The sequence below is a fragment of the Macaca nemestrina genome, chromosome 1 (assembly GCF_043159975.1).
Source record: "Macaca nemestrina isolate mMacNem1 chromosome 1, mMacNem.hap1, whole genome shotgun sequence".
NCBI lineage: Eukaryota > Metazoa > Chordata > Mammalia > Primates > Cercopithecidae > Macaca > Macaca nemestrina.
In genome coordinates, this window is record NC_092125.1 from 136,676,205 (window position 1) to 136,740,831 (window position 64,627).

Here is a 64,627-nt window from a genome sequence, read left to right on the forward strand (position 1 = left end):
AACATGGTGAAACCCTGTCTCTACTAAAAATACAAAAATTAGATGGATGTGGTGGCGCTTGCCTGTAGTCCCAGCTACTCAGGAAGCTGAGGTAGGAGAATCACTTGAACCGGGGAGGCGGAGGTTGCAGTGAGCCGAGATCACAGCACTACACTCCAGCTTGGGCAACAGAGCAAGACTCTGTCTCAAACAATGCAACAACAACAGAGCAACACTCTGTCTCAAACAACACAACAACAAAAACAAACCACATGACCAAAAGAAGGGAAATACAAAGACAATTACCTTCTTAAGAGGTTTGCCTCAGAGTCACTTTATTTATTTTTCTTTCTAATTGGGCAATAGCAGGATTTTAGCTAGGCTTTGGGATTCTGATTTCTTTTCTTTCTTTTTTTGTTATCAAGAGTATTGCTAGTGGTTGCTCAAAAAGTTTAGCGTAGAATTTCCAAAAGATGCAACCAATTCACTCCTAGGTATATATCCGAAATAATGGAAAGGAGTTACTTAAATCCGTGTATAGGCATGTTCATTGCAGCCCTATTCACAACAACCAAAAGGAAGAAACAGCTCAAATATCTATCAGTGAAGGATTGGATGAACAAATTGCAGTGTGTGTGTGTGTATATATATATGTACATATATAGTATGTATATATATATGAATATTATTCAGCCATAGAAAGGGATAAAGGATTGATACATGAAAACATGCTAAGCATGAGAAGCCAGACAGATAAGACTACATATTGAATGTTTCCATTCATGCACTATCTAGAATAGGTAAAATCCATAGAGATAGAAAACAGATTGGATGTTGCCAGGGATTAGGAGCAAGAAAGAATGAGGAGTAACTCCTTGATGGGTATGGATTGTCCTTTTGGAGTAACAAAAATATTTTGGAACTTCATAGAGATGATGGTTCTATAACATTTTGAATATGCTAAATGCCATTGAATTGTATACTTTAAAGTGGTAAATTTTATGTTAGATGAATTTAGTCTCAATAATAAAAAAAGAATATTGCAACATGTTTACTCCAGGAGAAGGTAAGCACGATGATATGGAACGCTGTATTATACCCTTGTTAATTTATTCATTCATTTTTCCCCCATATTCATTGTGTACCATTTGCCAGACATTTGTACTATGTGTCACCAAGAAAGACTTAGTTAGTTGGTGTCTTTGTAGACGCTGTCTAGCATGGGATCCAGACAAATGTAAGCATTTTCTATGGACCATAGAAGCTTTCCTTTTTCCATTGTCTATCTCACGCTTTTACAGGTTAACAATATATTTTGTAATTAAAAAGAACATGTTTTTTACTTTAGTGCAGATATGCAAGAGGTGTTTCCTCAAATAGCAATACTGAAAGTAGGATGTCTCAATCACTTCTTTAAATTCAGCACTGAATCCTCAATGTTATTAAACACAATGGATATTCGGGTCACTAAAGGTTTGTCTATACAGCACAAGTATTTGCAGACATACAGCTACGACCCCTATTTTATCAAAATCGACAGCGCTCAGTTTTTTACCCAAATGCTTTCTACAGAGAATTTGTTCAGCAAGTTCTACAGTCAAAACAGGGAAATGCTGCATGTAATATTCTAATATTCTTATATTATAAAGCTCTAGCATATAGCAGCATTCTATACCCTCTGAAGAACTGTGCAGAAATACATTTATTTTACTCTAAGATTTCATAAGGGTATTTGACCATAGGATTTTTCTTTTTCCATAAAACACTTGTTATTACCTGACAGAATTAATATTATACAGGACACATAGTGTGAAATGCAGTTTTAGATCTCTGAAACTCTTCAATGTGTTAGCCTTGCCTTTATAGCCAAATAATTCATGGAGTAGTGATCACAAAATAGAGTATTGCTCCTGTACACTTAGTTGGCTTCATTTTTCTACACTTATGACTTCTGAGATTTTTTTTTTTTAATTTTAGAGACATGGTCTCACTCTGTCACCCAGGTTGGAGTGCAGTGGTGTGAACTTGGTTCACTGCAACCTCTGCCTCTTGGGCTCAAGTCATCCTCCCTCCTCAGCCTCCAAAGTAGCTGGGACTACGGGCATACACCACCACGTCTGGCTAATTTTTGTATTTTTTTGTAGAGACAGGGTTTTGCCATGTTGCCCAGGCTGGTCTTAAACTCCTGGGCTCAAGCAATCCACCCACCTCAGCCTCCCAAAGTGCTGGGATTACAGGCATGAGCCCCCGTGCCCGATGCTGAGATTATATTATTAATTATTTTGTGTACTCCCTGTCTCTTTCTCTAGAGCATAAGCACTATAAATGTAGGGATGTCTCATGTTTTATTCACTGATGTATCTCCAGTGTCTAGAACAATGCCTGGTATGTAATAGGTCTACATATGTTTCTGTTGAATGAATGAGTGAAGTGGGTGCAAAAAAATATCTATTGAGTTTTTGGCTGATTTTTTAATACATTAATCTTATGTTCTTGTTCTGCTAAAGGGAGAATGGAGCAGATATGTACTGTAATCAGAAGGGTTTAACAAGATTCTGAAAAAAGAGCAATTTCACTCACCATTTGGAATAGACCATTTTTTGTTGATACTATAACAGATAATAATATTAATATTAATAAAAATACCAAGAGAATATAAACTGCCAAGAACATCTTGGACAGTAAATGAGACAGGATTGGATTTATTGTCTGTCCAATAAGTCTATTTTAATTTATGAGTAAAGCATTGGAGAGGGCCTGGGTAACCTGATATTTTCACCAACAAAGCATGGTAAAAGCAACCACAATCATTGACTACATGAGCCAAATCCAGGTCCAACTCTGCTGTTAAGAAGCTGGGTAAATCACTGTGTAACTCACTTTTCTAGGCCTCTGTTTTGTTATCTGTGAAATAAGCAGACTGGACTAACATATTTTGAAGGTACCTTCTGTATTTAACTTTCCATGATTCCCACAGTTCTGGATCCATTATTTTCCTCCTTTATAAATCAGTCTCTCCAACTGCTTACTTTTCATCACAACTGTTTTGAATTCTTTCTCTGTGGCTACATTTTGAGTCTCTTAGGAACTGACTTCAATAGGCTATTATTTGGATTCACTGAGTCCTTGTTGTTATTCTGAGGTCAGCTTCTGCCCACTCATTTGCCATCCATCACCAGTCTCCAGACCTTCCAAACAAAACCTATTGAACACATCATCACTTTCTAGGGTCAGGATGAGGGTCAAACATCCCTAAAAGCACATTTCCCACCAATTGGCACTTGGGGTGCAGACTCTCATCACTCAAAGTCCCAAATCAAGTAAGTCCTGAGGGATCTGCTGGGGAAATCAGTCAGATTGTCAGTTTTCTCATTGCATTCCTGGCCATTCAGTTTATGGAGAGGGTCTGAGTGATGCGTGTAGATTAAACCAGGCCTCCTTCTTTTACAATTCTTTAGAGTCTGGGTCAATCTTGTCTCCCCAAGGGAGCCTCAGTTCTGCTTCCTCTTGGTTAAGATCCTTGGGCTCTCTAACCCAGGGGTCCTAAGCCTCTGTTATCTTTTTATGTTTCTTTCTTCCAGGAATCTTCTAGGACTGGGTTTACTAAGAGTCATCCACAACCTCAGGCTTGAGCTTTTCTTGTAGCACCGTCCAAGTGGGAGGGGAGGAAGACAGCATGGAGCTGGAGAAGCTGCATGAATGTCTATTTTGTAGCTACATTCTCTTCTCTGTTGTCTCCCAGTGAAAAAGGTCTTTGAGACAAAATTACTTCTTTTCAGTGAGTTACATGGAGGAAGTTTCATGGATTCAGTTGTTGGTGTGAATGTTAAATTAAATGTTAATGTTAAATCAGTATGTTAAAATGAGAACTCTTCTAAATATATGTGGGGAGAAAAACCTGATGCAGTAAAAACTCCTTTAGAATAGTGTGTTTCTTGTTAAATACCAAAAATTAGCACCATTTTGCTGATCCTAAAACATGAAGTTTAAGGCCAAAACATTTTTAGATTCCCACAATGGATTTTTCAGAGTTCTTACAAACATTATCATACACTCTCATATAGTCTAAAATAATTAAACGGAAGTTCTTGGAGCTATCTTGCCAAGGTCATTTGGAGATTATTTCTTGAGCTGCTTTGAAATAATGAAAAAAATTGTAATGTGAATTGTAATTACTTAGAACACTGTAGAATAAAGCTACAGTAAATTCCTTCACAGTTGAACTAAACTGTTTAACACATGGAATGTCTAATTGACAATTCTGTACCAAAGTGTAAATTTGTCAAGGAAGGATACACAACAAGTTTTTTTTAACATCTCAGTGAGTGCTGTTGTGATTTGGATCTATTACTTCTGAATATTGCATGAAGCTGACAAGCACTTGTCATTTAAAGACCACATGGAGGCATTTAGTTTTCCATTTAGACATAATAACACATTATGCAAATAAGCTTGCAAAGGAAAGCTGGAGGCTGACATGAAATAAACTGTCAAACACAAGTTGCTAATAAGTGAACATTTCTTTATAGATTGTCTTAATTTGGGGAGTTGAAAAATACATTTGGCTGTGGTGGATCAGGAACCTTACTATCGTGGTACATAGTGGAGGTTTCAGTTGTTGGCTTTGCAACAACATTCCTTCCCGGCAATTATGGCAAGAGGTTTTAGTTTAAGAAAAACTCTCAAAACTTACATTTTATAAAAGAGGTTTATAAGTAAATTGTATTCCCACATTTTCATGGTTTAGAGATACCCTAGTTGGATTTATTCTCATGTGATTTTTCACTCCTCAATTTTGGGCTGTCCTGTAATAGGTCTAATACTTTCAATTTGATCTAGATAACAGATTATTGGAATTCAAAGGAGTTTTTGACATTTGTAATTTTAACTAGGCAGGATTTCTCAGAGAACACATCCAAATCTCCTGGAAGCCTTCTTAAAAATGCATATTCCTGGAAGCCTTATTACAAATGCATATTCCAGAGTACCAACCAAGACTGACCTAATCAGAATTTCTGGGAGTAGGACTTATTAATTTGCATTTTTGAAAAGTAGCCCAGTAATTCTTGTGCTCAATAGAGTTTGAGTAACTCTGGACTAGATAGTCCTTGAAGGCCCATCACAAGTACAATTTTAAGACCCCTAAAGCTGGAATTAGTGTTTCAAATCAGGTGTAGGATGAAGTTGGGGACTGATTTATTTCTGGTGAGTCTGGCTCAAGATGCAGCGTTTGCCACTCAGTGAGCTGCCCTCTACATCTGTCCTCAATGTAACAGTAACTCCAATGATGTAATATAAGAAACACAACCAGAGCTATTTCTCTGTGACAGCGGCCCCTAGGGGCAGACCTGGAGGTGGGACGGATATCAGAAGTAGGGGAATGTGGCTGGAAAAGGGGGAAGGTCTAAGTGCAGAGACAGAGCAGGGGCTGCTTAGCCTCCTGCCTTCATCTAATCTCTGCCCAGAAGTAATCTGGAGGGCTTTTGGTCTTTGTTTTTTTTTTTTTTTTTTTTTTTGAGACGGAGTCTCGCTCTGTCGCCCAGGCTGGAGTGCAGTGGCCGGATCTCAGCTCACTGCAAGCTCCGCCTCCCGGGTTCACGCCATTCTTCTGCCTCAGCCTCCCGAGTAGCTGGGACTACAGGCGCCCGCCACCTCGCCCTGCTAGTTTTTTGCATTTTTTAGTAGAGACGGGGTTTCACCGTATTAGCCAGGATGGTCTTGATCTTCTGACCTCATGATCCGCCCGTCTCGGCCTCCCAAAGTGCTGGGATTACAGGCTTGAGCCACCGCGCCCGGCCAGCCTTTTTTTTTTCAAAGAACATAGAAAAGATAGCAAAAGTTTACTTCTGGCCTGGTGTGGCGGTTTATGCCTGTAACCCTGGCACTTTGGGAGGCTAAGGCAGGAGGATTGCTCGAACCTAGGAATTTTTTCTTTCTTTCTTTCTTTCTTTTTTTTTCTTTTCTTTTCTTTTTTGAGACAGAGTCTTGCTCTGTCGCCAGGCTGGAGTGCAGTGGCGTGATTTCCGCTCATTGCAACCTCCGCCTCCCGGGTGCAAGTGATTCTCCTGCCTCAGCCTCCCAAGTAGCTGGGACTACAGGCATGCATCAGCAAGCCCAACTAATTTTTTTGTATTTTTAGTAGAGATGAGGTTTCACCGTGTTGTCCAGGATGGTCTCAATCTCTTGACCTCGTGATCCACCAGCCTCAGCCTCCCAAAGTGCTGGGATTACAGGCCTGAGCCACTGTGCCCAGCCACGCCTAGGATTTTGAGGACCAGCCTGGGCAACATAGTGAGATCCCATCTCTAAAAAATAAAAATAAAAATTAGCTGGTGTGGTGACATGCACCTGTGTCCCAGCTACTCAGAGGCTGAAGTGGGAGGATTGCTTGAGCCCAGAGGGTCAAGGCTGCAGTGAGCCATGATTTTACCACTGAACTCCAGCCTGAGCCATGATTGATTGTACCACTGAACCCCAGCCTGGACAACAGAGTGAGATCCTGTCTCAAAAAATAAAAAATAAAAATGTTTCCATCATTGCCTTAAATTAATTAGGAGAGTATTAGATTGAAGCAGCTCCAGGGCTCTGAGTTTCTACCTAAGCAAACTGAAACCCAACTCAGTATAACTATTCTAGAAAAGCAAAACTTAAGCTTAACTAATCAGAAACCACTAAACTCTAGCTAGTGACTTCCTAGTGGAATGATGGAAATAAGGTCGCTGTTGCACTTTAAACAATCAAATAATTTATTGGTCTTGCTTCTGATCATAAAAGCCTTCCTCTTGTGCCCTTGGGCTGAGCCTCTGAAACATTTCTGGTTTGGAGCCACCTGATTCCTAAATCATTGTCTACTCAAGTAAACTCTTTAAAATGTTAGTGTGCATAAATTTATCTTTCAACACCCCTCAGACTTCCTTTTGAACCCATTAACTATCAAAACAGGAACACTTTTCTATTCCCTGACACTGCTGAGCTGTTGCTTAGTTAGCTGTGAGTTCAGACTTTAATGGATTCAGTTCTGCATCCAGTTTAGACTTTTGAATTAGCTCAAATTTTTGTCCACTGTTCAGGTGCTTGAAAAAACGTTTGCTTTATCTGCCACCTCTCATATGGAGGCATCCTGTTGTGTTTCTAATGCTGAAGTGTAGTTGTCGTTTCTTTTAATTCCAATCTCCTGTCTGCCTTGGCGCCCCAATCTACATATTGACAAAGACTCCCTGACTAAACTTTAGTCATGTTCCTCTGAGCCCTCTTCTCTACTGGACCTTGACTTTGGTCCCTGTCTTTGCTGGGTTTGCATAGCCCACTTGTAGCAAGAATCCTCCTGAATCAATTTAGGGAGAAAGACTCACCCTCAATATTTGATCAAATTTTTCATACCCCAACCTTGATATCTTATCACACTGGCTTGCCTTCAGCAATAATTTTGTTAAATTGGTTTAGAAAGAATCTTTCCACCCTTGATGACTTCTTATAGTATTTTTCATTCACTGACCTCCTCATTCTGCTTGTTGGCTATGAATCTCCATTTGTCTTTGCTGTATTCAATTCTATCCTATAGTCTCTTTTCCCCTATTGCAATATTTTATTAATAAAATCTGTTTTAACATCTCTAATTACTGTCTGGCTGAGATTTCCTTTAACAGCTACAATGCTCAAACTTGGATGGAATCAGATTGCTGATTGAAACCCCAGGTCTCTCACTCAAGACCCACACCTTTAATGTCTTTCAGGAGGCCTTAGTGAGTCCTGCTCTGGAGCCAGTGCTCCAGACCACTGTCCACTGAAGCACAGAAAGGACAGGTTTTGATTCTTAAGACTCTGAGTATGCTATCTTTGTCTGAAAGGTTATCTCCTAGGCTGGAAGTTCTTCCTGGCTTCTTGTTTCAAGTGGAGATTCACTCCTTGACTCCTCGGCTAGAAAATTATTTTTTTTCTGACTCTTTTTGTGGCTTCTCTGTTCTATTTCATCCTGTTTCTCCCATAGGAAACATTGTGTCTACTAAAACTCAACCACCTCCTCAAACCCTCCTTAATGCTCCTTTCTTGTTGGCATAATTTTGTTAAGAATAATTTGGAACTTCATTCACTTATTACCTACTCACATTTAAGCTCATTTAAGGCCTCTTCTCTTTTCCGCTTTCTCTCCTTTACTACCTTCGATCTTCCCATCAGCTTTCTTGAATACTGTGATATGTCCCTCTTGAAAGACCCTACATCCTCTATTTCTCTGTGTGCTCCTGCCAGACTTTTCCCTCTCCAGTCCAGCTGCTCAACTCTCCACAGTCACTTGAACTTTAGGTACCTTGTCCCCATAGAGGACTCTCAAGGGATTTAGGAGCCCCCAACACAACCACCTGAAGCTTAAAAGAGAGAGAGAGAAAAAAGGCTTATTTAAAACAGGCTCAATATTTCCCCCCCTCAGATGGACTTTGGAAACAACCAATCACTTAGTATTTCCAAAAGATCCAATACCCAAAATTTAGTCTACAGCCTCCATAAGATTACATATCAAAGCAAATGAAAATCTTAAGAGTTTCCTCTATAAATAGTGGTAAAAAGAATTCGTTGTCATATTAAGCAGGTCATCTTAATTTGTTTTATCTGCCAAAAACACAATTCAGAGAAAGATGAGAGCCAACTATCATACATAAACCAGTGAGTTTTGTATTATTGCGTTTACCTACATCATGGCTAAAATTTTAGAATGAAATGTCTGAGGTCTCCATTTGTGTCTGCCTGTATGTTTATATGTGCATGTATGTAGGTTATGTCTATGTGATATTTTTCTCCCTCCCGATGGTAGTAACAAGTTTATTTATAAAATTGCTTTAAAAAAACTGTTCAAATTGGCTGAAGGCTAAGTAATTATGTATTAGAAATGAAGTACTCTTACAACTCAAGTAATATAGAAAGTAACCCAAATCATTTTCAAATTTAAGTGATTTGAGTAGGACTACTGATATAGTTTGGATATTTGTCCCCTTCAAAATCTTATGTTGAAATGTGGTCCCCAGTGTGGGAGCTGGGGTTTGGTGGGAAGTGTTTGATCATGTGAACAGATCTCTCATGAATAGCTTGGTACCCTTACCACAATAATGAATTCACCCAAGATCTGATTGTTAAAGAGACTGGGACCTCTCCTCTCTCTTGATCCCTCTCTCATCATTTGACATGCTGGCTCCCCTTCCCTTTCACCTTGAGTGGAAGCTTCCTGAGGCCTCACCAGAAGCAGATACCAGCACTATGTTTCTTGTGCAGTCTGCAGGACTGTGAGCCAAAATAAACCTCTTTTCTTTATAAATTACCTAGCCTCAGGTATTCCTTTATAGCAATGTAAGATGGACTAATACAACTAGTTTGGTTTTGTAAGTTTAATAAAAATAGGCATGCCTTTTGAGTTATCAGAATAAAGTGTAATATGAGCACATATTTTTATCCTACTTGGGTTTACTAGTCAAATAAGGTGATATTATAGCTACCAGATATTTAAGATGATAAAAACTATAAATTCAACCTAAGAACAAGTGGACAAGTAAAGATGGAGCAAAAGTGAATATAAATGGCTCAATATATATATATCAAAGCACAGTAGGAAATAAAACATAGGCACATGTATTTAATTTTTAAGATTGTTTTCTATTGTGATTATTTTGATGCTTTCCTAACATGCATGTATTATAAAAATAGTTACCAGGGAAATGACTCAAAATGATGACTAGCTTTGTTTAATGTTTCATAAAATTTTCATGAACAATCTAAGCATAATTTTTTAGGAACATGTATTAAGTTGACACAAGTGGAATAAAAGTTTTATGAGGAGACTTTTCTATAATAATTATGTTTTATAGTATCTATAAACTAAAAATAGTTTCAAAATCATTTTAGTAATGTGCAATCTTTGACCTATGCTAAAGTAAATTATGTAATAAATATTTATTATTAATTTATAAGATAAATTACTAAAACACTGACTGATAAGAATAAGTTTAAATTTATTATTAAGTTGTAGAAGGTTTACAGAAAAGGAAGTCGGGGAAAAGTGATCTCATATGGTCAAACTAAAATTTGATGGACTTATTTATAAGGTTTTTTTGGATTAAGTGTTTTTAGAATATTGGTCTGCTCTTAATATTATATTATAAAAGGTTTTTCTCTACCTTTTGAGAAAAATCTACCTAGGAAACAAACATTTTGTGCCTTATCAGAATAATTTCTTGTATTTTTTGTTAACTTTTGTCATGCTCTTGACTATTTAAGAGAACCAAATTTCTCACCTTTTTTTTTTTTTTTTGAGGGAGAGTTTCACTCTGTCACCCACGCTGGAGTGCATTGGCACAATCTTGGTTCACTACAACTTCCACCTCCTGGATTCAAGCAATTCTCCTTCCTCAGCCTCCTGAGTAGCTGAGACTATAGGCATGCACCACCACACCTAGCTAATTTTGTATTGTTAGTAGAGACGGGGGTTTCACCATGTTGGTTAGGCTGGTCTCGAACTCCTGACCTCAGGTGATCCTCCCACCTCTGCCTCCCAAAGTGTGGGATTACAGGCATGATCCACTGCACCCGGCCAAGTTTCTCACTTTTAAAAGAGCTAAGATTGGCCTGGCACACTGGCTCACATCTGTAATCCCAGCACTTTGGGAGGCTGAGGTAGGCGGATCACTTGTGGTCAGGAGTTCGAGACCTGCCTGGCAAACATGGTGAAATCCCATCTGTACTAAAAGTACAAAATTAGCCAGGCATGGTGGTAGGTGCCTGCAATCCCAGTTACTTGAGAGGCTGAGGCAGGAGAATTGCTTGAACCCGGGAGGTGGAGGTTGCAGTGAGCCAAGATCACACCACTGCACTCTAGCCTGGTGACAGAGTGAGACCTTGTCTCAATAAATAAATAAATAAAAATAAAATAAAATAAAATAAAAGAACTAAGATTTTTTTACAATTGTGTTACCTCCTATAGTTACTTTTGAAATCTTGTATTGTCACTTTGGTTAAATAGGTATTTAAGTACTGTTTCACAGTGACTTAGGATCTTATTTAGTTAAGTGTTCAAGACTTTTGACACTTTTGATATATTTCTTTCCTCAAATAAAATCCTAATAATGTTGAGTTTTTACATAGGGTGCCTGGAAAGTCTCAAAGGATTTATTCTTTCACCTTCTAAAAGGAGAAATATTTAAAAAAAAAATGTTTATTGCATATGTTAAATTGCATGAGAAACATTGTCAAATAAGAAGAGATTCTTATTCTTCCCTAGGTTAACCATTCATATTTGTGTGAATAAATGATATTCACACAAATATGTTAGAAATTGTACAGTTCTTAGAAAGTTGTCAATAACCTAGCTGTCTATGATATGTACAGTCAGTATAATTTTATTAGTCACAATGCCAGTTATTATTTTGAAATGTTGTATGCTATAGAAATAACCAAATTTCCTTGTCAAATGAACTCTCATAAACTCTTTAACTATGGCCACTGCGAGTCTTATCTAAGTCATCATATATAGTTATTATTTTACTCTGATGCTTTACTGAAAGTGCTTGCAATCAGCTACAGGTCAGAATGCTTTGTTTTCAATAAAAAGGAACGGTTTCATAGATGCATGGAAAAGTCTATGACAGAATGCAAACCTGACTGCTCAGATCCTTATTGGGACTATCCAAAAAGCCTGGTGAGCTGAAGTTAGACTCTCCCACGCTCTGCTTGGGATATAACCATGGCTATGACACTGATGTCTATGATATCACCAAAGATGTTCAAACTTCAAACCAGGAAATCTGCTGGATTTTCATTTCTGTCCTCACTTTACCATCTAAAGCCCAACATCTAGAAATATTCTTGACTGGTTGCACTATGGACTTAGAAACTGGGCTTGTAGACTGCTTCAATGACTAATCCTGTTTTTTCTTTTTCTTTTCATAGAACTTCTCCTCATTAAATGTCTGATGGTTTGTGCTATCCAGCAAATATTCTTTACTACCAAGTCCCAACAGATGGTTCAGCTGGTGCTTAATGAACAAAAGAAGTATAAATAAATTTATATTGTTCAGAGGAAAGAAAAATGTCTCTTCTTTATTTCCCAGGCTAAAATCTGATCAAATTCTTAATATCTGATCACCCTGACCTGGCTTCAGCAAAAATCCTGTTAGGTTGGTGTAGCAAAAATCCCCCCTACCCTTGATATCTCCTCTTAGTAATTTTTCATTCATTGACCTCCTTATTTTGATTGATAGCTATAAATTTCCATTTATTTTTGCTATACAATCAGTGAGTTGAGTCTGATCTCTCACTTCTGCTGTAATAGTCTTGATACCTATTGCTATAGCCTTGAATTATGTCTTAACAAGTGTCAGAATAATTTTTTCTTTATCTATCTATATATTTGCTTTATATAATATGCATATATGATATATACCATATATATAAACCAAACTCCTATGAGCAAACAAGATTAGCAAATATTAAACCTAACTCTTTTGTTTTGCAAACAATAAAAATGAGACAAAGCTAAGTGAGTTATTTAAAATTAAAAATATTTTCCTCTGGTTGCAATGTAAGCCAGTTCCTCTTTGTGCTATAGTGAATCAAATCAGAAAAGCTGCTAACTTTCACAGATTCACGTGCCAGACTTTAAAACCGTGAATGTTCAGGTCATCCTGTTCTCTCTGTTTAATAGGTTGGAGAAAAAACAGCCATTTATCAAAGGTATGAAGCTCAAACTATATTGTTAGGGAGAATTTCCAAAGAAGGTTTATATATCTTCAATACATAAAATAGTGTCCTGAAGCCAGAATTCTTCCATTAAAAAAATTCTCTCTGCTCCTTCCCCTTTGATTGTATTGTTCTTTAGTGGAACTTGCCCAAAAAAAGGCCTGAAGAGTAAACACATGGCAAGCAATTGTGATCACTCTTCCCTTGCCCTGGCCAAAAGCTTATTAGATTATATTGATTTACCAGCTCTTTCCTTGCAGAAATAGCCTAATTAAATGCTTAATACTGCCTCTGAAGATGAGTTCAGCTCAATAGTTATTTTGGGTTCTAATTTTAGAAGCTGTCCCTCCTATGATTATAATTTTGGTAATGAGAATTAAATGTTGATGTCTCAAATTGGCATTCTCTCCATTCTTTAACGTATTATTTCCTGGAGCCAAAATGTTGTTGGAAGTCCAAGTTTAAATTGGACCCAATCACAGAGTATTTTTACCTTCAGCAGAAAGATTATTCTCTTGTTTACTGGGGAGTATATATGTAATTCTAGCTTTTCTTCTTTCTTTGAAAAGTTATTTGGGGAAAATTTCAAAGTTATTCTGGTTTAAGCTTCAGAGTGGATATATTCTGCATTCAGGATACTATCTCCTTTTTTATGGGAATGGAGCCATAGGATTCTTTTTTCAATGGGCATTTTGCCTTTATAAGAGAAAGATAATTTTAAAGACTTTTTAAAAATTATTTTTTGTAAAGCCACATGATCTAACTTTTGCGACTAACTTCAGCAGTTTAAAAGGCAGGCCCTTATAAGGGCTATAGGAAGATATGGATTTGGAGTAGCTGTGACTTTTTCTCTTCTTTTCCTTCCTTTTCAAGAATAACTAGACTTATTCTTATGGTAGTAAAGGGTTGGCAAATCTAAATGACACAATCCACCTTTAATCTAAGATAGTCTAAACCTTCATTTTCCAGCAATAGGTGACCCCAGAGTGACTATGTGAAAATTATTTTAAAAGTAGACCACACATCTCAAATACTACCTTCTCTGGCTAAAAAAATGTATTTATGAGCCTTTTGTGTTTATGAGTCTTTGTGATTGCTCTTTGCTTTAAATTGTCCACCTAAGAGGTCTTTGATGGTAATATTCGTTAAATACCTGCTTCCTTTCCCAAAGACAAGTTGATTATTATTATTTGCAATCTACTAGGAAATAATTTTGAGCAATGTAACTGGACTTGTCCAACTGACAACCAACAAAAAAGTTTTGTTTCATCGCTTTTTTTTGTTTGTTTGTTTCTGTGAAATTAAGGGCATCACTGACACCCTGGAGCATCTGAAAACAAATTTCCTTTTTTGAGGCTTTGGTGGTTATCAAATAGGGTGTGAATTTACCATGCTCCATTGCGCTGAAGGAGACCCGTGTTTGATGGTCTTGCCAGGCATTTACACATTGTATAATGCTGCCTCCACTTTCAGTTCAAAGCAAGCATTGTCTCCTGGGTTTTCACTTAGCTTATATTGCTGCTTCTCATTTATTTTGACATAACAGTTCACTTCAAACTAGATAATCTTCTGATCAGGAAAAAGAGAAGCTAGCTCCTTTCCTTCATAAAACAACCTTTTCTTTGAAGACACAGTTCAGTAAATCCAATAAATTTTGAGACAGCATTACTTTTCATTGGTTGGGTACTATGATAAAAAATGAAAACAAGTCCTTTAAAGATGCTTTTGATACAAGACTTCTTTTTTTTTGCTAAGTTTAGAAAAGGCATTCTATATGTATAATAATTTGATAATATTAGCCCACATAAATTTTAGTTGTATTGGTGGAATTTTGGCTTTTGAACTGTGTATGTGAAACAGAAGAAGAGAAAGCAAAACAAACAACCAACTAATGTAGTTGGTTTTTTGTTGAAATTCTAAAGGGAATTTGAACATGAATTCAAAATGCTGTTTATTAAACAGCAAACACAGATAAATTCATTGTAGAAGTTTAAAACATAGCAAGATTGATTTTAAAAGTGCAACTCAAAGCCATGTTTTAGAAAACGTTTCAGCTAATGGTGGCTAGCAAAAGATCTCTGCTGGCAGTGGTTTTGGAATCTCAGAGGGTTACTTTCTGTGAAACAATGATTTCTTTTTTCTAAGGTTAGTAAGTAAAGTCAATTAAAAGCAATTTCAGGTATGATTGGGAAAACAGAAACAAAACCAGAAACAGTTGTTTGCTTTCAGTGTTGAAGCCCTGAAAGGGAGGTCATTACAAAAATTGTTTTGAAATTTACAACTTTTGGATTGTTCCTGAAGTTTCCTGAAAATATAAATGTCACCTAGTAAGTATTTACAATACACATGTAAAATTTTTATCAAATCACTTTGGAATCCATTGCAAGTGCCCAAACATGCCTGGTAAATGAGCTAACTACACAAACTAGAAATAATAATTTCTAAGTGTAAGTTTATACAAAAGCTTCGTGCATTTTTGCCTGATACAAATACTAGCTAATATTCAGTTGGAGTTTCAGTTTGGAAAGTAATTCTTCATTCACCACATGATGTGATTCTTCTAAGAGTCCTGTAAAATAGATAGGGCAGGTTATATAGTCTCCATTGTGAAGAGACAGTAAATAATAGCTATGATTTATTGAAGGTTAACTGTAAGCCATACATCGTTTAAATATTTTGCATATATTAGCTCATTTATTCCTCTCAACAGCCTTATGAAGTAGATACTATTGTTGTGCTATTTTGGAGACGAAGAAATTACGACACAGAGAGGTTAAGCATCTACCTAAGGCTGTACAGCTAGAAGTGATGAAGGTGAGATTCAAGTTGAGAAATGATTACTGTCCCATTTTGCAGATGAGAAACCTGAGGTTTAGAGAAGCTGAGGTCACTGAGCTCACTAAGCTTACCAAGGTCAAAATCCTTGAAAGGGGCTGGGTGCAGTGGCTCATACTTGTAATTCTAGTGTGCAGATCACTTGAGCCCAGGAGTTTGAGATTAACCTGGTCTCAGGATGGCAAAACCTCGTCTCTGCTAAAAATACAAAAATTAGTTGGGCATGGTGATGTGCATCTGAAGTCCCAGCTACTTGGGAGGCTGAGGTAGGAGGACTGCTTAAGCCCAGGAGGTTGAGGCTGCAATAAGCCATGATTGTGCCACTGCACTCCAGCCTGGGCCACAGAGCGAGCCCTTGTCTCAAACAAACAAACAAAAACAAAAACAAAAAAACAAAACAAAAAACTGACAAAGAACAATACCGAAATTTAGAGAAAAAAAAATCTCTCAATCTGTCTGGCCGTAAAAATCTTAGCTTTTAAGCTTTTAAACATTTTATTACAATGTTTAAACCCTGGTTTCTCCATTATTGATTTTATGCCAAGATATTTAAGCTAATATGTTGCTCAATTGTGGTCACTGTATACAAAAGCTAAATTGGCATTTTTCTCCCACTGTGTAATTTTTAATATCTGTTTCTGCTTTGTAGCTTTGGTAGATAAATGGCTTTTACTTGGGATACTGGGAAACTTTTGGGGGAGTATAAGATGCAAAGTATACAGTAATGTGCTAGAATCACTGGGGACGCATTTTAAAAATACATCAGCTGATGCCTCTGAACAGATCTCTCATATCAGATAGGTATGGCACTACCCAGGGTGGGCGGGGGCTATCAGAAGGAGGCTGCCCTAGCCTGGGTACTTTCAGAAAAGTTCTCCAGCGAAACCTGCTATGTTCTAACCCAGATGAAAACTGCAAGAGGCCCCTCTCCACACCCTCACAAGCTGTCTCACGCTCTGGAGACTTTTCAAGTTGTAGATATTCCCTGACAGTTACAATGAGAGAACTGTTTTCCTCCATCTGGGTAATAAGGCCTCTGATCATTAATTTGGGGGCAGAATTATTGTGCGGTCTGTGGTCAACTAAAATCTATGAATTTTTTTTTCTTACTGAAACCAAGATTAAAATAAGTCATCCCCTTTATGCTGTCTATATTAAATGTACCTAATTTGGGTTCATTATTCTTGTGTGTTGAGCTCTTTGTCAAAATGGATTTGATAATCTAATATATTAGTGAACTATTTTCAGGTTTGTGTCATATAAAAATTTGAAAAGTAGAATCATCCTGAAGCAGCGGCCAGAGAAGAGACAAGGGCACGAGCATCAGAATGCCATGCCTTTCCTGGACGTGCAGAAACGGTTTCGCGTTAACACAGATCGATGGTTGACAATCCAAAGTGCTGAACAGTCCTACAAGATTCCTGCTCGATGTCATCCTTTTGAAAAAGAATGGATAGAATGTGCACATGGAATTGGTGGTATCTGGGCAGAGAAAGAGTACAAAATAGAAAATGATTATTTCATAGAGTATACTTTGGCAGAAAACGATGAGACGTTTGAGTACCATCAGGAAGCAGTGGGACAAGCTGGTAAAGGAAGGGAAGTACACCCGTCCACCTCACCATGTGGGCAAGGGGGAGCCTCGGACCCTAAGCAGACTCCCAAAGTGCTGGGACTACAGGTGTGAGCCACTGCACCCAGCTGTTATAAAGTAGTTTTCAGCTTTATTTCCTTCACTAAAAAATTGGGAGAGTAATACCAATCTCAAAGGAGTGTTGAACATACTGAGATTTTATATGCATATAAGCACAAACACGTACATATATAACATATATATAATTTCCTCTAGAATAGTACCTGACATGGTAAATATTCAATGAATAGTGTCTATTATTAATAACTAATAATTATTAAATAATTATTAATGGCTAATAATTATTTAATACATTATTATCTTTGAGGATATTGTGAGAGAATTTGATCAATATATGTCTTTCTATGCCAGAATATTATCTCATAAAAAAAGAGGTGTATTAGTCTTAGCTTACCTCGTAGACCATTTATGATGGATCACTATTAGTCTCTTGTTCTGTTTTCTTTTTTTCTTTTTTTTTTTTTTGAGATGGAGTCTCACTCTGTCATCCAGGCTGGAGTACAGTGGCGTGATCTGGGCTCACTGCAACCTCCGCCTCCAGGGTTCAAGCGATTCTCCTACCTCAGCCTCCTGAGTAGCTGGGATTACAGGCGTGCATCACCACACCTGGCTAATTTTTGTATTTTTAGTAGAGACGGGGTTTCACCATGTTGGTCAGGCTGGTCTCGAACTCCTGACCTCATGATCTGCCTGCCTTGGCCTCCCAAAGTACTGGGATTACAGGCATGAGCCACCACACCTGGTTAGTCTCTTATTCTTGAGTTAATATAATATAGTGTTAATCTATTCATATTTCTCAGTTTGTAAAATCTTTGGCTGAGTTTTTTATATTTCTTTCTTTCTTTTTGGAGACAGAGTCTCACTATGTTGCCCAGGCTGGAGCCCAGTGGCTGTTCACAGGCCTGATCCCATTACTAATGAGCATGGGAGTTTTGACCTGCTTAGTTTCTGACTTAGGCCTGTTCACCTCTCCTTAGGCAAACTGTGGTCCCCTGCTCCTAGGAAGTCACCGTATTGATGCTGAACTTAGTGTGAACACCCAATCGGCTTAGTGCACTAGAGTCCGGGTGCACTAGAGTCTTAGTGTGCTAAACTCCTGGACTCAAGCAATCCTTCTGGTTCAGCCTCTTCAGTAGCTGGAATTACAGGCTCACACCACTGCACTCTACAGTTTTTTGTTTCTATGCATGATGAAATAGAATAAAGCCTTGCTTTTCTTAAACCTAGTATTAGCTATATCCCAAGTATCATCTGCCATTGCTGAGAACCCAGAACTAAATAAACAGTTGAGGAGATGAGCTTTCATTTATAGCTTTACTTGTGAAAGGTTGATCTGGCTTTAGTTTTCTTTGGCCATCAGTTTCTAAAAGTTCTTAAAAGTTTGTTTCCCAATCGAGTTAAATGAAATTAGCTAGACAGTTTTGACTATTGCTAAAAAGTCAAAAAGAAAAAACTGTAAGAGATTTTGTTGAGGGCAAGAAAGCAAATTATAAGAATATGATTGGTGTTTTTAATTCTATAACTAATTTTGCACAATGCTATGTTTTGTTGTGGATGAGAGGTGAAAGTGACATTAGAGATTTATCTCAAGTTAAATAAGATTTCATTGCTTTTGGGAAGTGAGCAGACATACAGAAGGATGTTCATTTAATCTCCAGAGAAAGTTTAAATGGGTTTCTGAGTGTGCCAAGAGATAACTGTTCAGGTTTAGTTTATAAGCAGGATTCCTTAGCCAACATTTTTATTTCCCTTTTTATAGTTTCTAAAATAACATTAGCTCTAACATGCCTAACAATCTCAAGAAAATATATCCTAGTTTGTGATATGCACTCTCTGTAATGGTTTACCATCACTTTAGACTTCAGGAATAAGGTTCAGTAATTTTAAAACTCAATGCCGTGACATAGAAAACTACTGGCATTATTAACTTTCAAATCAATGAGGAGAGTAGAAGAATGTTTTAACAAAAGAGCTAATGGCTGTTTTCTTTAACCTATGGTTGGAATAATTAAATAGCATGGCCTTTTCATCCAACGCTAAAAGTAAAATGGAGAGTCTGATGTTTAATATCTGAATCCTGTAGAGGATATCGCTGGCACATGTGTAATAGGTTTCAATTTTCTTCTTCTTTTCTTAAACAGATATTCTTCCTAGCAGCACCACATGATTCTTATTATTTAACATTTATTTAGTAGTGGCAATAGATTTGGCTCTGCATTGAATGTCAGAGAGTAGGGATAATTCCTTCCTGGTGGGCATAGTATAAAAATCAGGCAAACCAAACTTCCATATTCAGAGATAATTATCCATGACATGAGGCAGAGGCAGAGCACGACACAGGTGCTCTGCTCTTTCAGGAGGCATCTTAAACAAAAATGGAGGTGAGAGTGCCCACAACTAGTGCTGTCATCTGGAATGCTGGTGAAACAAGCCCCTAAAGCTGACTTAAAAGGCACAGCTGAATTGAGCACAAAGAGAAACCAACGGGCTTGTGGATGTTACTGTGCCTTCAATGAAGCTTTAACTCAATAATATGATGATTTAAAAGCAGATGTGGTTTTCCTAACATTGTTACAGTTTCAACCACCCAGCTATTTTGCTCCTTTGTGATTTTGAATGAATTATTGATAAGGAATACTTCAAAGGTGTGCAAAAAATTCTTTTGCGTTTAGCGTTTATAAAACAATGATGTTGATGGAGGGAAAAAGAAAACCACTGTCAATATTTCTCTGAGACTAAACAATAACAAAGTGCCTTCAGGATTCATTTTAATGAGAAATACTAGTGTGGCTCTGTGGAAATCTCGGGACAAGCAGTGCACACTAGCAAATTAATTATAGGTTGGCAGCCAGGCAAATGTAGGAGGCTTATGGTGGCACTGTAGAAAATAAATATTATTTTAGTCAGCAATACTGGCTTATTTCCTCAAAGGTAACATCAACCTTTAAATGTACAAGTCACATATATGTAGAAAACGATTTCAAAACAAGGGGTGCGTGGCTTTTCTGACTGCTATTTTCAAGTTAGTACTTGCACAAGGTTTCCTCAAAATAAGGCACAACTGATCCCTTAGTCTTGTCCGTGGTCAGAGAACAGGGTTATCATTACCGACAGCATTTTATCTAAGCCTGACTCTGATCTGTGCTGGAGGAGACATTGACTTTCATGATGGTTTTATGGATTGATGATTCAGGTGGTTCTCCAGATAGCTCTGCTGGATTCCTGGGCCCTGTTTGCAAGTCAAAGCTGCGTCTCCTCCCCTAGGTGGAATTTCTCAGTTCAAGGATTCACTTCTTAGCTGCCTCCAGCTCCTGCAGTTGGCAGCTGACGGGGCAGCGCTGTTAATGCAACCAGAGTGTTTAAAGCGGCAGGTGATAAGAGACGCTGGGATTTTAACAGCATAATGAATTAATTCGCAAACTCACTGAGCACAAATGATAACTTTGGTACAATTTCTAGTTGCAATTAGGAGGGGACTGCATTGTTTTACAGGATAAAGGTATTAGTCCTGATTCTTGTAATGTAATGTGTAGTATACTGGTATCTTTGAGGAAAAGCTAGTTTCTGGATGTGTGAATTTGCCCGTGACCAACTCCTGAAACGGATGCAAATTAAAATGAGCGATTTCTGTGATAGTGAATGTGCTGTAGCATAGCCTCTATACCCAGATTCCTAAGAGGGGGCTGGCAGAGTCTTAGAATTTCATTTTGCCTCAATGCTTATCCAAAAGCAGCATAACCAGCCCGTGTTCAAATGTATCCCAAACTTTTATTATATTTTGAGTTCATCCAGGCTGAGCGTGCAATCTTCATTTTGTACTTCAACCTGTAACTATTTCAGTGACTGCCTTCAGAATCAACAAATTTGAGATGACTTTTAATTTCTGAGATGACTTTTAATTTCTGTGTCCATTGTCCAAGAGAATCGTTCATATCTTCACCCACTATTTCTGGTGTTCCCCCAAAATATTTCTAGCAGAAGAAATACAATTTTAAATACCAACAAGTTTTAGAAAAGCAAATTCTACTTTTATCAGAATTTGATTGGCATTATTAACAGTATTTTCAAAAAGAAAATTGTGAGTTTGTGTTAACGAAAATGTATGCTAATGTCTTTTTAAGAATTATTTGCCATTATTTTTCTCTTTAGATTGCTATACTACTAAAAGTAATCAATAAAATCTATTGTTACCTGTAGAATGCTCAGATAAGTACTAGGTATACATGGCTAATTAAAAAATATCATTTGATGATAATAGTGGTGATAGACATAATGATAAAATACTTGTTCTTTCAGATGACTGACTTATGCTAAAATGATATATTCATTCGATACAATGAATATTCAATGCAATTTAATAAATATTCATTGGACACCTGTGCTAGGCCCTAGGGATAGTAAGATGAGAAAGATTCAGTATTTTGAAAGATTATATTGTTACAAATATTCCCTCCTTTTCCTATAAGAGGATTATACTTCCTGCCAGTGGCCATGTACCTTGCAGTGAGTCCTGAGGGAAGGGAATATGTATACTTCTCTATTATTGACCATGTGACTAATTTTTTTTTTTTTTTTTTTTTTTGAGACTGAGTCTGGCTCTGTCGCCCAGGCTGGAGCGCAGTGGCCGGATCTCAGCTCACTGCAAGCTCCGCCTCCCGGGTTTACGCCATTCTCCTGCCTCAGCCTCCTGAGTAGCTGGGACCACAGGCGCCCGCCACTTATGACCTGAGTGGACATGACTCATGCTACATCTGAGCGGCATTGTGTGTTTCTCGCAACATTCTTACTTTTTTCTCTCTTCTCAAGAATGGCATATCTCAAAAAGGAGCTGCTCCTAATCTGAAACACAACCCTGCCTTTAATCTGAGTCCTGGAGAGAAAAGATTAAACAAAGCCACAGCAGTTGACTACAGTTGCCAATGTGTAACATGTCTGTTGTAACTTGCTGAGACTTTGGAAGTTGATTTTTCACCATAGGAAGCTAACTAAAACACTTTACATGGTATTAAACTACAGTACCTTAATTCTAAGGCACTAAAAGTTGTGATAAACTGCACATAAATTTATGACCCAGAAAGAACTAGTTCTAGTCCAATAATCTACAAGCTCAAGTTATGTAACATTGTCGAGATGTACTGTGAGCAAATTACATCTGGGTTGTTCTGCCCAGATTTGGATACTGACAAATTTTAGTGAATTAATTGTGCAGCTATCTCCATTGAGTGTTTAGGTTACCAAAAAGAATAACTCTGCCATAATTTAATTGTCCTAGATGTACAGATCTGGCCCAAGTCAATTGGTAGTTCAAAGTCAAAGTTGACATGCTTTGTTTATCCAGTGGAATGAAAACTAAGGCTTTTTTTCAGGACAGTTAACATGCCAGAGATACATATCCACTCATTTCTAATATCTCTTGATGCTTCTCAATAATTAGGTATCAACAAACATTTGCATCTCTCCTCTCTTTCTCCTCTTAGGGTCTGGGTTACCGTGGATGGAGAGAACTTCTGCCTGAACAGAAAAAATAGACAGTGTGTATTTTGTCATATGTGTGTTTGCCTGCATCTGAGAGAGAGAGGAAGAGAAAGTGAGGGAATAAAAGTTTTAACTCCGTTCACACTGTATTATACTTCCTTGAGAGTTCTCTTATGCACCTGAAAATATCAGACACCAGATGAAAATCCCATAATATTGTAAAGAAAATAAAGATTATTTAACATATTTATTTTTGTTGTGTCTTTTCAGAATGTTTTCCTATACACCCTTTGCCAACTGCCTTTCCTTAGACTTGGATGCTAGGACGCAGGCTGCGGTAGATATTGCTAATGCTCGCCTGTGTTTGGCCCTCTTGTTGTCCCTTGGAGCATGGCACACTCCACTTCCCACTGCCCTGCAGCTGGGTCAGTCATGTGATGGGTTCTAGCCAATGGACCTGAACAGGGGTGATACAGTCACTCCCTGGGCACGGCTCTCCAGAGGTCCTTTCTCTTGTTGCCGTTACCTTGGAAGACTCATGCTGAGAGGCCAGTGCCACCAGATGGAATTTGGACAGATTCCCGACTCACTGCTTGGACCTGCAAAAGACTTTTTGGGAGCAAGACATAGGTTTTTATGATTTCTGAACACTTTTTACTTTTTTGCCTTGGAATTAGTTGCTTTTTTTTTTTTCTTTTTTTTCCTTTTAATTACATTTATTTTAATGCTGAATTTACTCCTGTGCCATAAGTTTTTGTTTCTTCAGTTTCTTCTGGGATATCTTTTCCTTCTGGGCAACCTCCTCTTCTGGTTTAGGAACAATCTGTTCCTTTTCAGTAAGGACCATCTCAATGTGGCAAGGAGAGCTCATGTATGGGTTAATCCGACCATGAGCTCTGTAGGTCCGGCGGTGAATCTCAGGTGCTTTGTTCACTTGGATATGCTCAATGACCAGAGAATCTACATCTAAACCCTTAAGTTCAGCATTACTCTCTGCATTTTTAAGCATGTGCAGCAAAAATTCAGCACTCTTTTTGGGCCACCGACCTTGTGTCCAGCCTCACTGCTTGGCCTGGGCACACCTGCCATCTCCACCATTGTAATGTCGGAATGGTACGCACTGTTTCTGTAAAGTGACATCAGATACTTCGTGGCTTTTCGTGTATGCATACGCTTGATGGCCTGGGCAGTTTCACGAGTGTTCTTGAAGTGAACACGAAGACTGGAACCTCTTGATTTGCATGATTTCCTGGGGTTCCCTGGGTCAAGTGAATAGCGAATCATTTTCACAGATTACCTCAGGCTGCTTAGGGAAAGAGCTAGTTGCTTTTTCAAATCTGTCCTTCCTTCCTTCTTTTCTTTCTTCTTACTTTTTTTCCTTCTTTTCTTTATTCCAAAAGTATTTATGAAACCAGGATCTATGCTGGGATTACAGTGACAAACAGTAGAGTCATACTACTGCCCTTATGGATTTATAGGGGAGTGAGAATAGCACACATTTAAAACATTTTTTCCCTGTACTAACCACTCTATCAAACTATCTTACTTAACCCTCATAACAACACTGTGAAATAAGACTTATTATTATCTCTATTTTATAGATAAAGAAACTGGCCTTCAGAGAAGTAAATGGCATACCTTGAATCATACAGACAGTGAAGGGCAGAGTTGGGCTTCAACCCTCAGCTGCTTGTTGTCAAAGCCTCGGTGTTAAACACCAGGCTATAATAAGGAGTAACTTTTGGTTATCTGGAGAGTTTGATGCAAACTCATCATTATTATTATAGATCTGTCAAAATTAGAGATTTCTCCCCTCTTTGGGCAAGAGTTTGTACTTTGATATTTTGATCATAATGAAAAGGGTATCAAGAGAGTGGGACCAAAGAGTTCCATTCCCCTTACTCTCTGTCTGAAACAATGCTCAGCCATCTTCCAATATTGCCCTCAGTGCTTTCATCCCTCTCTTGAAGGTGGGATTCATCATCTGTGCAGATAGCTTCATGAATCCACTGCTGGGGTGGCTAACAAAGTGGTGGGCACGAGGAGGTTTTCTTACAGTTTTCAGTCAAGCCCCTGTAAGGATAGAATTTCTGTCAAAGGAAGGGGCAGTAGCGACCCTCTTTCCAGGGGGAAGATCTGTGCACCAGTGAGGATGTCTAATTACAACTTTAAAACAATATTGTTTGTAATACAAAGTGAGACCTTTCTCCCCCTTATTTATGATTTTCTTTTTCCATCAAAGGAGCAAGCAGGACTTTGAAACAAATCAAGTTTAAGTGAAAATTTTCAACGTCACTGCCTCCCGCCCCCCACCGGTGACTTATAAACAGCTTACTTTACTGGAAGGGGCACAGAAAACTTTGGCTTTTTACTTAAGGACATTTGATAATAGTCAATGTTTGTTAATTTCAGTTGCATCTCCTTAGTAGCAAATTCTCAGGTTCTCAGGTCCTTTAGGGCCACCCTCAACTCTGCATTGCTGATAACAGCAGTGTTTCTCAAAGTGTAGACCGTTGATCACATCAGATCATCTGAGTCTTCAAAAATGCAGATTCCCAAGTCTCATTACAGGTTTGTTGAGACAGTCTCTGTTGATATTACCTCCTAGCACTGAGCATTTTCTCAAGGTCCAAGGTGGTTATCATGCACACACTTAAGTTTGAGAACCAGTATACTGGCACCTAGAGTATCTCCTGGCAAAGGTTTTGCTTTCACAAAGAACAAACATTTTAGCTTTTTATTCTTGTCCTCCTTCCCCTGTCCCGCTCTGTTTTAACCCATTTATGGAATAGTCTTACAGAACTTATAACAATAAATTTTCCATTAAAAACGATCTACTGGCCAGACATGGTGGCTCATGCCTGTAATCCCAGCACTTTGGGATTCCGAGGCGGGTGGATCACCTGAGGTCGGGAGTTCAAGATTAGCCTGACCAACATGGAGAAACCCCGTCTCTACTAAAAATACAAAATTAGCCAGGCATGGTGGTGCATGCCTGTAATCCCAGCTACTCGGGAGGCTGAGGCAGGAGAATCGCTTGAACCCAGGAGGCGGAGATTGTAGTGAGCCAAGATCATGCCATTGCACCCCAACCTGGGCAACAAGAGCGAAACTCCGTCTCAAAAACAAAAAACAAAAAACGAACAAACAAACAAACAAACAAAAGATCTACTTAGAATGTAATAAACATTCTTTTCAGGGCAGAAATCAAATATAGGACCTTTGGGAAACCACAGCTTTCTTTCTTGATCTCCATTAGGCATATTGAAAGACAGTTTCTCCCCTTAAAAGAAATGTGCTTACAGACTAAAAAATATCTCTTTAAACAGTTTCGAAAATTAGATTCACTGCCTTGTGCATCCATATTACCTCAAGCAGGCACCTGCAAAGATACCAAATGGAAAGCCGACCAGAAGAAGGTGAAGTTCAGGTTCATTTTGTACATCCTTCAACAATGTTTCACTATTGTGCTCTCTTCTTTTGCATTTGTTTACTTGGCACACATTTTTCCTTTCACTCAACCACCTCCCTATACCCGTTTCTACATTTATTTTAAGCAAATATTTAGGTTTTGAGGCCAAAAGACTCTTCAGACCATTTACAATGAAGCCCAGGACTCAGAAGGATTAGCAAGAGGGAGGAAGAGGTGAAAGCTAGGCTCTCCCTGGTGCATTTGAGGAAGACTGGGTTTACTAGAAGAAATGTAATGATCAAAACTCACATACCTGTGGGAGGCTCAGTGAGGAAACATCATTCCAAATGTGTAGTGGAAAAATTACCCAAAGTTATAGGAAAAGAAAAAAACCAAAACCAAAACAAACAAACAAACAAAAAACAGCTCCTGGCTGCAGCAAGTTACGTAGGCTATGAATTATTTTATTGAACAGCATTAAGTGCTTTCCTGTTGGAAAATGAGGGACTTATTAATTATTTTAAGTTCAAAGTAATTAAGTCAGGCACTGTCAGGCTGACACGGTTTTCTCAGCAGGCGGCTGGATTCATTCAGCAAAGTGAAGGATTTTTCGCATATGCTGGGCTACAGGTGAGCCAGTTGGTAAATATGTGACATCTTTTAATTATACCTCATTGCAATATGTAGCTTGTCTTATGAATTATGTGATCATTTGTTGCTTTCTCACGAAAGAGAAGATATTGTTGAGTTTCCCTAGGAAGGATGTAGAGGGAGGAATGGGGGAGTGTCTGAGTTCATGGAAAGGAGGAAAATCACCTCTGTGGTAGGTACTTTTCCAGATTATTTTAGGACCTGACCTGCGTGTGACCTCCTATTATAAGTTCTGGGAAAGTTTCTGTCTCCACTGGCTAGCAGTTGTGAGAAAAGATTTTCTAGCAGGCCACATCAGGACTGGATGGTAGGAAAGACTGAAAAGCTGTCTCTAGTTGACCTCCCTTCTGGGCTTTTCCTAGAAGCCTTCCTGGTGACCAGCTGCCTAGCTAGATTCCAGGTGCATGATGGAGAGCCTTTTGATATGGACAAGAGACGGAGAAATACTGGGTAGAAGACAGCTGTTCCTGGTAAAAGCCCCACCCTCAAGCCTGAAAACCCATGACCCTAAGTGGGAGCAGGTATTCCTGTTTGAACACCAAAAAGTTGCCTTTTGGCCTGCTATGTCTGTACCCATTTGGCCCCTATTCTGTACCCATATAAACCCCAAACCCCAGGCTCCACAAACAGATTAACAGAAGAGCAGAATGACAGAGGAGAGAAGAAAAGAAGCATTTGAACGTCGAGAGGAGTCTGGCTGGGGATGGTGGGAGAGGAGATAGGCTTCTGGGTGGTCAAACTCTAAAGGAAGATCATTTTCCCACTCCATCCCCTTTCCAGCTCCCCATCCATCCTACTGAGAGCCACCACCACCACTCAGTAAAACCCCCAAATTCACCATCCTTCAAGTCCACGTGTGACCTGAATTTTCCTGGACACTGGACAAGATCTCAGGATACAGAAAGCTGTCACACTGGCCCTCTGCCCTTGTGAAAAGGCAGAGGGTCCACTGAGCTGTTTAACACTTAAGCCATTGGTGGATGGCAAGGCTAAAAGAGCACCCTGTAACACACACCCACTTGGGCCTTGGGAGTTGCAGGCTCCCACCCCTAGACGTTATCATGGGACCGGAGTCCAAAAGCACTTGCCATAGCTCCTGCACCTGCCTGTCTACATGCTCCCCCTACTGTAAGGGATTTGAGCGCATGAGCAGAAGAACCACATCCCTGTTACATATCCTGTGAGGGGGGCCAGGGAACTCTCCCATTGCACTTTGAGCTCATATTTGCTTAAAAGAGGAACAGGGCAAAACAAAAACAAAAACAAAAAAAAATTGAAAATCAGGGATTGAAGAGAAATTTGCAGCTGGAGAGATTGACTTCAACATGGCTGCAAAAGTTTTCTAAGATGTTTATCTTAAAAGGCTGAAAGGTCCCTTTCATAGCAATAGGTTTCCAACCCTTTCTTCCATCAATTTGATAAGGTTGAGAACAAATTTGTCTTTGTCATTCTTATTCAACGTCCCACACCCCTACCACCCCCAATCCAACACCAAGTGCCTACTGCTCTATCAGCCCTCTGTGTAACAGAGCATGTTTGTATCCTCAGGTTGCCATATGTTGTTCATTTGTCTCTGGTCCTCCAGTGTTTGGGAAATTTTCTTTTCTGGACTCAAAACTTATTTCTTCTTCCTCTCTGCCTTCTGCTGAATAATAACTAACTAATAATGACATTTGTACTAATGTGTTTATCTAGTCATTAATTTATTTAAACGCTATTAATTTACTGCCTACTTTATGCCCTGTGGAAATGATACACAAGACAAATGTGTTCGCTCCTTCCTGGAACTTATCTTCTTGTGTGAAAAGAAATCTTTCCTGGCTCCCGTATGTAGAGACCCTGCACTTCGTCCTCAAATTCAAGAAGGCAAGAAGTCTTGTATTAACTTAAAAAAAAATTTCATGTAACTTCAAATTCAATCCCTTACCTTGTTGAGCTGGTGGAAAATTCAATCTAAGTTACTTTTATTGTAATTGTCTATAGTATGTTTATACACAGAAATAGGAAACCAAAGTAGCCCCCCTCATCCTCTACAATAGAGTTCTCTCTACAAAATATAAATAATTTAGTGGCCACGGTGGGGAAGGGGGAAAGAGTACAACATGGAAGGGAAGGGTTCAAATTTCTTCCAGCCCTCTGGGTGAAGAACAGGGGGCAGGGAGGGGCAGGGAGGGGCAGGGGTAGGGAGAGGAAACCATCAGCACTGTGAGATGGGGGACACAATGAGTGGCCCTAGAGGGAGACTACAGGCTGGAGGCACAGGGTGTGGGGCATGAGTGGAGCCTCTGAGGTCAGTGTTTGTGAAGAGAAGGGTACACCAGTCTGGGAGTCATGGATAGAAATAAAGTAAGGGCCAGGGAGCAGGGGAGGAGTGATTTCCTGTGAATGCTTTCTGAGGAACCCTACAGTGGCTGTGAGGTGTGGAGGAGCCCAGTCAGGAGCAGGGCAGGACTGGGGTGAGGGAGGAAGAGATCTAGGAGAGAGGAGGAGGGGAAGGACCCTTGGAGCCCCATTCTCTTATTGGCTGGAGGCCTTTGAGACTCAGTGACTAGGAAGGAAGTCTGAGTGGGGAATGGGACCAGCTGGCTGTGGGGATGAGGGTGGGAGAGGTGACTGCTTGTGAGAGAATACCTTACCCACATGTCCCTGAGCCCTCAGCCCAGAAAGATAAACACACACATACACACCCTTAGAAACCCCATCTTTTGGGCCTGGCGCGGTGGCTCATGCCTGTAATCCCAGCACTTTGGGAGGATGAGGTGGGCGGATCACGAGGTCGGGAGATGGAGACCATCCTGGTTAACATAGTGAAATCCCATCTCTACTAAAAATACAAAAAATTAGCCGAGCGTGGTGGCGGGCGCCTGTAGTCCCAGCTACTCGGGAGGCTGAGGCAGAATGGCATGAACCCAGGAGACGGAGATTGCAGTGAGGGGAGATCATGCCACTGCACTCCATCCAGTCTGGGCGACAGAGTGAGACTCCATCTCAAAAAAAAAAAAAAAAAAGAAAAAAGAAACCACATCTTTTTTCTTGATGGGGACACGTTGCACACAGTCCTACCCAATGCCCAGAACCCAACTGCAGCTCAGGTCTGATCCTTCTGGTCACTTAAACACACACCAAACCTCCTACCCTCCATTCACAGCTGCTGCCTAGAGTCCTCTGCCTCTGCTGTTCAAGGTCCACCCCACTTACTCCCTTTCTTTTCTTTTTCTTTTATTTCTTTTTTGGTTTGTTTTTTGTTTTTTTTGAGATGGAGTCTCGCTCTGTCACCCAGGCTGGAGTGCAGTGGCGCGATCTCGGCTCACTGCAAGCTCCACCTCCTGGGTTTACGCCATTCTCCTGCCCCAGCCTCCCGAGTAGCTGGGACTACAGGAGCCCACCACCACACCGGGCTAATTTCTTTTGTATTTTTAGTAGAGACCGGGTTTCACCGTGTTAGTCAGGATGGTCTCGATCTCCTGACCTCGTGATCCACCCGCCTCGGCCTCCCAAAGTGCTGGGATTACAGGCCACTTACTGGCTTTCTCTGACATACCTTTAGAATCATCCTTAGTCCATCCAGGTTGCACCTACTCTTGGAGAAAGTGGTGGGGGCATGACAGGACCTCAGATAAGGGGATGGCCATGGTCTTCAACCAGGAAGATGACTAGAGGCAGGTTTGAAGCTGGGAGAATAGCTATGTAGGCTCTAAGGGGCCCCCACCTCTATGGGGGTTGAGTCCTCAGACCCTGGTCCAGACTCTATTCTCAAGGCCAACAGTAGGGACTCCTGCCTCTCATATGATCACCAAAAGATGACACCATCAGTGAGCTGAGGATGGGCCAGTACTAGAGCCAAGAGGAAGGAAGCAGCCTGGTAGGGCTGGGAGAAGAGGCAGAGCATACTGCAGAGCAGGTGAAGTCTTAGCAAGGGACCACCCACAAGATGATGAATGTCCTTGAGCTGAACAGCAAAAAGATGGAGAAAAATAAGAAGATACTTGATAATTGGACGACAACCCAATAACTCTTAAGCCAAGGCACCAATCACCAGATGGCTCTAAAGTATGCAATTCATTATCAGTGGCTACTGTTTCATTTTTTTCTGCATATGAACATTAAAATGAACACTATCATGGTAGTAGAAAATCGTGCCTTGCTCAGTGCAGCAAGTTTCTGTATATAAAATAAATACAGTCATCAAGTTTATAGTCAAAATTCATAAACTCCAGAACTCCAGGTATAATAGCTCTATTTTAACTGTAGAAAACCACTCTTATTATCTTGAAAGACAAAAATAACAAACAGATGAAAAAATTTGGTTATCTTTTTTGATTACCTTTTACATAGTGTTTAGATATAAATGAAATTATTTAACCTACTTTTCCAGAATAATTTATTTAAACTAAACATTTTTTTCTGCCAAAAACAGAAATCCAACTGCCAATCTGTATTTGTAGTGAAACTGTATTTTATAGTGTTACATTGCTGACTATGTTTTATATGAGTGACCACTAATAAATTATTTAAGTCAAGGTTTCGACTCAAATCCATCAAATTCTTTGGTCAAAGTTTTAATATTGATAAGCTAACCAGCAGTATTCAGAGTTGGATTACAGCTGTAAGCATTTTCCTGGTTAAGCTTTCCAAGACACTGTATAAAGGTTTTAACAGAAGACGTAATGTTGTGCAGTTTAGTGCATGTTTGTAAATATTGCTGCCCATTAGAAGTATTTGCATGAACCGGAAATGTAGATGAAAACAGTTATGGCATTTTAAATGCTCATTGTAGTAAACTTGTGTTTTGTAGATTTGAAGGTACAGACTTTTGTAAGCAACTTCATAAAATGGTGACTAGGTTGTAAACATTAAGTAAAATGCAGTTAAAATAAATCCTTTTCTATTTGATATATTTTGAACTGATACTTCATGTTGCAGTAGCACCTGTAAAACAAACACCTATTACAATGGTAAAAATTAAAAAAAAAAAAAAAAGCTCATCTGACATGTTTGGATTTGCTTACGTGACCCTGTGGAAATCCTCCCAGACAATGGACACGCTGGGTAGATTTGGCCTTCGTTGGGCTCTGCCAAAAACTTATGAACTGAAATGTAAAACAATCTCTTGCCCTATACTCTTGCCTCTCCATTAGAACATCCTATTATATGTATTTTTTAAAGTTAATTTTTTTCCAAAGTCTATATTTTTATTACTCATTACCATATAGCAAATATTCAGTATATGTACAGTATTAAAAGAAAGTCACACACACACACAAACACTTAGAATAATGACTTTTCTGGTGTACACATATAGCTTAGAAAATGTAAAGATGCAAACACAGAGCTTTATGAAGTAAAACAGTCACCAAATAACTAGTACAATTGAGGCAAGAGTTTCTGTGGGAGAATACAACAATAAGCCCAGAGTGGGAAATCAAGTCATTTCTAAATGCCTTGGGAGAGAAATCCTTGGATTCTTACCAAATCATAGTACATAAGTAGATGTCCATTCTGCTTATGCTAAGGACCAGCCTTCTGCTTATAAGATTTGTACACTTGAGCAAATATTTCTGAATTCATGACAGGAAGAGGCAGCTTTCTTTAAAGGAGAAATCATGTTGCATAAGTTCAGGATGCTACAGAATATTATACATATTAAACTCTATGGAAAACTACATATGCCTTTCAATAAAGAAATATTTATTTTCTGTGTTATCCATGTAAAACATTGCACTAGCTATTCTTTTTTTTGTTTCATTTCTATTTTGAGCCAGTATTTCCTTATAATAAACTAAATTACATAAAGAAATGTAGAAGCAATAGAAAAAGTCCATTTGTCGACAGAGTCATTTTCTCTTAAATCTGAATTTTGTGGACTGCAGGATGTTGACAACTAGTAACCTATATGTCATTGAACACATTAATTCCCAATTTCTCAGAAAACAATTAATGCTGATTTATAGAACCTTCAAGTTAGAATCACCTCAACCTCAAAAGTGCCCTTAAATGCAACCATGTAATTATGATCCCACATGGGCAACATTTAAAACTTTTACTCACTTTCCATTAACAAGATGGCATCATAGCACATTTTACATTTTCAGAAATATTGGAAATAAATTGACATTTGGCTAGGCATTTTCTTGAAAACTGAGCTCGGCACCCATCAAATTTAGCACATCTTCCTTTGCCTAAAAAGGGAACAGAATAGCCATGAATATTGTGATGGTACCATTGGTTAACATTTTGGAAATCTTTTAAATGCACTGCTGTCTGAAAAGTGACATCTCTTTTGGTGTTTAGATGAGGCTGACATCGAGTGCACCACTTGTCTTTCTGAGGGTAGTTACTTTCATGTCTTTCATAATGACTGCATATTCACATTGCTGAAATGTGGCTTTCTGTCTGAGCTAGAGCTAAGGGACAGTTTTGAATTGGACGCATCATGTAATGGACTAAAAATCAAGAAGAAGAAAAAAAAAGACTTGTATTTGCAACTAGGTCAAAATAGACATTTACAATAAAATTAAATGTTTGGTTTAGCTTGGCCCCTAGTGGATGGTAATTCTCATTTTCACATTGAATTGGTGGACTTTGCTTAAATGATGTGCAGAACCAAATGACCCTGGAGACTAAATTACCTCTTCACTTTGGAAATGGCATTCACCTCAAGCCAGTTTTGAGATGAATTTGTGGTGAGTTGACAGAAAGCCTGGAAACATTTGTACACTTGGTAGCAAGAATGCAGATAAACAGAGATGCCAAATTCAGAAAACATTTTCTATCCCATTCCCAGTGAATTCAGAAAAAAATTCCTTATCTAATTAGCACAAGTTTAGCACAGAGGTTTGACATTAGTGTTGTCTAAAATTAAAGAATGATTTGCTTTTCTTTTGTATTCTTTAATTAAAGCAAATTTAAGAATAATTTTCTTTCTTTTATAAGAGTCAGGTTAAAAAAAAAAAAAAGCAGCCAATCAATCAGCCAACAAACCAAACAAACAAGCAAAAAATCAGGGATTTTCAATCTAGGAACACTCAAGGTACACTGAGGAGAGAGGGTATGATTTTGGCATTTTGGCCCCGTGTGCAGCAGCTTTTATATGAGCTCTGTGATGCCTGCCATCTTTCACCCCAGCGAAAATGATGTCATTTGCTTGTGATTATAGACTCCTATTGATTTCCAATTTTCACCAGGCATGTTCAAATCCCTTGTGCTCTGGGGGCTTGTAGATTCTTATCAGTCTTGCAGGGAGGAAACAATGTGGTAACATAATTGGCACAGTGTAGCAATAAGACTCCTGTTGTACTTCCAATTTAGTTCTTTATTGCAATATCTTGATTATATATATATTGTCATATATATTTAGAATTATATGTATCTGTATCTGTATATCTGTTGTGTGTGTGTAAATACATACACGTGTACTTAGCATTTAGCACTAGTAGACTCAAAACATTTCTCAAAGACCAGACTAAATTTTAATAAAGCCAGGGCTTATCTATGATATACAAAATACATATAATAACTGTATATAATAAAGTCAGGGCTTATCTATTGTGTGTATATATATGCATATCAGTAGTACCCTGAGTAGATTAGGTTATGTTGTATTACTCTTTTAGCTTGCTGTGACTTCCGATTCCAGAGTGATGATTGGTTCACAATTACACTGCAGCTGCTGTCTCAAGAGCTACTTCTGTGGGGGAATCTGCATTCAGCAAGTGTTTATCTTATGTAATACAGTGCCACCCAAACAGTTCTGAGCTCATACCAAAAAGTCATCCTTTAGAAAACACACTTCACAACTGTAGTATGTAACATGCAGTTACGTCCTTTTTATCATGAGGTATCAGAGTAACACTTTTATTTGGTCTAGGAAAAGGACTTTCTAACAATTCCAATTTTTTTCTTGAGGTTGTATGTTCCATATGTTCCAGATTTAGGTTCATGTTCTAAATTTTAACTTACCAATTAATACAGACCACGAGGCTTGATGTGTGCTAAACCATAGAGTCACATTAAAAGTTAAGGTGGTTTGCCAAAATGTGGAAGAAATGTAAATGCCTACATTTCAATTTGTCTCTGAAAGAGTAGACACTAGTAATTGCTTTTGGGAGCTGACCAAGAGGAAAGAAAGTAAACAATTTTAATTTCTTCTTTATGGGATTGTTACAAAGTCCCTGCTTTGGATGGTGCCTCCCCGTAGGCTTGTGCATTGTGCTGAAGCTCCATTAGAGAGAGTGCACACTTTGATCCAGCTACTGCACTGCACGCGCTCTGTTATGTGACGAGCATGACAAATCTGCACACTTTCCAATCTTTCCCTTTATTTTCTTTTACACAAACTTAGAGTGGAAAAATAAATCTCTGATAAAAACAAATGTAGCAGTATTAAAATCTTCTTGTAGTCTTGTGATTAAAGAAAAAAAAAACACCTCTGTGTTTTAGATGGAAGTACAAACAAAATTATTTATTTGTGTCTGCATATACCCTTTATTTTTACTTTCTGATCATTCTACTGAGACTGGGTTTCAGTAGAGTCCCCAAGGTAATGGAGCCTGGTGGCTAATCCATTGAGCCATACAAACTCCATCTGCTTACTCACTTTGACATTTTAATAATATCCCATTTGGACCTTTGTTCAATTTTGCTTTGTGTGCTACATCTTTGTTTTAACATTACAGCTGAAATAATTTATTATAATTAATACTATCAAATCTCACTAATTAAAACACACAGAGAGATTTTGTATATTTCAACTCTATACTTTCCATGGAAAATGGACCCATTAAAATTTGTCAATGGACCATCAAATTGCCCTCTTAATTATTGTTCATTGTGTATTTTACTTGGAATAAAGGAAAAAGTATGACATTTTAAAAAAAGTAATACCCTATTTTATTTCCATCTTACTTTGAAATTTCTTGTACGACGTTGTTCTCTGTAAAAACGATAATAGATTATTCTAATGATATAGTACAGTAGGATAGTTTCAGACACAACTGCTGATGATGGAAGTAATACTAAATGCTGGCTTATTTTGTTTTATAAATATGTGATTTCTTTAAATGAAGATTGATTATGACCTACTATTTATATACATGAATCATACAAATTGTGACAGACTTGTAACATGCTGTATGGGTTGCCCTCCAGGACTTGATTGTATTCAGCATATGTCACAGTCAAAAGCTTATTAACTATTATTGATTAATTTATATATTTCTTCTCATTCATCCCAAGATACTGAGGAATATCATAGATGGAAGAATTAAGACTTAAACATGCATTAGAAGATCCCCAAAATATTTAGTCAAATCTTAGTAGGACATGAAGTACACAAAAATACTGTAATGTAACCTAGATTTTGCAGAAGACACAGATGGTAAAGCAAGTGATACATCATTTGCAGGATGTTAAGTTGCAAACAGAAAGTTAAGCACGATCCAGACTGTAAAGCAATGTAGGAGTCCAAGTGTGAAGAGATTTAAATAATAGAACAGTAACATGCAACATATTTTCTCTTTTTCTCAAGTAGTCTCAGTATCAAGAATTTATTGGTGAATGCTGCTCTAATAAAATAATGATTATAGCTTGAATTTATAGAGTGTTCTTCGAATGTAATAACCTTTTGCACACATTATCTCATTTAATCTTCTTGACAACCCCATGAGGTCAGTATCCCTAGACTTTGACTTAACAGATGCGGAAAAGGAGGCTCAGAGAGGTTAAGTGGGCTGTGAAATGTCACTTGTTTAGTAAGTGGTGGAGCAGAATCTCAATTCAAGCTTGTGACCCCAAGCTTAGTACTCTGAATTTCATCACCCTTATAGTCTGGGCAGTATCTTGGGCCCATAACTTATGCCCACATTTCAGAGCTGATTCATTTATTTCAGTTATCTTTACAATGTGTACTAATGGCCATGGTGTTAACAACTGTCTAGTGATCTGACAGTCTAGTGATCTAATATAGATCAGTCATGCAGACACTAAATACATGGATTTGCTTTACCAAGTTCATTAGTTCCACCATACATTAAAAATCTATAGAGCAAAAATGAGATGAGAAGTGAGATATTAATCAGACAATATGATCATTGAAGAGACAGCTCACCTATATAATGAAGAAGTAATGCAGAATAGAGAAAAAAATACAGGCTTTGGAGTTGCACAAATCCAGGTTCAGATTATGAATCTTACATATACTAGCTGAATTTGAGCAAGTTAAGTTAGCAACCTCCTTATCCATAAACCACAGTGGGGTTTTTTTAAAGAATGGAATATCTGTAGGGTTACTGCCACATTATAATCACTCAATAAAAGTTACTGCTATTAACATAATTCTGACATTGCATCTAAGCATCACATTTACTTCGACTAGAAACTTTCAGGGGATATAATTTTAACAATTAAATCATAAATAAAGAATAAAACAATTGTTATCAAGTTACTAACTATTTTAAATACTTGAAGGACTAGATATTGATCAGGCTATTTTCTGGGTGGTCTTGAGAAACATTCATGATTCATGTCTACAATTACACTTAAAGAACAAAGAAAATTGCCAAGAATTTATTCAGAAATAAAATATGGTCAGTGACAGAAAATTATAATTATAGCATTTAAGAGCAGATGGGCTGAGCATGGTTGCTCATGCCTATAATCCTAGCACTTTGGGAGGCTGAGGTGGGAGTATTGCTTGAGCTGAGGTGTTCAAGACCAGTCTGGGCAACATAGCAAGACCTTGTCTCTAAAAAAAAAAAAAAAGTAAATAATAATAATAATAATAAAACAATAAAAGTGGGGAAGTCAGGTTATATTGGATTTTATCAGCATAATGATGATAATTAAATTCAAAAGTGAACAAATATCAATAGGTACCCAAAGATCTAAAAGGTGCTAACTTTTAATATTGAGAAATCCTATCATTAGGTCACGCCAGCAGTTGAACTAAAATAAGCAACGAAGAGGAAAACAGCTATCAGAACCATAATAGATACTTTATTTGTATACATTTAATTCTGACATTTAAGAATGGTCAATTGATAGTAAGCATCCTACTATGATGAAAGCTTCAGTTGTCTCATTAGAAGAATCCAGATGGTAGGCCAGACGTGGTGGCTCAATCCTGTAATTCCAGCAGGTTGGGAGGCCGAGACAGGCAGATCACCTGAGATCAGGAGTTTGAGACCACTCTGACCAACATGGAGAAACCCTGTCTCTACTAAAAGTACAACATCAGCTGGGCGTGGTGGCACTTGTTATCCCAGCTACTCGGGAGGCTGAGGCAGGAGAACTGCTTGAACCCAGGAGGCGGAGGTTGCAGTGAGTCAAGATAGCACCATTACACTCCAGCCTGGGCAACAAGACCAAAATTCCATCTTAAAAAAAAAAGAAGAAGAATCCAGATGGCAACTGATGATAAATCGTTCAATTTTATGACTGTATTTTCATTGGGTTTTGTAATGGTATAACTTATGAATGACTAATACTATATCTGGGTTCAATTGGGTCCACCAAATTATGAAACTGTAGGCGGAGGCAACTCAGTATCTTCAGTTTGAATCTAATAGGTAATAACTGATTAGGTAAATAGAAAATCTTCCCTATATTCCTAATATTAGCTGTTTTTCCTTGCATGTAACATAGGTGACCAATAAATAAAGTTACACGGAAAAAATCCAAGAAATCGGAGATGAAATATCACTAGCTGCAAGATCAGAAAGAAAAGATAAAGATGTATATGAAGAGGCTGGGCGCGGTGGCTGACGCCTGTAATCCCAGCAGTTTGGGAGGCCGAGGCGGGTGGATCACGAGGTCAGGAGATCAAGACCATCCAGGCTAACACAGTGAAACCCTGTCTCTAATAAAAATAAATAGAAAAAATCAGCCTGGCCTGGTGGCAGGAGCCTGTAGTCCCAGCTACTCTGGAGGCCGAGGCAGGAGAATGGCGTAAACCCAGGAGGCGGAGCTTGCAGTGAGCAGAGATCTTGCCACGGAACTCCAGCCTAGGCAACAGAGCGAGACTCCGTCTCAAAACAAACAAACAAACAAACAAAAAGATATATATGAAGAAAACCTAAAAGGGACAAGGTCAGAGAGATAGTAAGTCTGGTCTGACCTTGACTATAAGAGCAAAGACAGCAGCCTTGGACACCAGAAGGAAAGAACAAATGTGGAAAAGATGAAAAAGACAAAGAGTCAGAAATATAACTCTGGAACCATAATATGATAAGTTATCTTGAGTTTCATCAGTTTATTTATTTATTTATTTATTTATTTATTTGAGATGGTGTCTGGCTCTGTCGCCAGGCTAGAGTGCTGTGAGCCATAGCTCCGGGCCCAGTTCATCTTTTTAAATGTAGCAAATTCACGAATTAAGCAGACTAGTAGAGATACAAATAATTCTCTTGAATTCCAAAAATGATAGAAGTTGAACAAAATTTTGAAAAAAAGAATGTTGTGAATACAGGTAAAAGTTTCAATTAAAGAACCAACAGGATGCTTTTTCTTTGTAGAAATACTTATAAACTAAAAAAAGATTTGAAGAGTATTCAAGTAAATGCAAGTTCAGACTCAGTTGACAATACGGAGATCATTAGATTAATTTATCACTTAGCAAAGGTCAAATATTAAAACATGGGTAGGGAAATAAAATCCTTTAAGAGTCTAAGGAGACGAAAAATGTGTGATCTTTGCATAGCTTTTTAAAATGTTAGCTCCAGTTGCAGTATTTCAAAGTATAGTAAAATTTCAATTGAGCAGTAATTCCAGTTAACCAGAGTCTCTTATCTTTAAAAAAAAAGGTGGGTATAATTTTCAAGCCAATATGTTCATACACGAGTGATTTTAGTATGCATGTGGACAAATTGCTTCGTCCTTCTTTATCTCAATATTGGCAGCTCAATATTGGTATGTTCCAAAACTCATCTTTCAGTTGATTATTTGAAACTCAGAGTATATATTTTTAATAGCATCAGAATAATAATACTACCTTGCATGGGAAGCTCACAAAAGAACAGGACAGATCTGATATGCTCTGCATTGATAATAAAAAGAAGCTATAGGGTTATAGTACCAATGATTAAAATAAATGTTTAAGTAAAAGCAATGTTCAGATTCTTTGAGTTATCCTATTACCACACTTATCTAATTTATGATTGACTTGGAGACTTCTACAATAGGGGCAAAGACCAAGCTTCCATTTTGCCCTCTCTGATTGTTCACAGAAATGACTGACAATAGACAAATTAACAGGAAAAAAAGGCATATGAATTTATTTCATGTGCATCAGCACAAGGGAATCACAAGAGTGTGATTATTCATTAATCCAGTGATGTTCAGATGCTTATACACACTTCTTTATAGGGCGAGGGGAGATCAGAAGTGTAGAAGTAAATAATTTGCCAGGAAATGAATGAGCTTAAAGGACAATGGTCTGGCACAAAGTTCCTCTGAGCTCTGGGGGAAGTGGTGGGAAGGTGAGGAGTGAAACTTCACTGTGAACAAAGGTTGTCTTATTATGCAGATAAGATTTTCCAGGTGATCTTTTTGAGCTGCCTCAGAAGAACAGATAAAACGTGTGTCTGAGCACGGTGAAGACTCTCAGTGTCTTCTCTTTTCTGCGGTTAAATGTTTCCTGTTTATTTGATGTGATTCCTAGGGAGGGGGTCTTAAGACAAGTACCTTTCTTTTGGAAAAAAGTTCCCCTAGTGACATAAAGGAATTCCAGAGGGAGTCCTTCCTGGTGCATCAGAAAAGAAACAGGATCAGAGAGACAGGGGCAGGGCTTGGGGGGAAGATCAGAGACAGACCTTGGTTCTGAGGCTTATTTCTGAGGTATTTTAATTTCCTTTAATTCAAAGCATTTAGCATCCAAGACACCATATTTTGATGTGTCATTTTTTAAGCCCCAATACTACCAATAGTTGAAGTTCTTCTAAAGTCCTAGAAGGCAAAGACTGAAAGTTTAATAATGTTTACATGGCAGAATATTAGTTTCAGGTCAAATTCATGAAACAGAAAATTGGATATTTTATGAGATGTTAATTTTCTTTATTAAATAATCCTGTCTCTTCCATAATAATTTATGCTGCAGATTTATAATATTTTAGTATTTTAAGTTTTTATGAAATCTTATGTTGATGCATCTGCTTTTAAGAAAAACTATTGTTCATATTTACAAATTATTTGATGGTAAGTCCTTCATTAAGAATACAGGCATCCAGGCTGGGCATGGTGGCTCATGCCTATAATCCCAGCACTTTGGGAGGCCACGGTGGGAGGATTGCTTGAGGCCAGGAGTTCAAGACTAGCCTGGGTAACATAGTGAGACCCTGTCTGTAAAAATTAGTCAGACAAGGCCGGGCGTGCTGGCTCACACCTGTAATCCCAGCACTTTGGGAGGCTGAGGTGGGTGGATCACATGGTGATCGTGATCATGGTGAAACCCTGTCTCTACTAAAAATAAAAAAATTAGCTGGGTGTGGTGGCATGCACCTGTAATCCTAGCTACTCGGGAGGCTGAGGCAGGAGAATCGCTTGAACCTGGGAGGTGGAGGTTGTGGTGAGCTGAAATTGCACCAGTGCACTCCAGCCTGGGCAACAGAGTGAGACTCTGCCATACACACACACACAAAAAATCAGTCAGACATGGTAGTGTCTACTTGGGAGGCTGAGGTGGGAGGATCCTTTGAGCCCTGGAGTTTGAGGTTACAGTGAGCTATGATCATACATCTGCATTCCAGTTTTGGTAACTGAGTGAAATCCCATTTCAGAAAAAAAAGAAAAAACAAAAGGAAAGAAAAAGGAGGAAAAAAAGAATACAGCATTCAAAATTCTAGTATGCTTTTTGACACCAACAACCAGTTTTCTAATTCCTTTTTTTTTTTTTTCTGAGGCGGAGTCTGGCTCTCTTGCCCAAGCTGGAGTGCAGTGGCCGGATCTCAGCTCACTGCAAGCTCCGCCTCCTGGGTTCACGCCATTCTCCTGCCTCAGCCTCCTGAGTAGCTGGGGCTACAGGCACCTGCCACCTCGCCCGGCTAGTTTTTTGTATTTTTTAGTAGAGACGGGGTTTCACTGTGTTAGCCAGTATGGTCTCGATCTCCTGACCTCGTGATCCACCCATCTCGGCCTCCCAAAGTGCTGGGATTACAGGCTTGAGCCACCGCGCCCGGCCTTTCTAATTCTTTAAACACCAACTGGGTGTCCAATAATTCAATTCAATTCTGTTACTATCTACCTAGAGCTAGCTCCAGACCCCACAAATTAAAGCAATTCAGTCTTACAAGACCACCCCACTAGAGATGCCAGTTGTAAGTCTTGAACCACCTGCACTTCTGATTGATTGGCTATAAATTGGCGGTTCCAATGACCTTCTCCTCATGTTTGATAATTTGTTAGAATGGCTCACAGAACCCAGAAAAAACACTTTATCCACATTTTCTGGCTTATTATAAAGGATATAACTCAAGAATAGCCAAATGAAAGTGAGGCAGAAGGCAAAATATGAGAGGAGAAGTGGTACAGAATTTTCATGCCCTTTCTGGGCACCGTAATATGTTTACCAACCTGGAAATTCTCTGAACCTTCTTGTTTAAGAGCTTTTATAGCACTCAATCTTCAGCCCCTCCTTTCCCTGGAGGTCAGGTGTAGGTCTGAAAATTCCTGTTGTTATAGGATCCATAGGTTTGTATGACCACTGCAGTAACAGACCAATTACACTGAGATAGCAGGCTTTGCAGCAGAGAAAGAATTTAATAATTGCATGGTGCTGAGTGAGAAGATGGGAGGAGACCCTCAAATCTGTCTCCCTGAGAAGTTCTGGGCTGGGACTTTTAAGGGGACCATGGTGGATGAGGGGCTGGAAAATTGGAGTGGTTGATTGGTTAGGTAAGGGGGATGAAATCATCTGGATGTGGAAACTGCAGTTTTTTGTGAGTCAGCTTCTTGGGGAATTCTTCAGACCAGCTGGCATCAGTAGTTTCACTGGTATGCAGGATTGAAAGAATATTTCAAAGGCAGAACTTAAAGTTTCACAATGTTCACGTTGTTATATATAGAGCAGTCAAGGGGAACTATGATCCTGTGACAGGGTCTACATGATTCTGATGAAACAGTCCCCAGACAACTATAAGGAAGCAAGTCAGTGAACCGGCTGGCCTAGTGATTAATGCTTAGTGTGCTGGGAGCTTGGCTTATTTTCTTTCTCTCCCTCCCTTCTTCCCTGATTAATTCTGTAAAGTTTATAGGAGCCGTTTCACTTCTCTCTAATAGTTTGATCTTTCTAGTGACTAACACCACCTTGATGCTACCTAGGAGTCCTGCCCTAATTCACCTCATTAGCATAAACTTAGGTGTGATTGAAAGGGAGTCCTTATGAGTAACAAAAGACTCTCCTATCACTTAGGAAATTCCACGAGGTTTAGGAGCCTGGTGCCAGAAACACAGACAAAGATCAATGAATATATTCCTGATTTCACAACAATTGCCAAGCTACTTGATAACTAAGCATCCAGAAATATTTTATCACCAAAAAAAGAAGGTTCAGTTCCCCATTTCCCTTTTATTTTGCATGAACACTGTCAGGCCTCTGAGCCCAAGCCAAACCGTCTAATCCCCTGTGACTTGCACGTATATGCCCATATGGCCTGAAGTAACTGAAGAATCACAAAAGAAGTGAAAATGCCCTGCCCCGCCTTAACTGATGACATTCCACCACAAAAGAAGTGAAAATGGCCGGTCCTTGCCTTAAGTGATGACATTACCTTCTGAAAGTACTTTTCCTGGCTCATCCTGGCTCAAAAACTCCCCCATTGAGCACCTTGTGACCCCCACTCCTGTCCATCAGAGAACAACACCCCTTTGACTGTAATTTTCCTTTACCTACCCAAATCCTATAAAACGTCCACATCCTTATCTCCCTTCACTGACTCTTTTTTCGGTCTCAGCCCACCTGCACCCAGATGATTAAAAAGCTTTATTGCTCACACAAAGCCTGTTTGGTGGTCTCTTCACATGGATGCACATGACAAACACACTCTGAGAACTGATCCTTTTATAATTGAAGGGAAAAAATGGTAGCTATTATAAAGACTACAAAGGAGGAAAGGATGACTAAGGAAGGAAATAATTTTGGGAGACCACTCCATTTGGTTAATTGAAAAGGTACAATCAGTTGAGGCAGCACTGCTTTAGAATTAGATAGATCTGCATTTGGAGCTCAGTTCTAGCCTTTTCTAGGTATGCAAACTTCATCAAGTTACATAATCTTTCTGAGCTTCAGTTTCTTCATCTATAAAACAGAGAAATAACAATAACAACTTTGCAGGATATTTCTGAGGTTTAGAGTTAAATTATTGGAACACCAAAAAGGATAGTCTTGATCTAAAGTTAAATTATTTGGAATATTTATTCATGGTTGTATGAAGAACAAAAAAAAAGTGAAAGCAAATTGGCATGTGTCTTGGGCATAAACAATGGATCCCTAGGGAAAGCAAATCAAAATCTGCAATAGGGAGAAAAGAGAGAAAAGAGTTCCATTTATTAAATAGCCAGACTAATCCTCCTGAAGAATGCAAGTAAAAACATGGGACTGTATATGTGGATTGCTGTTTGGGTCAAATGCTTAATCAGATTTCTAGAAAAAATAAAAGCCTTAATTTGTTGTTGTTGCTGTTGAATATTATAGTGTAAACACTCTTCACTATAGCTGATTTTAAGGTACAAAGATGACATCACTGAATGCACATTTGGATAGAGATGTTAACAATTCAATCTCAGGATCCAACATAAGCCAGCTCCAGCACACCACTGTGTGTGCGTGTGCACCTTTTATATATATGTATATATTTATATATATGAATAATATATGGACAATTCATCTATGTATATATAAACACATAAAATCTCAAATGCATAAAATTGGTGACAAAATAGTAATAATTTATTAGAATAAAGTCTAAATAAAAGTTACTTAAACATTGATTCTGAGAGGAGCCGGGCACATTCCTCAGCCCCGGGCTCAAAACAAACAAGCCCAATACAAACACATCCCATCCTCCCATCCCACCACATATCGCCATATATCTCTCAAACTTCCTGAGCCCAGTACAAACACATCCCATCCTCCCATCCCACCACATATCGCCATATATCTCTCAAACTTCCTGAGCCCAGTACAAACACCACCTGGAAAAGTCTCCGATAAGGAGGCAGCCGTTCAAAGTTTTACTGAAAGCGCGGGAACCAAAAGAATTCCTTTGTTCCCCTGTAACTTTCGGGCTATAAAAAGCAAACACTCGCATTGTTCGGGGCCCTCTTGTATGATGTGTAATGGAGGGACCAAGTTTGAACTTGTCATAAAGATCCTTGCCGCTTGGCTTTGACTCTGGACTCTGGTGGTCTTCTTTGGGGAATAGAGGGTCTGGGCATAACATCTGGGGGCTCCTCCGGGATTCCCCCCAAGCCCACCAGACCCCTGGTCAACGGATCTACTAGGATCGATCTACTGATAGGTGAGCCGGCTCGTCTCTGTTTGTCTGTCTGTGTCTGTTCTGAATCTGAATCTGTGACTCCCGAGGTCTGAAACTGGAGCTGGCACAGTCCTGGCGGACGCGCTATAGGACGGCCAGCGGAGACCGGTGGGAGACGTCCCCTGGCGCTCGTCTGATCGAGCTTACGATCTGAACTGCCCCGACCGCCAGTTTGGGGTTTGGGCAGTAGCTGTTTCTGATCTGAACTGCCCCGACCGCCGGTTTGGGGTTTGGGCAGTAGCTGTTTCTGATCTGAACTGCCCCGAGCGCCGGTTTGGGGTTTGGGCAGTAGCTGTTTCTGATCTGAACTGCCCCGACCGCCGGTTTGGGGTTTGGGCAGTAGCTGTCTCTGATCTGAACTGCCCCGAGCGCCGGTTTGGGGTTTGGGCAGTAGCTGTTTCTGATCTGAACTGCCCCGAGCACGTTTGCGGTTTGGGCAGTAACTGTCTCTGATCTGAACTGCCCCGACCGCCGGTTTGCCCCGACCGCCGGTTTGGGGTTTGGGCAGTAGCTGTCTCTGATCTGAACTGCCCTGACCGCCGGTTTGGGGTTTGGGCAGTAGCTGTCTCTGATCTGAACTGCCCCGACCGCCGGTTTGGGTTTTGGGCAGTAGCTGTCTCTGATCTGAACTGCCCCGACCGCCGGTTTGGGGTTTGGGCAGTAGCTGTCTCTGATCTGAACTACCCCGCGCGCCGGTTTGGGGTTTGGGCAGTAACTGTCTCTGATCTGGGCTGTCGGAGCACGATCGCGACTAAATATCATTAATAAGTCAGATCAGATTTCCTTTGCAGGGATTCAAACCCACATTCCTTTACAGGAAGGGACTACAAATTATTACAGGATGGGTAATACCCAGAGCACTCCTCTGTCTCTCTTTACAAATAATTTCAAAGAAGTAAGAGCAAGGGGCCATGATCTTGGTATGGAAATCAGGAAAGGAAAGCTAATTACTCTGTGTCACTCCGAATGGCCTGCCTTTGATGTAGGGTGGCCACCCGAAGGGACCTTCTGACTTGCGGTCATCACTAGGGTAAAGTCCAAGATTTTCCTACCTGGGCGTGTGGGCCACTTAGATCAAATCCCATATATCCTCATATGGCAGGACCTTGTTGAGAACCCACCTCCTTGGCTGTCCCCTTTCCAATTAGCCTCTGAACCCTGTAAGACACTGGTTGCTCGACCACTAAAATCCAAGCAACCAACTGCCCCCCCCATCCTGTTCTACCTGATAGCAGGGACCCACTGTTCACAGAACCCCCTCCGTACCCCTCCGGGCCCCAGGCCCCGACCCCCCGGGCTGAGTCGCGGGAGGGAGCAGACGGAGGGGAGGCGGCCGGCACTCACGGGCCCGCTGAAAGGGAAAGTAACTTTGAAGGGCCAGCGGGGCGGACTCGAGGGCGCACTTCGCGGGCTAGCACCCCCCAGCCGCCTGACTCCACGGTGGCTTTACCCCTTCGGGAAATAGGACCCCCAGATGACACAGGAATCCCCAGGCTCCAGTACTGGCCATTCTCCACCAGTGATCTGTATAACTGGAAGACTCAGAGTGCTCGGTTTTCAGACAACCCCAAAGATTTACTGGCTTTACTGGATAGTGTCATGTTCACCCACCAGCCAACTTGGGATGTTTGCCAGCAGCTCCTCCGAATCTTGTTTACCACCGAAGAGCGAGAGAGAATACAGGTAGAAGCTAGAAAGCTGGTCCCGGGGGACGACGGTCAACCGACTGCCAACCCCGACCTCATAAACGCGACCTTTCCTCTGACCAGGCCAGCGTGGAACTACAACACGGCAGAAGGTAGGGGACGGCTACACCTTTATCACCAGACTCTAATGGCAGGTCTCTGGGCAGCTGCTCGCAAGCCCACTAATTTGGCTAAAGTATATTCTATTCTGCAGGGAAAGACAGAGAGCCCAGCCACCTACTTAGAAAGATTAATGGAAGCTTTTAGACAGTACACCCCCATAGATCCAGAGGCTCCAGGAAGTCAGGCAGCTGTTGTAATGTCTTTCGTAAATCAGGCAACCCGGGGGCAGCAGCCATTTAATTGGACAGACGAAGCCAAGTCGGCTTTCCAACGGATTAAAACCACCTTACTCTCTGTGCCTGCACTGGGGCTACCTGATGTTACCAAGCTCTTCCACCTATATGTGGACGAGAATACGGGTGTCGCCAAGGCAGTAATAACTCAGAACTTAGGCCCCTGGCGGAGGCCAGTTGCCTACCTGTCAAAGAAGTTAGACCCAGTGGCTGCCGGGTGGCCCCCTTGTCTCTGAATGATTGCGGCCACGGCTCTGATGGTGCAAGATGCTGATAAACTTGTCATGGGACAAGAATTGCGGGTCGTTACTCCACATGCCATCGAAGGTGTACTCAAACAGCCACCTAATCGATGGATGAGTAACGCCCGGCTCACCCACTACCAAGGACTACTACTAAATCCTCTCAGGATAACTTTCCTGCCCCCAACGACCTTAAACCCTGCCTCGCTGCTGCCCAACCCGGACCTGGACGCCCCACTCCATGACTGCACCGAGATACTAGCTCAGGTGCACGGAGTTTGAGAAGACCTGCAGGACCGCCCACTTCCTGACGCCGACCTCGTCTGGTTCACTGATGGGAGCAGCTTCATGCATCAAGGCCAGAGGTACGCTGGAGCGGCAGTGACTTCAGAGACTGAGGTAATCAGGGCGGAACCCCTGCCCCCAGGGACATCAGCCCAGAAGGCTGAACTGATTGCGCTCACCCAAGCTCTTACCTTAGGGGCGGGGAAGAAGCTGACAGTATATACAGACAGCCGATATGCTTTTGCAACAGCGCATATACATGGGGCCATTTACAGGGAGCGAGGGTTACTGATGGGTGAAGGAAAAGAGATAAAAAACAAGCAAGAGATCCTAGCCCTGCTAACAGCCCTATGGAGGCCAGAAAAGTTAGCCATTGTGCATTGCCCAGGGCATCAGAAACCAACTACTCCAACTGCTCAAGGCAACTTTCTGGCAGACCAAACTGCAAGGAATGTGGCAAAGGCTCCCAGCCAACTCCTTACACTCCAGCTCCCTGACCCGGGCCCCCGGGACTTGCCAAATTTCCCTGAATATTCAGAACAAGATCTCCAGTGGATTGACAAACTTCCCCTGAAACAAGTCCAGAATGGGTGGTGGACTGATACTAATGACCAAACCATCCTACCAGAAAAATTAGGACAACAGGTGTTAGAACACATCCACCGAACCACCCACCTGGGGGCCCGGCGGATGATAGACCTGATCAGACGCTCCAAGCTCAAAATCAGACATGTAGCTGAGACGGCCAGCAGTATCGTGACAAGTTGCAAAGTCTGCCAGCTTAACAACGCATACCCCCAATTTCAAGCTGCAACAGGAACAAGGCTCAGGGGAACCAGGCCCGGTATCTACTGGGAAGTAGATTTTACTGAAATAAAGCCAGGAAAGTACGGGTACCGGTACTTACTTGTCTTTGTAGATACTTTTTCAGGGTGGACTGAAGCATTCCCAACCAAAAGAGAAACTGCTCAGGTCGTAGCAAAGAAAATTCTGGAAGATATCCTTCCCAGCCTTGCAGAAAATTCATCAAGAAATCTGGCCCAAGCTGAAGGAACTATATGAGACCGGTCCCCCGCCGACACCCCATCCGTACCAGCCAGGAGACTGGGTCCTGGTCAAGCGACACCGACAAGAGACCCTAGAACCCAGGTGGAAAGGACCACTCCAGGTACTCCTAACCACACCCACCCCCCTAAAGGTAGAAGGCATCGCGTCGTGGATCCACTACACCCACGTCAAGCCGGTGGACCCAAACTCCGACCTCCTGGGACCAATCACGGCGGCGGCTGAAGCACCGGACACGTGGACTGTGGACAGAGCTAAGAACAACCCCTTAAAACTCACCCTGCGCCGACAGCATAGCTCACTGCAAACATGCAGTTAGGTAGTCTGACTCTAACGTTGGTCACCCTAGTGGCCGCTGGGGAAAACATAAAGCCAGCTCCTAATGCCTTTGTCTGGAGATTCTGGCTTTACGAAAACCAAACCCACCCTGGGCAACCTCATAAGCCCGGGAAATTAGTGGCCAGTGCAGATTGCCCCTCCTCAGGGTGCAATAGCCCAATTTTACTAAATTTTACTGATTTCCCAATAGCCAAACCAGTGGCACCAATGATATGCTTCGAGTATGATCAGACTCAATACAATTGTAAGCACTATTGGTGGCACCAAAGTGCCGGCTGCCCTTATAACTATTGTATCGTCCATAAATACCAATGGTGGGGTGGAAAAGAACAGATAGATCCCAGATGGCCCTTCCATCGTAGACGAGATGGAGACCTTTCATATACATGGATAGTTAGAGACCCCTGGAACTCCCGCTGGACCACGCCTCAACACGGGGCTGTATACTACTCCTCCGCCTCCACATGGCCTAGCAGTCACCTCTATCTGTGGCGGGGTCTAGTGCAGGTACGGCCCCTGGTCCATGGAAATATCCAGCGACAAGAAAACCGCCTGACACAAGATTTACGTCCTTTTTCCTGGTTAAAATTATTGCAAGAAGGATTAGAACTTGCTAACCTTACAGGACTTCACAGCCTGTCTGGCTGCTTTCTGTGTGCCACTCTAGGGCGTCCACCGCTAACCGCTGTCCCCCTGCCGTGGGGATCCTCTACCTCTGCCCAAGCTAACAACCACCGAAACCTCTCATATGCCCCTATCCCTAACGTGCCACTATACCTAAACCCCAGTCAAGAAAAGTTTCCCTACTGTTTCTCAGGAACTAATTCCAGCCTCTGCAGCATCACTGCAACGCCCCCTAATATCACCTTAAGGGCTCCGTCAGGCATATTCTTCTGGTGTAATGGAACATTATCTAAAAACCTATCAAGCCCCTCTGTTACCAACCTGTGTCTTCCTGTCACATTAGTTCCCCGGTTGACTCTACTTACTGCCGGAGAGTTCCTAGGGTATACCGGTAACTGGACTAGTGCTGTTATTCACCCAGTCCCTAGACCGAGACCTGCACGAGCCATATTTCTCCCCCTCATTGCAGGAATCTCCCTCACCGCATCCTTCATGGCAGCCGGACTGGCAGGGGGAGCCTTAGGTCACACCCTCATAGAAAGTAACAAGCTGTACCAACAATTTGCCATTGCTATGGAGGAGTCAGCTGAGTCCCTTGCCTCCCTCCAGCGGCAGCTCACGTCCCTAGCACAGGACTTGTGGAGGACCGGGTCCAACAGTTACGCAAGTTAAGCACAGAAGTAAGAACACGGCAGTTTGCTTCAGCTGCAGACCAATGGTGAAACTCATCTATGTTTTCTCTGTTAGCCCCCTTCCTTGGACCCCTGCTGAGTCTTCTATTTCTGCTTACCGTAGGACCTTGTGTTGTTAACAGAATTTTGCGGTTCGTTAGAGAAAGATTTGACACTGTACAACTCATGGTCCTCACAGCCCAATACCAACCTGTAGACGCTGAAACAGAATCAGACTTGTAAGACCCAAGATTGGCTCTAGCGATACCTGAAAAGAAGGGGGGAATGAGAGGAGCCGGGCACATTCCTCAGCCCCGGGCTCAAAACAAACAAGCCCAATACAAACACATCCCATCCTCCCATCCCACCACATATCGCCATATATCTCTCAAACTTCCTGAGCCCAGTACAAACACATCCCATCCTCCCATCCCACCACATATCGCCATATATCTCTCAAACTTCCTGAGCCCAGTACAAACACCACCTGGAAAAGTCTCCGATAAGGAGGCAGCCGTTCAAAGTTTTACTGAAAGCGCGGGAACCAAAAGAATTCCTTTGTTCCCCTGTAACTTTCGGGCTATAAAAAGCAAACACTCGCATTGTTCGGGGCCCTCTTGTATGATGTGTAATGGAGGGACCAAGTTCGAACTTGTCATAAAGATCCTTGCCGCTTGGCTTTGACTCTGGACTCTGGTGGTCTTCTTTGGGGAATAGAGGGTCTGGGCATAACAATTCCACTTTTATCTTGAGGTCATTTGCTACAGTTGATGACGTTCAGCTTTGAACTGTGTTGCCTCCTGGGCCTGGGCAATCGCTGACTAAGCCTCAGGCTCATACAGGCAAGAAGCCTAAAAAGAGACAATCTCCCCATAAAAAAAGTCCAGGAGCAACATCCTCAGTGCAATCAGAAGGAATATCTCCTTTTCATCCAGCCTTTGGAGACTGAGTGGAAATTTGTTATCAAGCTAATCAGATGAAGGAGGAAAACAAATTGCCTCTGAGAAGTTTTAACCACTAGCCCGCCCTCAAATGGATTGGTAGGCCACATGAGCGGTCCAAAACACTTGTAAATCTGAAGTATCTCTACACACTTGGCATAAGAAAATGCAGATTATCTCCAGAGGAGAATGCACTTTCAGCCCAGACTTCAAAGTATATCCACAAGTAGTTTAGCATTTTTCAATTAAAAAAAACCAAAACCATTAAGTACAGAAGGAAACATGTCATTAGGCATGAGACCTTCAGAAATTAGATAAAGCAGAAACCGGTCCTCTAAGATTTCAAATATTGAAACACAAAACAAATATGCCTAAAGAAGACAAAGACATTCTAGAAAACAAAAAACAAGAGATTACAAAGCGTATTTTAAAAAGAATCAAATTCAATTTATTAATTTAGAAATATAATACTGTAAATCATTGCTTCTTCTAGATTAACTTGCATAAAAATTAGCTGGATAGCTTGTCAAAACATAGATTCCTATGGGCCCTACTCCTGTAGATTCTGATTTAGTTGCTCTGAGGTCAGTTCTAAGAATTTTCATTAACAAGTTCTCAGATGATACTAGTGCTGCTGGTCTGAAGACCACACTTCGAATAACACTATTGTAAATAAAAGAGCTCAGTGGATTGGCTTGACAGCAGTTTAAATCAGCTAAAGAGAAAATGAATAAGCTAGAAGGAAAGTCAGAAGACATTATTTAGAATGCATTCAGGAAATATAAAAAGACAGAAAATAGAAAAGAGAGAGATAAACAATAATGGAGAATGGAGCAGGAAAAGAGAAACAAAGGGTAGCAGAGGTCATATTTGAAGAAAATAATAATTAACATTGTTCGGAAGTGGTGAAAGATAATTCACAGATCTGAGAAGTCAAATAAATCCCAAGTGGTACAAATTTAAAGAAATAAATAAATAAAGGAAAGATAATAAACTTGATTCCTCAATCAGGAAAGTGACTGGTTGGTTTCCTTGTTCTCGAGGAACGTGACTGAGAAGAAACAAAACGCAGCAGTCTGGAGATATTTCTCAGACATTGGTCCAGGATTCCTTCAACTGTGGCTCTGCATCATTAGAGATTTCAGTGATGGTTTGCGTATTGGTTTTCCTCTGATCATGACATGAAACAGAGAAAGGGCATGTGTTCCCTCAAGTTGCTCTACGAATAGCTGGGGTTGATACAGTGACTTTCTTATAGGAGGTGTTGTGAAAGAGTATTCATTTGTTTCTGGAATCACACGTGATGTTGGGAGTGAAGTCCTATTCATTTGCCATATTGGGAACGATCAAAATTTGGTGTAGCCATAATTTAGGGGAGTTATCTGGAGATTTTCCTCTTCCTGAATATGTTCTTAGGTATTAGAGATTGTCTGGACTCAACAGAGTGGAGTGGTATTTAGAGTTATTGAAGAAAAATTCACCTATCTCAAATTTGCTGGTTGTTCAAAGACTACATCTTCTAAAGGAAATGAATTCTTTTATTTCATAGACATTTTCAACAATAAGTATCAAAACAGAAAGAATTTTCTGTTAACCCTCACTAGGTGGAAAAATTACATTAGCAGATAATTCCCTTCTCTGAGGCACTCTTGTTAACCTAGATTTTTGCTTTAATTTGCCTAAGTATTTATCTGTCTACCATCAAAGGACTAGAAAATTGTGTTAGTTGTAAATAAATGGAAGCAACTGAAGACTAGCAGAGAAAATTGTCTCCTCACTGCCCCCCAATTAATTTTAGCAAATTAATTTTATGTCAGAATAAAAATCTATTTTGGTGATCTCATGGGATAATAAAAACATTACCTAGCTAGAACAGTATAGTTCATTAAAAGGCATCACTCATTCAATGCTTTCTTACATAAAGACTTATTGATTAGTGAGGAAACAGTTTGCTAGACACTTATAAGTGCCTGGGTTATAAAGATAAATAAGACAGATTTCTCTTTTTTTTTTTTCCGTAGAGATGGGGTCTCACTATGTTGCCCAGGTTGGTCTTGAACTCCTGGCCTCAAGGAATCCTTCCGCCTTGGCCTCACAAAACACTGGGATTACAAGTGGAAGCCACAAAGCCTGGCCTAAAAAGAGAGATTTCTGTTTCTGGCTATGCTGTTATCATCGATACTAGACTATCTTTCCTGACATAAGTGACTTTAAAACTGGACAAAATATATGAAACAACTATTTTCAGACAGTAGTTGACACAACACTTGCCACGCTAGGAACGAAGAAAACAAGAGATGAGCCTCATGACTGGCCAACCTTCTGCCTGGAGACAATTCCCTGAGCATGGTGTGAAGATCTGGAGTTTGAGCAGAGCATTGTGGCCTCATTCAGCTGAGGAGACCAAGATCAACATTAGGGTCAACTGAAATGGCTGGAATCTACAGGGTAGGGCATCAGAAACTGGGAACTGTGCAGAGTAGGACCTAGAAGTTTCTGTGTGGGATCCCTCGTGGATTTGTGGCTGAGGACTGGGTTATATACGTGGAGAGTGGAACCACTTCAGGATCACTAGAGAGAAAAACTGAGACACTAGTGGGTGAGCATCTGTGGGAAGAGCAGTGCTTGGGAACACTGGAATTCTGGCCTTGCCAGAGTGAAGAGATCCCTCAATCCTTTCCTGCTAACACCCTTGCATGCAGCTGAGACACACAAAAGCTGCACTTTAGGAGTAAGGGGGACAACTTCGAGTAAGGCCTACACTAGACCCTCCTTAACAAAACCTAAAATTGTGATTCAACAAGATCTTCAGAGGAGACAAAGTTCAGTTTGGATGTTCAGTCCTGGCAAGTTAAAGACGTTTGTGAAAGACATTAGGTTTTTCATGGATCTTAATAATAAAGTATAAAACCAAGGTTGCTGTAGTACATAGTGAACAAACAGCAATAGAACTGCCTGATAACATAAGAATCAATAATCTTTTAAAGAAAATGACAGAATTGAGTTTCTACAATGAGTTAGCAGTGATTCAGTATTCAATCAAAAATTGCTAGACATACCAAAAAAAATTTTTTAACCAGGAAATTATGATTAATAGTCAAGAAGCAACACAGTAGATAGAGATTAACCCTGAGATGGGCCAGGAATTAGGTACAGAAGACAAGGGTTTAAAGTTCCTGCTCTCAAGGTCATTACAATTTGTTAAGGGAGGCAGATATGTTTAAAAAACAAAAAACAAACAAAAAAACGCTGGCCTTGTGTAGTGGCTCACACCTCTAATCACAGCACTTTGGGAAGCCTACAGGCTGAGGCAGGAGGATTGCTTGAGCTCAGAAGTTTGAGACCAGCCTGGGCAACATAGTGAGACCTTTATAAAAAATTTAAAAATTAGCTGGACCTGGTGGCATGCCCCTGTAGTTTTAGCTACTCAAGAGGCTGAGGCACGAGGATTGCTTGAGACTGGGAGGTTGAGGATGTGGTGAGCTGTGATCATGCCACTGCACTCCAGCCTGGGTGACACAGCAAGCCCCGTCTCATTTAAAAAAAAAAAAAAAGTGCTGTGAAGTGAGAGACGAGCAATACTAAATTTTGTAGTTGCTACAGTTTTGGTTCAAAAAAGGTAATGATCAAATCTGTGAAACAGATTTAAAAAGAGTTCACAGACAAAGTATCTAAAATGGGTCTTAAAGGATAAATAGAAGTTTGCAAGGCTGTGGAAGGGGAATAAGGGAGGTTTCAGCTGATAAGCAGAAGGAATGTGTGTAAAGGCACGATGGCTTGAAATAGGAGCCCTGCAAGAATAGCAGTGTTAAGAACATGATTTCTCATCAGTAAAATGGGGATGATGATAATAATAATAGTAATAATACCTACCCCTTCGGGTTGTTGTGAAGATTAAATGGAGTAATCCAGGAATAGTGCTTGAGTTGTGATAAGCACTCAATAGTATTAGTTATTATCTTGGCGAAATTGCTTGGTGTATTTTGGAAGAAGCTATGTACATCAGTATAGCTGCAGTATACATAAAGAAAAAAAGATATAAAGCCTAGTATGGGACCAAAGCTAAATGCAGTAGAAGATCTGAAAGTTCCTGGCAGGGTTGGTGCTCAATCAGCTCAGGGCAAATCAGCTTTTACGGCTTCGCTCTGGAGAAGCAAAACAAGAACAAAAAATGAATCAAGTGCATTGTGTGAGGCCTACAGGAATGACAACGGGCAGACAGCAGTTATACTTTCCCCAGCACAATGATGTCAATTTCTCTCTATGTGAAAGGCTAATAGAAAAAATCAGGGTCACTATCCAAAAACTTAGAGTTCAAAGAGAGGTAGTTGCAAATAATGACTGCAGATGAGAAATAAGGTCAATACAGAGTAAAATTGCCAATTAGCTCAATATAAACCAGATGAAATGTATTCTTGAGGACATGAACAGAATGCTATGTTAAGAAATATAAGTATGATCAAGAAAGTAATGACTGATAAAAATTCAAGTGTAGGTACTGGTAAATTCCCCTAGCAGGTAAAATAGCAATACATCCTTCTTTCTCTTAGACAAAGTTTTTAGGTAACTTTCTAAAATGACACTTTGGAATTAATACTTTTATGTGTATTTATTTTCTTTAATGTCTAGGCCGAAGAACTCTACTAACAGTAATACAGTATTCAATTACAAGTATTTCTGTTCCAAACATATACCCTCTTTACACCATCCATCAAACCTTGATTGAATACCAGGACACTACTTCACATCCTAAAACATTTGAAATTTGTCAAATGAGAGCAAAAATGAATCCCTAAGATATGGACTTCCCTTAAAAAATGATCTGTTCAAATTTAGAGATCGTGTAGAGAAGGACTAGCCTCTTTACCTACACCCCCACTCATTCATTTAACTCTTCTCCCTCTGCTGTGGGGAATTTAAAAATAAGTAAATAAGTGAAAGGAGTTCCAGTCTCTGTTTTTAAATAATTTTTGGTCTTTAGTTAACAGCATACCAGTGCAAGGTACAATTGAGCCCATTCAACTGATAGCTAATAGTTGGTGTACTCCAAAGTATTTATTGACATCTCTGATAAAACAGCTGAATCGATTATATTAATCACAAAACAATAATCTTGAAAACTATTGGGCATTTTTATTCATGTTGAACAGTGGCCAGCTCTTTGCTGATAATAACCATTATATAGAGACACATATGCAAATATAAGCACATTTTTCTAGGTTACATATTTATCAGTGAAACGCACATATGCTAGAATAGCAAATAGCTAAATAACAAAACACTAGTCTCCAAAAGCAGGGAGTTTTTTTATACAGTTACACAAGAAGTATCCTAGAATCAATGTCTTTCGCACAGTGGGAAAACAATTTCAGTTCAAATTCAGCTTGGAAGGTTTTCTCTATCCATCAAAAAGCCAGGACTGTTTATAAAGCCCTTTCCACTGCCACAGTACTCTGAGAGAGACAGTGAGAAGTACAACACAGAAAGAGATGTAGCTATAAAGCGCTGGAGTAGAATTCAAAACCATGTTAGATTTATTGGAGCTCATAGTTGTCTGTGCTTCTTTCGAAAAGGCAGGTTGTGGAGAAGATCATGAGCATCGGACTAAGAAAGGTAAGAGGCTGAATTCTTGTCCTTGGATACACTTCCTGATCTTTCTGCTTTTCATTACGTTCACCTTTACAATTCCAGTCCTTAACCATGTTGTCATACTTAATAAATATTTATTGAATGAATGTATAACTACAATGAAAAATAGGTACTTGTGAAGTTGTATAGATAAAAAAAACATTTTTTTTTATTTCTTAGGCAAACGTGATAACCACTAAATGACAGAAATGTATTATTTTATATTTGTATAATGCTTTACACATAGCAGGTGCCAAATAATTGCTCCTTTCTATTCTCATTCCTTAGGGAAAGATGCCATACCTTTTTTTTTTTTTTTTTTTTGATTAATCATAGTAACTAGGATAGTACTAGAGCAATAAAACACATCTTTATTGGTTACTTAACAGTACTCATTTCATGTAACAATAATTGAAAACTGGGGATTTATGTCAGGATGACTTATGCCAAGCATACTATAGTAATCTAGGCAAATAATGTTTAAGACAAGCTGCAAAGTGCAAACCTGCAGGCCATGACTGCAGGTGTGCTTGATTTGGCCATAGAAAGTGCTTAAAAGGAAACAATACATTTTGGAATATCTTTACAAGGGCATACGCACTCTGGACATATCTTAGCCTCCATCATTTCTTACTATCTTTCAGGCTGTTCAGATCATGATTCTATTACCATTCTGGCTGCTGTTGGCATTTAAGAGCATATCTTTGGTTTAAGACCAAGGAAAAGTATTGAGACTCAACACTGAAGAAATGGGGATATCACCTCTGAATGAAGTATAGGTAGAGAAAAGTTTTACTGATAAGTGCAAGCTGAGAACTCAGGGACTGCTGAATATCTAGGCCTATTCTTAACTCACACAACATATCAGTTAATTGAAAGTCTATACATTTTAAAGATGCTAAGGAAATTCTGATAGATGTACTTTGGTAGATTGCATATGCCAAACCTGATAATTTTTAGAAAAGCAAGTATAAATTGAGTCAAGATTAATTGTAACAAATGAAATATATATGAAGATAATCAGGTAATAACAGAGCAGATTTTAATATTATCAAAACCTTAGGAAGTAGGTATGACTAATAAAAAATAACGTTCCAAATTGATCAGAAGGTAAATTGAGGATAATAATAATGAAAAAAAATTGTTATCATATTGGTACAGCAGAAAGTAGCCTATCCCAGGTTTAATAAACATGCTAATATAATTGAGTTATTAAAATTATTCAGCCAGGCCAGGTACCACGGCTTATGCCTGTAATCCTAGCACTTTGGGAGGCCAAGGGGGATGGATCCCTTGAGCTCAGGAGTTCAAGATCACCCTGAACAACATGTTAAAACCCCATCTTCACAAAAAACACAAAAAATTAGCCTGGTGTGGTGGTGCATGGCTATGATCTGAGGGGGTGAGGTGGGAAGATTCCTTGAGCTGGGGAGGTCCAGGCTGCAGTGAGCCAAGGTGACACCACTGTAATCCAGCCTGGGCAACAGAGTGAGATCCAATGTCAAAAAACAAATAAACACACAACCAAAAAAACTGCTTGGCCAGGAATATGCATATATTAACTATAAAAGGAAATGAAAATAGTGCAGATTTTAATATTTTCAAAATAAACTTCTACTTCTATATTCAGCCAACTGAACGTAGTTTTGTCTTCAACCTTAAACTTACTGCTTAACTTGAAATGAAGTATCAAAATTTCCCTTTAATTTTAGTAAGTCCCATTGTATTTTACAAAAGGGAGCAGGTTTGTTTGTTTTCATGTAAGATCTGAATTTAATTTTAGTAGAAAATTCTGTAATTCAACATGAAGAGCAGGTTTTTTATTTCAGGCTAAATTAACCCTCATCATAAACTTTTTTTTTTTTCATAATTTAGAATGAGGGCAAGAATCTTCATTTTGTTCACGATGTACTACAAATGCCTAGAAGAATTTCTGGAACATGATAGGAAGTCAACATATTTATTAAATCAATGAAACTGCTTCATTCTATGACACTATAGTAGGGTTTTTCAAATCACAGCAAAATGAGAAAAATAATAGTTTATCCATTGAAACGACTGTTTTTACTCTATAATTATGTACTTTCTTCTAATTAAATTTGATGATAGACTATGGTAAGATTTATTTCGTTGTTGGTTTAATGACTATATTTGGAAAATAAAATTTGTCCACCATGTATAATTTGGGAGGAAAATTTTATTGGTTTATTAAATCACAAAGCCTGAATGCCACAGCTATATAGCAAAGAATGAAATGCACTGTCCTGCCATCTACATCATTGTTCTTTACTCGTGCTTTGGACAACGCCCTCTGTCAGCTTTTAAATTTGTTCCCACCTATAACTGCATGTGGTCTTAGAGTCTACTCTTCGTGTTTGAAGTGTCCTCTTGGATCAAACACCTCTCATTCCTTCTGAAGAGTTTGTGCGTTTTCCATTAGCTCATATATTGTGTAAAAAGAATGACATGGCATGTTTTAGAATTCCTGAGTTCTTACCTATTTTTTGCATGTTGTAGGTACAAAATGAAAATTTGCTTATTGAATGAATTAATGGATGAATCAAAGGAACAGATTGAACAAGGTCAGGAACTAATGAGTAAGATTAAGAAGGAGATTGGCTTGTTTGGTGCTCTTACAGAAAATTTATTATTCTTCTTGTATTAATGCCCCAAGTACTCCTCTACAGTTAGAAATGGCATCATTTCCACATTACACTTGTGGGAATTGAGGCACCTAAATATAATCCAAAAACATGAATAGCTAGGAAAACAGTCCACAGAGCAGTACAATCTTACACCTGGAATCCAAATTTTCTTACTGTCTATCTAGTCAAATGTTGGGCATTGACATCAACCCATCACCTGTGAGACTGAAGTCGTGCAGAGAGCCACAGGAGCTGTGGAAAGAATGTGAGGAAATCCCTTCCACATCACTGGTGATGAAGGGAAAAAGGAAGCAATTTACAGGCAGAGGTTTGAAAAACTAAAATGAATACAAAAAAGAGGTCCTTGGTTCTGGAAAGAATGGAGCTCTGTGGAAGAGAAAATACTGTTGCCTCATTCTGAGAAGGTCAGAAATGACCTTTTCTGTCCTGAATCCAAGGCTTGATTTGAAAGATTTCCCATACAGTTACATTTTCTGCATTTACTTCCTTTGTAAAAGTTGTCTTAACTATACAAAACAAATAAATCCAGAAGAAAAGTCTTATGCTTTAAAAATTATTTGGAAAATAATTATACAATATTTCAAATAGCAGAAAATATAGAGAAATTTGAATAATCACATGTGTAGCCACTACCCAGACTCAACATATGGTAACGTTTTGCCGCATTTACTTCAGTTCTCCTTCTTTACCTCCCTCCCTCCCCCGCTCCCTCCTTCCCTTCCTTCTTTCCTTCCCTTTTTTTCTTTTTCTCTTTTCTTTCTTTCCTTTCTTTCCTTTCCTTTCCTTTCCTTTCTTTCTTTCTCTTTCTTTTCTTTTCCTTCCTTCCTTCCTTCCTTCCTTCCTTCCTTCCTTCCTTCCTTCCTTCCTTCCTTCCTTCCTTCCTTCCTTCCTTCTTTCTTTCTTTAGAGGAAGAGTCTCACATTGCCACCAAGGCTGGAGTGCAGTGGCACAATGACAGCTCACTGCAGCCTCAACCTCTCTGGCTCGAACAATCTGCCCACCTCAGCCTCCCAAGTATCTAGGACTATAGGCACACATCACCATGTCTGATTAATTTTTTTATTTTTTGTAGAGATGGGCCTTGCTAAGTTGCCCAGGCTGGTTTTGAACTCCTGGGCACAAGTGATCCTTCAGTCTCAACCTCCCAAAGTGCTAGGGTTACAAGCATGAGCCACTGCACCTACCCAGTTTTCTTTTTAAAATTAAAAAAAAAAAAAAATCCAGTTTTAATTGAAGCTTCTTTAAACCCCATCCTGATTCATCTTTTTTCCCTTTCTCTCCCTGGTTAATTGAATGTTTATTATTTTCTTTTTTTTTTTTTTTTTTTTTGAGACGGAGTCTCGCTCTGTCACCCAGGCTGGAGTGCAGTGGCCCGATCTCGGCTCACTGCAAGCTCCGCCTCCCGGGTTTACGCCATTCTCCTGCCTCAGCCTCCGAGTAGCTGGGACTACAGGCGCCCGCCACCACGCCCGGCTAGTTTTTTGTATTTTTAGTAGAGACGGGGTTTCACCATGTTAGCCAGGATGGTCTCGATCTCCTGACTTCGTGATCCACCCGCCTCGGCCTCCCAAAGTACTGGGATTACAGGCTTGAGCCACCGCGCCCGGCCATGTTTATTATTTTCTTACTTCCAGTCTGTACATTAATAATGTAGAGTGTTGTCATATATTTTAAAAAATCTTTCTTATGCAATTACTTTTTTCATTAGCAAAATATTTTTGAGATAAAAAATAACGTGAATATGCCACAACTTATTTACTTATTCTTCTATTCCCAAGAGTAGGAGTTTATTGGCTATTGTGGGAAAAAAAAATGCTGCTACTAATATTTTAGTATATCCCTTTGTGGAGGTGTGATGAATTTCTTAGAATTGGAATTTCTTGGACAGAAGGTACATGAAGCTTCTACTTTGCTTGATGTGATTAAATTGTTCTCCAATGTGGTTTCATTGTACAGAAGGATTCCTGCTGCTCCATTTTCTCTCCAATGTCTGATGATATCAGGATTTTAAATTTTTGACAATATTTCTGATGTGAAGTGTTATCTCATAGTAGAAAGTTGCACTTCTCTGAACACTAGTAGATTTTCTCATTGTTACATCTTGTACCCTTTTTTTTCTATTAGGTTGCTTTTTAAAAATTAATTTGGAGGAGTTATTTTATATTCTGGATTCTATTCTAGACAGTATTTTTATATGTTAGCATTTAAAAGAAAACACAAAAAGTCAGTATAATAAAAAATTGATTTTCCATACTGTTTGAAGTTTTATTTTTTTAATCCTATTTGGCAGTGAGACTGCATGAGTTTGCTACTTTGATGACAGGATTTTTTTTCTTTTGATGGCATTTACTACAGGATTTATAAATAAACTTTCTTGTTTGGATACATTGACTGTAAAATTTCAGATAATATTACTCTCTTGCAATTGTTAAGTTTACATTTCATAGTCTTTTATATGGGCCACTCTTGCCCAAAAGAATGAAAGCTTTGCGGAAAGCAAAGTTCCAGGGTGGAGGACACCCTCACCAAATCATCCACTGTGGCTGTGAAGACACTTCATTCATACTAGGTGATTTCAGATTTTGCTGATTATGAATTGGAAATAACTAACATTATTTTCACATTGATTTATAATTCATTTAGTAATTCATATTTATAACAGCCTAAGATTAATTGTATGTGTCAACTTGACTAGGCTATAATGCCCAGATATTTGCTCAAACATCATTCTGAATGTTTTTGTGGGGATGTTTTTTGGATGAAATTAACATTTTAATTTGGTGAACTTTCAGTAAAGCACACATAATGTGGATGGGCCTCAGTCAATCAGTTGAAGGCCTTACAGAACAAAGATTGACCTCCCCTGAGCAACAAGGAATTTTGTCAGCAGATCAATTTTGGATTTGAACTGCCACATGGACTCTTCCTGGGTCTCCAGACTGACAGATTTAGGACTTGAAGAGCCACATCAGCTCTTCTTGGGTCTCTACCCTGTTGACCTACCCTATAGATACAGAGCTTTCTGGTGTCCATAATCACATGAACCAATTCCTTAAAACAAATTTCTTTCTCTCTGTGTAATCTTATCGGTTCTGTTTCTCCAGAGAACCCTAATAGAGTGGCCTTTAATATACAGTTACTCAAGAAAGACATTTTCCATGATCAGAGCGTACTTTGTATTTCTTGACACAGCTGGCATATTACACCAAAACTATACCCATGTCTTCCACTTTTATTTAGAAATGAAGATCTTCCATAAATAAGTTGTCTGCAGTTATTACGGATTCAAGATTGTTAGAGTTATAAAGATAGAAAGCATCCCAATAATTTATTAGGACATGGGTGAGGTTTTACCTCTTTACTCAGGCTGAAATATGAGTTAAGCCATGCTTAGATCAGAGGTCAGATTGACAAACAGGTCTACAAGGCCAATTGCTGATTTTTGGTGATGGTCAGCAGCAGGTCTGACTTGAGAAAATTTCTGTGGCCATTTTTGGGCTCAGCGAGAAAAAGACTGTGATGTTTGCCTTGGGAAGCAGAGGAATCCTTATGCTATGTATTTGCCATCTCTGGCCTGGGCCTTAGGCCAGTGATTTAGAAGAAATTCCTGCAGCTCATATGTGAGATAGCCTACCTGTCCATGGCCAGGAGCACCTAGGCTTCTTATTAATCTTCATCTGTATTTGCCTGAATGTTCCTCCTGTGTATGTCCCTTGAGAATGTGCAATAAGATCCTGGGCAAATATCTTACCATTGAACTACAACTACTGGAAAAGTAATCACTGAATTCGTTCTATTATGTATGTCCCGTTTATGGAATAATTATATTACCATTATTATATCCCAGCAACATATTTGCTTTAAAAGCACCTGGATTTGTCAGGCCTCTGAGCCCAAGCCAAGCCATCGCATCCCCTGTGACTTGTACACCCAGATGGCCTGAAGTAACTGAAGAATCACAAAAGAAGTGAAAATGCCCTGCCCCGCCTTAACTGATGACATTCCACCACGAAAGAAGTGAAAATGGCCAGTCCTTGCCTTAGGTGATGACATTACCTTGTGAAATTCCTTTTCCTGGCTCATCCTGGCTCAAAAAGCTCCCCCACTGAGCACTTTGTGACCCCCACTCCTGCCCACCAGAGAACCACCCCCCTTTGACTGTAATTTTCCTTTACCTACCCAAATCCTATAAAACGGCCCCACCTTTATCTCCCTTCACTGACTCTCTTTTCGGACTCAGCCCGCCTGCACCCAGGTGATTAAAAAGCTTTATTGCTCACACAAAGCCTGTTTGGTGGTCTCTTCACACGGATGTGCATGACAGGATTTTAAAAAATTTCTGAAATATTTGCATTCTAGTGTCTGTCACCTAGTAATATGTTGCTGTTTTTTATATAAGAAGTTCATAAGTTTATGACTTCATGAGTATAGTATCTACTTGAGCCTTTTGCCAAGACTGAGCCTTTTGCTTCTTTTGTATCCTCTGTAACTGCTCAATAAGTAGTGGCTGGACTGAACTGCTTCTGAGAGACCATGGAGTCTCAGGTCTTGAAGATTCTGTAGCTGTAAGGAAACAAAAACAAAACAAAACAACAACAACAAAAAGGGCAGAGTGTTCTTGGCATCACCAAGCATAGTATTAGAATGAAAATAGAAAGTATAATGTTACCCTTGAAGAACATGTTCTGGTCACTACACTTCCAAAAAGCTATCACTGACTTGGAAAGGAGTCAGACATGGGCAGTTTTTGTTTGATAAAGGCGCTGGAATAGTTTCCTGATAAGACCAAACAAAAATGTCTAGTATTCTGGCCTCATCTGAAGGCATTTGCTATCAGAGCAACACCTATAACGTGCATAACAAGGGAAGATTTTGATA

General features: G+C 39.7%; 1 protein-coding gene, 1 long non-coding RNA gene and 2 pseudogenes across 2 annotated transcripts; 3 read left to right on the forward strand and 1 right to left on the reverse strand.

Annotated features, from left to right (window-relative positions):
* The first annotated feature begins 16,864 nt into the window (after positions 1 to 16,864).
* On the forward strand, positions 16,865 to 23,108 carry LOC105485499 (NADH dehydrogenase [ubiquinone] iron-sulfur protein 5-like; annotated as a pseudogene).
* Positions 23,109 to 23,393: 285 nt separating this feature from the next.
* LOC105485440 (large ribosomal subunit protein uL22 pseudogene) lies at positions 23,394 to 23,944 on the reverse strand (annotated as a pseudogene).
* A 14,827-nt stretch (positions 23,945 to 38,771) lies between these two features.
* LOC105485439 (uncharacterized) lies at positions 38,772 to 59,744 on the forward strand. The gene is made up of 3 exons (XR_989578.2): positions 38,772 to 38,819; positions 57,029 to 57,068; positions 59,601 to 59,744. It is a non-coding gene; the product is annotated as an uncharacterized lncRNA (long non-coding RNA).
* Positions 39,569 to 54,125, forward strand: LOC139357111 (uncharacterized). Its single transcript, XM_071072747.1, has 5 exons — positions 39,569 to 39,626; positions 45,080 to 45,229; positions 45,858 to 45,980; positions 46,413 to 47,045; positions 53,477 to 54,125. Exons 1-5 carry the CDS (start codon positions 39,569 to 39,571, stop codon positions 53,638 to 53,640), a joined length of 1,128 nt encoding a protein of 375 aa, XP_070928848.1. The 3' UTR covers positions 53,641 to 54,125.
* Positions 59,745 to 64,627: the final 4,883 nt, after the last annotated feature.

Bases quoted from the DNA above. Each gene is read 5' to 3' on its own strand.
- LOC139357111 (XM_071072747.1), top strand. From the start codon at position 39,569: ATGCATGTGGACAAATTGCTTCGTCCTTCTTTATCTCAATATTGGCAG. The intron at 39,627-45,079 runs GTATGTTCCAAA...CTTGTCATAAAG, and splicing joins ATATTGGCAGCTCAATATTG to ATCCTTGCCGCTTGGCTTTG. The intron at 45,981-46,412 runs GTCGGAGCACGA...GAACCCTGTAAG, and splicing joins AACTGTCTCTGATCTGGGCT to ACACTGGTTGCTCGACCACT.